A 72,089-nucleotide genomic window follows, 5' to 3' on the forward strand; every position below is an offset into this window, starting at 1 on the left:
GAGAGACAGAAAGACAGAGACAGAGAGAGAGAGACAGAGAGGCAGAGACAGAGACAGAGAGAGACAGAGATAGACAGAGAGACAGAAACAGAGAGAGACAGACACAGACAGAGACAGATAGAGACAGAGACAGAGAGAGAGACATAAAGAGAGAAAGAGACAGAAACAGAAACAGAGACAGAAAGAGACAGAGAGAGAGAGACAGAGAGACAGAGCAAGAAACAGAGAGAAAGACAGAAACAGAGAGAGACAGAGAGACAGGCAGAGAGGCAGAGACAGAGAGACAGAAGGAGACAGAGAGAGAGAAGCAGCCAGATCCTGGGCAGTGAAGTAGCTTCTCAACGATCCTCAGCCCTGAAGGCTGAGAGGTATTGGGGAAGAGATTGGCATGATCTGGGGGAGCTGGCATCTAGTACTTCACAGAGGATGGCATCTTAGGGGACCATGAACCAAGAAACGCAAACATGCTCATATGCAGTCTCCCTCCACTAGAAACCTGTTAGTCTGGGCCCCCTGAAGGTGAATAATCAGGCCAAAATTAGGTCTTGCTCTGTAGTGGGGGCCAAGGGGGCCTCCAGGGTATGAGGGCTAATAACTTTGAGTCCTGGGGCTACCCAGTGGCTGTGAGGGGAAGGTAAGTTCCAATCTCACTAGGCCAACGGGGACTTACTCGGTAATTGGCCAGGGTAGTTAATTGTTGGTATTTCCATGAACGGGGGATTAGATGTTTGCTTGAATGAATTTCGATTGGAGGGGAAGGAGGGAGCTTTTAATCTTCCCACTTGAGTTGTCAACAAGCATGTCCTGAGTGCCTATTATGAGCCCAGCCTTGTGTTCCCCAATGCTTGGAGAGCGGAAGGCAGAGAAGGAGCAGATCTTTACCTTGAGGGTCACTACCTGAGTGGACGGAGCAGTAGCAGAGCTGGACCTTGCCCTCAGGGACCTCACAAGCCTGAGAGGCAGAGGAACCAGAGGAAGAGAACTGGGGCCTAAATGGAGATCACAGTTTGGGGGTAGGAGGTAGGGGATGACAGAGGCAGAGCAGACCCAGGCCCTGCCCTCAGGGAGCAGAGTGGGAGGGGAAGCACTCAACCAAGTGGGGCGATTAGGAAAAGAGCATAAAGAGTAATAATTGAACAGTGTGTGCCCACACAGCTCAGTGGAGGGAGAGATGCCTAGGGACTAGAGGTTTCTGGGAGGAGACAGACTGAAGTTGAGCCTTGAAGAATGGGGAGGATTTGTTGTTATTGCTCCTCAGTTGTTTCAGTCGTGTCTGGCTCTTTGTGACCTCATTCAGGGTTTTCGTGGCAAAGATACTGGAGAGGTTTGCCATTTTTTTCTCCAGGAGAGGATTTGAGTCCTTGGTAAATAGCCAAGGATGCATTCTGAACACATAGGGAGGGTGTAACGGACATCTGGCGTATGTGCAGACCCCAAACCCCATCAGCTAGCTCAGCTGACGCAACTGCTCCATGTGGATGGAGACCCCACTCCCTGCCCTAGGAATGGAAAACTACTCATAAAAAGGCCGAGGAGGATAAGTTTCTCAGGGTCCATATGGCTTTACAGTTACATAGAAGAGACAGGTAAAGCCCCACTCCAATCTTTTTGAAGACTCCAATGGTTCCAGCTCCTTAGCCAGTCAAAAAAGGCTCCTCCCAACCACGTGACTAGCCAACCAGAACCAGACACAGAATGTCCATGCAAGGCACTTTCCTTATACCCATCATGATTTTCCCAGAAGCTATTGCCCCAGAGTCCCATCTGGTGATATCTGAGCAAGCTGATAGTATCTGTTTATGTGCCAGACACCCATTTTAATCCTAAATCACCAAGTCCCTCAGCATCCAACCAGAGCCCCTCGAAGTGGCTCAGGGTCCCATAAATTGGAGTCTTACCTGTTCATATCCACTACAGAGACAACTGGTTTTCTCCATTCTGTTATGTTCCTCCCTCAGCTCCCTCAGCCCCTTTCTAGAGGGTATGCCCTTCCTCAAAATCTGCTTGAACCTGCCTCTAGACACTGTCCAGGACACTCACTATACCTTTCCTCCTTTGGTTGGCACAGTGCTATTTTTCATGTTGCTTTAAAAATTTGCTTCCCTTCTCAGACCCAGAAGTTCCCTGGGCAAGGCACTATGTCTCTGTCCTCAGACCAGGGGCCCCCTTCAGACTGTAGGACAGTGGTATTGGAGGTAGGGTAGTTGTCCAAACTCTGAGGCTCACTACCTATGAGACCTTGGGCAAATCACTTAACCTTCTTGGGCCTCAGTTTCCTTATCTGTAAAATGAGGATATTGGACTAGATGGCCTCTGAAGGTGGGTCCTTCCAGCTCTCAGTCTCTGATCAATATAAATAGACCTGGGACTTAATGAAGGGCAATGTTGCTCCCTCATCCTTGATGATCCCTAAGGGATAAGACCACTCTCTCCACCAACCTGGGACGTTCTGTCCCCCCTCTCAGACTGAAGACGTAGGAGGCATCTCCTCCCTCAGACCTGCGACCATCTCCCTCTCTGATTGGGGACCCCCTGAGACCCCCTGTCTTCTCCTTCAGACAAGGTTTTTTCCCCAGAGTAGGAAAAATGTCTCTTCTGGGAGAGATCTGGGGTGAGGTAGGGATTAGAGAAGAAGGCACAGTCCCTGCTTTTGAGGAACTCACAACCAGTTTAGGAAGACGAGGCTCACCAACCTGAGACAGTAAGAGCTGTACCAGGCAGGCAGCGTGAGCTAAGTGCTCTGGGAATGATACAGGCAGTAAATGCTGTGGGAATTCAGAGGAGAGAGAGCAGCAAGGCTGATGCTGCTGATGACAATGATGATGATGGCAGTGATGATGATAATGATGGTGGTGATGGCGATGTCGGGGATGATGAGGTCCTTGGCTCAGGATCAATTCTTCCTTCCCAGAAGTTGAGGAAGCAGGGAGTTCTTCTGTCTGGGGATTCCAGGAATCCTCCCTCCCCTTTCTCTTAGGAGGGTGACTGGCCTGAAACAAGCACTGTTCAACATGTGCTTTTCAATACAGCAATGGGCGTGGATGAAGAAACAAACATTCATGTCTGAAGTGTGTTATATTGGATGGAGAAGTGGTTTGGGAGTTAAGATGATCTGGGTTCAAATCCTGCCTTTGACACTTGCTTAGTTGTATGATAGTGGACAAGTCACTTTATCTCTCTAAGACTCAGTTTCCTTATCTGTAAAGTGATGCTCATAATCCCTAGAACATCTACCTCACGACTTTATTGTGAGGTTCAAGTGAAATAATTTGTATAAAGCACTTTACAAATCAAGGTGCTAAATATATACCTGTTACTATTATTTGTACTGGGACTTCTCTATTCCCCAGATTGGATCATCCCAGACACTCCTGGCACATGAACTGGATGAGGTCTAGATGTGCTGGGCATGTGTGTCAATAGGTCCAGTAGTTCAGGGGGAATTGGGGACTTTCTCTAAGAGAGAGACACAGAGAGAAAAAGACGAAGAGACAGAGAGGGACAGAGAAAAGCAGAAAGGGAGAGAGAGAGAGAGAGAGAGAGAGAGGGAGAGAGAGACAGAGAGAGATAGAGAGACAGAGCGAGAGACAGAGACAGAGAGAGACAAAGACAGAGACAGAGAGAGAGAGAGAGAGACAGAGACAGAGACAGAGAGAGACAGAGACAGAGAGAGAGAGAGAGAGAGAGAGAGAGAGAGAGAGAGAGAGAGAGAGAGAGCACAATGGTAGTGGAGAGGATAACCTGGTGAGAAGCTATCCTGGACCCCCTTGGACCCCTAAAGGAAGATCAATGAAATGTATTCTTAAGCCAATGCTAAGCCTCTGTTAATTTTTGAGCACCTAAAGGAGAAGGCTGAGCAATTAAACTTCCAGGGAAAATGGAGAGCCAGGTATTCCTCTTTTGTGGGGAAATGGGGCAGGAGGCAAGGAATGGAATGGGGCCATAGAATGATAGATTCAGAATTGGAAAGGATTTTGGGGTCATCTAGTCCTCATTTTACAGATGTGGAAACTGAGTCCTAGAGAAGTTACATGAATTGCTTGAGATCATACAGATAAGTTAGGTGTTGTTGTAATGAAAGTGATTTCATGAAACTTAGAGCTGGAAGGAACTTTTTTGCTGTTCAGTTGTTTTTCAGTCCTGTCTGACTCTTCATGACCCCATTTGGGGTTTTCTTGACAAAGATACTGGAGGGGTTTGCCATTTCCTTCTCCAGCTCATTTTACAGGTGAGAAAACTGAGGCCAATGGGGTTAAGTGACTTTCCCAAGGTCATACAGCCAGTAAAATGTTGGAGGCCAGATTTGAGCTCAGGAAGATGAGTCTTCCTGACTCCAGGCCCAGTGCTCTATCCACTCTGCCACCTAGCTGCCCCTTGGTACCACCAGACTCTGAAGGCAGGTCCTCTAACTTCAAATCTAACATTCTCTTCATTGTACCCTGCTGCTACACACTTACTCTCCACTGCATCCAGGGCCATCTCCAATCTTCCTGATCTATATCTTGCCACTGGACCCAGATGACTCTTGAGGAGAAAGTGAGGCTGGTGATCTTGCACAGCCCTGTCTCACTTAAATCCAATTCACTTGCAAGTCATGACATCTTCATCCTGATGTCATGGTCATCTTTGAGAATGAAGGACAAACAACAACATCAGGGTGTAGCTGTTAGTCACTTACTCTGAAGCCAGTGAGGCCTGGGAGCTTCAATAAAATTTTCTATTTAAAAAAATCTCTTCTTTCCTGGGAGCCTCCTTCTCTGCTTTCTTTATTCCCTTCTTTCTTCCCTCCTGACCTCCCTCCATCTCTTTTTCCATCCTCCCTGGCCTAAAACAGGAAGAAGAGAAAAGGAGGAAATAAGATGGCAGACAGACAGCCATGCAGGGAGGCAGGTACAAACAGGAAGCCACAGATAGATGGACGGACAGATGGATTCAGGCAGCCACACCAGTCGGGTGAGAAAAAACAGGTAGACATAGATAGGCAGACAGAGAGACAGACGGATGGATACAGGCAGCCATAGCCAGGCAGGTGAGAAGAAACAGGTAGACATAGATAGGCAGATGGACATACAGATGGATACAGACAGCCATAGATGAATGTGTAAGACCAAGCAGAGAGATTTACAGACATACAGACAGATGAATACAAGTAGCCATAGACAGGTAGGTAAGAAGAAATAGACAGACATAAATAGGCAGACACTCAGAGGCAGTCAGGAATACTGAGGGGCCCGACAATGGAAAGTTACATTTAGAAGGCTGGGCAGTGCTGGTGATACAGAGGTTAAAATTGGGGGTATCCCCCATAAACACAGCAGCCAGGCCCCAGGATTCAGTGCGCAGGAGCTCAGGTTTCAGTTGCTCCATCCCTCAGGAGAGGACACTCACCATCCACCCCTTTTAAGCCTCACTCGCTGCCTCAGTGAGGGGCCCTCTGCCCAGGGGGAGGGGATGATATTAAGGCCATAGCTATTTCTGTGGCTCTTCCTTTGAGCCTCTGAGACCTAATTATCCTTTTTTTAAAAAAAGAATGAAATTAGTTAAAAAGGGAAAGGAAAAAACCCTATGTACCCATAGCCTGGGTGTCCTTTGTAGCCACTTCAGTCTCCACTTCTATCTTTCTTTTATGTTCTCCTCCATCCACAGCAGGGGCAGATCCCAGTCCCCAAAATGGGGGGCCCACAGTTCCTGTCTGCCCTTGGCATGGAAACATATCCCAGCGCTGAGAGCTCTTGCCTACAAGTGGAGCTCAGAGAAAATGTTCCCTTTTCTGAGGTTTCTTGTGTGCTCGATTCTGTACCCAGTTAGGCTGTGGAAGACGGAGACAGTGAAGATAGGTGTCTCACACATAGTAGGTACTCCATAAATATTTGCTAAATAGTTCTGTTCAGTGAATGAATGAATTGATGAAAGCCATTGTGATATGGTTGCAGGAACTCTGGAATTGGAATCCAAACACCTGAATAAAAGTCCTGGTTACTGCTTACTGACTGTGACCGTGGACCAGTCTCTCCCCTTCTCCTCTATAAATTTCAGGGATTATACTAAAAAAGCTTTAAAATCCCTTCCAGCTCTAATGTTGAATAAGCCTGTGGGCCCATGAAATGGAGAGATAGATGTGTTATCAGGGAAAGTTTCCCAGAGAGAGATCGAATTAAACCTTGAAGAATGAACAGGATTTGGATAGGCAAGAGAGGGAAAAGGGAGATCAATTAATAAGTCAGTCAAGCGACAATCATTTATGCACCTCCTACTATGTGCCAAGCACTGAGCTAGGCACAGGAGGGTGGAAATGCATGGAATGAAGTCACTTTTATCTCAAGGAATTTATATTCTAATGGATGATGAAGACAGGGGGTGGGGAGGGTCAGAAGTCTTGGATGAGGGATGTGGAAGTGTTGGTGGAGTGAAATGGACTTCATAGAATCATGGAATTTGGATGGAGCTGGAGAGATTCTTGGAGGTCATCGTGTAGGACCTTTTCATTTTACAGAAGACAAAATATTAGACACTGAGTCTTGTTCAAGTTGTGGGATGTAGTAAAGTTGGGGAGGTAGGATGGCAGGAGTCTTGGGGTTGGGATAGAATCCAAGGCTAAGGAGAATGCTTTCCTTCCTCTTCCCCAGTGTACCCCAGGAGCTGGAGGCTCAGCTGGCACTGAGTCCTGGCTGGCTCTCAGGGCTCAAACAACCCAGCTGGTATTTGGAGGTAATGCCATAGCTCCCACTCACCCAGCACCTGCTCCCCCCTGCCCATTAACAAACTGAGTCCAGGTGCACGTTCTGTTCTGGGCTTCTTTCCTGGGAATTGCCAGATCATATCTGGGCTACTCTGGGTAATTTTTGGCCTGCTTGGTGCCAGCCCTCCAAGGCATGAAGATGATGCTGATCTGGGTTGGGCTGAGGTCTCCTAGTGGGTCTCCCCACCTCCAGCCTCTCTTCTAATCTATCCTCCATACATTGTGAGGTTCATCTCCCTAAGACTCAGCTCTGATCCCATGTCTTCCCCTGTTAAAATACCATCGATGGATCTCCCCGAGACCCACAGGAGGAGATCCAGACTCCTCAGCTGGACACTCAAGGCCCATCACAACTGATTTCTCTAGCCTCACCTTCCACCGCTCCTCTTCCTGATTTCACCCTTCTCTGAACATCTACAGCACTTATTATCTGTGCCACTCCCTGAGCATGGAGGCCCCCAGGATAACAGTATAGCAGAGCAAGAGGAGACCCTAGAATCAAATTCTATGCCCTTGTTTTACAGCCTGGAAACTGTAACCCAGAGAAAGGAAGGACATGTCCAAAGGCAGAGACAGCTTGAGTCGAGACTAAAACCTGAGTTCTGACTCCCATTTCAGGCTTTCCCTGCCATGATTCAATTCAGCTCAACTCATTTCCATACAACTTACAGGATCAAAGGTTTAGAGCTGGAAGGGACCAGCCTTACTGCCATCTAATTCAACTCTCTCATTTTACAGATAGGGAAACTGAGATCCAAGAAGATTAAGTGACTTGCCCACAGTCCTACTAGAATTAAAATTCAGATCTTCTGTATTCCAAGTGCAATGGTCTATCTACTGCACAACTCAACTCAACTCATTTTACCTCAATCAGTCTCACCTCAACTCACCTTGACTCCCCTCACCTCAACTCAAGCTCATCAATTTAATTCAATTTAATTTAATTGATATATCCACACTGTCTTTCATCGCTACCCATTTCCTCTCTGTGTGTCTCTTCTTTCCCTATCTAGACTGTAGGTTCCTTGTTGACAGGAGTTGTGTTATTGTGTCTTCTCTTCCCCCACCCCCAGTGCCTAGCACTGAGCTGGTCACATAACAAATGATTTCCTGAATTGTTAAAAATAATAAGTTGATACTCAATTACTGAGTGTTTTTTGAGCCATTATCTCATCTGATCTTCCCAATAGCTCTGAGATGCCATTTGACAGATAGGGAAACCAAGGCTTAGAGAAGAAGTGACCTGTAGGAGGTCACACAGGGAATGGTAGAGGCAGGATCCAAGCCCAGGTGTGCAGACCCCAGGTCTGGCACTGGCTCCATACCGCAGGGCTAATTTGTCACTCTATCATCACTATATGCTTATGTTCATGCTGCTGTCCACTAGAGCCCTGGCTCAGAGGGAACTCCCATACAGCCCTCTGTCTCCATGTCCTCTGAGACAATCCCTCTTCATACAGGTTCTTTTCCTAGGCCTATGACTTGGAATCTCAATACTCAATCCTCTAGGAATGGTTCTGTAGACAGCCCTTCTGTGTGTGTGTGTGTGTGTGTGTGTATTTCTGTATCTGTGTCTGTGTCTGTTTCTGTCTCTCTTTTCTTGGAGGTGTGGTGAGAAGAGGAAGAAGAAGAGAGGAAAGAGGAGAGACAAACAGGTCCAGCCCCTGCAAAGAGGAAGCTTTAATTTCAGATCTATTGACACAAGGGAACATTTTCTAATGATCCCAGCTAAATAGGAGTGGAAGGCATTGCTTCTGGATGTCTATCTCTAGAGGTCTTCAGGCAGGGGCTAGATGACCACTTTCCAGGGATGTTGCTTTGGAGTGGGTTGGGTCAGCAGGTTCTAAGTTCCTTGAGAACAAAACTTAACCACAGGGAATAGGGAATGGATCTGAAATTTCATGACTATAGGAAACTCCCATGTGAGAAAACTCCCTCCACTGATGCAGGTTGGCCTCTTTTCTGCTACTTACAGTCTTAGAGAGTTGCCTAGAGCACCGAGAGATTAAACAACTTTCTCAGGATCACATAAACAGTACTTGTCAAAGATAGGTCGGACCCAGGTCTTCCTCTATTCACTAAACTATGTTGTCTCTTCTATTAGGGGCTTACTAGCTACTTGTTGAGTTGACTTGACCAGCTCATTTCTGATGGTCCTTTCAGCTCTGAGATCCTATCATCTCATGGAACCTTGTCACTATAGAGCTTAATCCCCTGGCAGATATGAGGGTACAACCTCCCTGCCCCCACAGGGCCAGAAGCCCATCCTTGCTGGCTGCCATCTCTGTGGAATAGGACTCTTCCTTCCAGTGTCAGAGGAGAAGGCAGAAGAACCGGGGTCCCACAGCTGGGACTACAGAATGAACCCTGACCTGATGACCAGCTGATCTGAGTTCTCTATGCCTCTGTGTGGCCTTAGGTAAATCTTAGGGCTTCAGTGTTCCCATCCATCAAATGGGACTAAGAAGCTCTGGCTTGCCTTTTGGGGAAGCTCAGGGGAGATTTTGAATGGGAAAGCACTTTGTAAACTATAAGCCCGGGCAGACAGGAGGGGTATTATTAGCTGGTTTTTCTCCTGAACCGTGAAGGGGCCCTAAGGATCTCACACTGCTTTGGGCGAGGATTTTTTTAAGGAAGATGATCAAAAGCTGGCAATAAGCTGTCTCACTGTTGAGTCCCAAATAGCGATCTCCTTGAAGTCTTGACCACACAAACCTTAACTGGAAGAGGGTAGAGGGGTAATGTCGACAGGGATAATGTCATTTAGATTACATTGTGTGAACAGTGGCTGGTCAAAGAATCATAGACTCAGAGAGTGTCAGAGCTGGAAGGGAGCTCTGTGTTCTATAAAATATAAAATGTCAGAAGTAGGATGGGCCTTAGAACATAGAACACGGAAGGTCGGAGCTGGAAGGGGGCTCGGAACATAGAATGTTGGAGCTGGGAGGAACAGTCAAACATGGAACATCCAAATGGGAAGAGGCCTTAGAATACAGAACAAAGAATGCTGGACCTTCTCCTTCCTGTGTCCTTTTCTCTCCCTCTGCCTCAGCTTCCAGTCCATGCTACCTTGGATCCTGCATTTACATGTGTCTGCTTCCGTGTCCTGGACAGCCTGTGTCTTAGCCATCATTGGGCCAGCACTGCGGCTCCGCTCTGGCTCCTCAGGGAGGGATGGCCATCCCCACTCTCTTCTTCCCTCTCTTTGTACTCCTCCTTTCTCCTTTTCTCATATTTCTCCCTCCTTTTCTTGTCTTACATCCTTCTCTCTCTATTTCCCTACTCTTCCTTTTTTAAGATCTTAGGTTTTAGAGATCATCTTTTTCAACTTTATTTTACAGGTGAAGAAACTGAGTTCCAGAAAAGCTAAGGAACTTGTCCCCAGGTCACATGGGAAATTGTTGATAGAGTCAGAGGCTTAACCCAGGTCTTTTGGCTCAAAATCCACAGCACACTGCTGCTGCTGGCTTTATTTCTTCCTCTTCCTTCCCCTATCCCACTCTCCTTCTCTTCCATTTCTTTTTCTTTCTTTCTCCCTTTCCCTCCCCTCCCCTGCCCTCTCCTCCTCTCTCCTTCCCTCCTCTCCTCTCCTCTCTCTGTCTCACCGTCTTTCTGACTCTCTGTCTCTCTGTGTCTCTGTTTTTCTCTGTCCCATGCTCAAAGCCTTACATAATTTCCTGTTGCTACTGCCCTCTCTAATATCTTTAATCTGTCATTCAATGCCCCAGCCTATCCCGCTATCCCTCCACGATCCTTTTGTCCAATCATGCTCATCCCCTTGGAGTCCCCTGGCTCACATTCCCACCTCTTACCCTTATCTCATATACACTCCAGCCTAGCGTCTCTCATCGAGCCTTGCCTGCTCTCTCTTCTCCGGCTTTTTAGGACTCTCATAGTCTAAGTCACATAGTCACAATATATTGTCCTCTGTTATTCTCATACCTTGCATTCCTTGTGAGGGAGTCAGAAAAAAGATTGGGGTCATAAATCTCAGCCAGAAGGAACTCAGAAGCCATCCAACTCAACTCCCCTCATCTTACAGCTGAGGAAACCCAGACTCAAGGAGGCTAAGCAATTTGCTCAATGTCGTACAAGCAATAAGCATCACAACTGGGATTTGAACTCAGATTCTCCGACCCTTGTCAGTGCTCTTTTCACTGGACTTTCTGTTGTCGTTGTCGCTGAGCAATTTTTCAGTCATGTCTGACTCTTCATGACCCCATTTTGGGTTTTCTTGGCAGAGTTACTGGAGTGGTTTGTCATCTCCTTCTCCAGCTCATTCTACAGATGAGGAAACTGAGGCAAACAGGGTTAAGGTGACTTACCCAGGGTCACACAGCTAGTAAGCATCTGAGGCCAGATTTGAACTCAGCAGTACGAATCTTCCTGACTCCAAGCTCCACCTCGTCACCTAGCTGCCCCTTCACCATACTAAAGAGTCATTACCTTGGAGTCAGAGGACCTGGACACAAAACCCTTCTGTACTACCTAATAAATGTTGTTGATTTGGCTTGACAACTTGACATCAGAGGACCTGGGCACAAAGTCCATCTTTGTTACTTACAACCAATTTTATCTTGGACAAGTAATTTGAATTCTTTGGAATTCGGTCCTGCCCTACCCCCACCCCCTAGCCCCAGCCTGTAAAATGAACTAGATCCCTGTTCCAAGCTCAGATTCGATGATCCTCAGTCCCCTGGTCTTTCCACTACACAGAGTCACAGACTCTAAGCTTCGTCACCCTGGACAAATTGTTGACCTCTATGCTCCTTTGTAGGAAGTAATGAGAGGGGATTTGAAGATAGCATTTATCAAGCACCCAAGCTCCCAGTTGTGTTTCCTGTTAACTAATGAAATGATTATAAGTCACTTTGTGAAGAACTCTAATTGCTACTAATTGGTCCCAGTTTTGGTAACAATAATACTCGTATTTGCATATCACTGCTTTTCCCTAGAGAATCTTAAAAATGATTCAAATGAGTCAAGGGGCCATTTGGTCCCATTTCAGAGATGGGGTGATGAGCCTGGAGCTGATGTGACCAGGATTAGGGTGAGCATTACTGCTACTGAATTCACACCCCAACTGGGGAACTGGTCTCCTAGATGGCCCTTTGTCTGTGGGCAGCAGTGGTGGGTGGCAGCTGGTACAGAAGTCCGTTAAGTTGGGAGAGAGGTCAGAAAGCCATGCTTTAGGGTAGGGATCCCCAAGACTCTGAAGTTAAGGTGGAATTTCTCTCTCTTCCTTGGTTCCCAGACCTTGGAAAGCAGAGTATTGGTGGGGAGGAGAAGATGACCAGAACTGGACTTCTGCCAGAGGATGGGAAAAAGTCAAGGCCCTTGGCCCGATGAAGCTATTTGTTTTCCTCAGGGGATGGGCTATTTGGCAGTTAATGGAATAGAAATAAATGAAGAGCCCTCAAGATCTCTCCCTCAATTAAACTCTGTGCCCAGTACCTCCCACCCTCTTTAGGAGCTAGGAGTTAGGATGCCAGAGAACTTAGCCCTGGCCTTGGTCCAGAGCTCCCTGTATGATCTGAAGAACCTCTCTGCCTCCATTGGATCTCTCTTTCCCCCATTATGGGAGGAGGGATTGTCAGCTTGGCCTGTCTAGGTCTTAGAAGAATGTAGAAGTGATGCTTTTAAGGGAAGAGATTAAGGAATAGAATAGAGTTGGTTCTGCCCCTTGAGGTTTTAGGAGAGTGAAGATTTGAGGGTTCCCAAATCTGCTCCTCCTTCCATTCCCTAGAAGCTAAGGTTGACCTTCCTCATCCTCAGTCATTAACTAACCAGTGTGTGCTGAGCCCTCTGCGATATCTAGCCTTGGACTCTGTTGGGAAGCAGGGGAAACCGAGGGGAAGCAAAGCCAAGACCTTCTTGCTCTGAAGAGCTCACAGTCTGAGAGACAAAGGACTAACTAGGAAGCTATTGGGCAGCTAGGTGGCACAGTGGGTAGAGGGCCAGGCCTGGAGTCAGGAAGAGCTGAGTTCAAATCTGACCTTAGACACTTACTAGCTGTGTGACCCTGGGCAAGTCACTTACCCTGTTTGCCTTAGTTTCTTCATTTGTGAAATGATGTGGAGAAGAAAATGGCAAACCATTCCAGTATCTTTGCCAAGAAAACCCCAAATGGGGTCACAAAGACTCGGCCATGACTGAAACAACCGAACAACAAAAGGAAGCTATCGATGCTGAACTGTGTGGGACTGACTCTAAAGTCTGTAGAGGAGAGAGAAACCAAGGCAAGTGGAGGTAGTGAGGCAAGACTTCCCTGAGAAGGCAGAATGGAGACAGGTCTTGAAGAACTGCCTCCACTTAAACTAATTGAAGATAGGGCAAAAGAAATACAAAGTGTAGGAAACAGTCAAAATGTTTATTAAATGAATGAGGTTGGGCGAGGTCCATTCTGAAAGAGATCAAGCAGCTAGGTGGTACAGTGCCCAGAGTGCTACAGTTGCACTCACAAAGTCTCAAATTCAAATCCTGTCCAGATGCTTCCTAGCTGGGTGACCCTGCTGACTTAAGTAACCTCTTTTATCATTTTCTTTTAAATGAGGATAATTATAGTACTTACCTTAAAGGGTCAGAACAAGTGAGATGATATTGGCAAAGCACTACGTAAACCTTAAAGTGCCTTGTCAGCATTAGTGGTTAGTATTACTATCATAGACCTGGCTCTTTCCTTTGGAACTCTGGGCCCAGGACATACAGAAAGTCTTTGTTTGAGTCATAGAATCATAGATTTAAGTTGAAAGAGACCTTAAAGATTGTCTACTCCAACGCCTTCATGTAATAGAGGAGGCTGAGAAGTGAAGTGATTTCTCCAGCACTCTCTCTCTCTCCCTCTCGCTGCCTGTGTGTGTGTGTCTGTCTGTCTGTCTGTCTGTCTCTGTCTCTGTCTCTGTCTCTGTCTCTGTCTCTCTCTCTCTCTGTCTCTCTCTCTCTCTCTCTCTCTCTCTCACACACACACACACACACACACACACACACACACACACACACACACACGAACTATTAGAAGAGATGGAGCAGATAGACTTTTAAGCACCGGCCAGTTATTCTGAGCCTGAGGGGACCAGGGTAGAAACATACAGGAGAGTGGATGACGTCTGGGTTTTCAGTGAGGCAGGGCTCAGTAAGGGATTTAGAATCTTGGTGAGGAGTTGGAGGGGTTAGTAAATGGAGTTTGGGATTCAGTGAGAGGATAGAAGGGTCAGCGAGGAAAATGGAGATTCAGGGGGGTAGACAGAGGCCCTTCGAGAGGAGGAAATGTTCAGTGAGGGGGATGAGGGCTCTGAGAAGTAAAAAGGTTCAGTTAGGGGGGATGCAGACTCAGTGGGGGTGGGTTCTGTGAGAGGAGAAAGGCTTCAGTGAGGGGGGATGGGGGTTCTGAGAGAAGATGAAAGGTTCAGTGAGAGGGATGGTGACTTGGGGGGATGGGGGGTCTATGAGAGAATGAAAGGATCAGTGAGACAGATGAGGACTCAGTGTCGGGATGGGGGATCTGGGAGAAAATGAAAGGTTCGGTGAAGGGGATGGGGACACAGTGAGGGGGGATGGGGGGCTCTGAGAGAACATGAAAGTTTCAGGGAGATGGATAGGGACTGGGGGGATGGGGGATCTGTGAGAGAATGAAAGGTTCAGTGAGGGGTTGTGGATTCTGTGAGGGGGAATGGGGAGTCTGAGAGAAGATGAGCAGTTCAGTGAGGGGATGGGGACTTGGAAGGAAGGGGGTCTGTGAGAAAATAAAAGGTTCAGTGGGGGATGGAGACTTGGAAGGAAGGGGGGCATGTGAGAGAATGGAAGGTTCAGTGAGGTGGATAGGGACTTGGGGGGAGGGGAGTCTCTGATAGAATGAAAGATTCAGTGAAAGGGTGGGGATTCTGTGAGGTGGATGGGGGAATCTGAGAGAAGATGAATGGTTCAGTGAGGGGGATGGGAACTTGGGGGGAAGGGGTTCTGAGAGAATGGAAGTTTCCATGAGATGGCTGAGGATCCAGTGAGGTAGATGGGGCCTCGGTAAGAAGATAAAGATCAGTGAGAGGGTTGAGGACCAGTGAGGTGGGTGCAGGATCTGAGAGGCTGGAAGATTCAGTGAGGGGGAAGGGGACTCTGTGAAAGTACAGGGTCTGGGTGGCGGTGGTGAATTCAGTGAAGGGGGGATGGGAGGCCATGGAGCCTTCTTGCTGAGCCCCCCATTCCCACCTTTTCCCTCCACCTTCTCCTGCTTGCCCCCCTCAGAAGAGCTGTTTTAACCTTGAGGTTCTCTTATCGACTGCATCTCTCTCAGCTGCTGGGGCGGCAGGCTCCACTGCTGGAGCGAAATTGTTTTCCATTGTCCAAGAGCTGAGTGGGTTGGAGCTCTGGGGCCCGGCTGGGAAGGGCAGTGAATAGGAGCCTGGGCTCAGATAGAATCCTGCAGGGTTCAGGCACTAATGTGTGCCGCTCTTTTCCCAGAAGGTGGCCCCACCCCCACCCACTCCAGCATCTCCATTTTCTTATCATAGATGAGCCTACGTCCACCTCGAAGGTGTGTCACTTAAACACACACAGTGTAGGCACACTCCATGTACATGTATACACTCAAGCGCATACGTGTACACCCGTAAACACCATTGCACACACACACAACACACACACACACACACACACACACACACACACACACCAGATCATACAGATAAATGTACAGCCTCGTACACACATAGATGCCATAAAGTCCTAGAATGTCAGCGAGAAAGGAAAATTGACACCATTTTCAACTGCCTCATTTTAACAGTTGGGGAAACAGAGACACGAAGAGGACAAGCAGGGGGTTGAAGCTGAAAGCCGAAAGAAGATGGCGGCAGAGGTCACCCCTTCCCCAGAAGAGCTTCAGCTCTAGTCTTGTTCAGGGGTGAAGAGGAAGAGTTTAGATCCCCCCTCCTCCGGGAAGCTTTCCCTGATTGTAGGATCAGAGTTTTTGAGCTGGAAGGAGTCAATAACTTATCTAGTCCAATCTCCTCTCTTAACAAATGAGGAAACCAAGGTCCAGAGAAGAAGAGGGACATAGAGGACCAAGGTCACACAGTCTGGATTTGACTGAAGGATATTTGACTTCAAATTCAGTCTTCTGTCTCCCATACCATCCTTCCTCCTCTCAACCATAACTGATCTCTCCCCTCCTCTGAGCTCTCCTAGCACTTTCCCTGTAGGACTCTTAGGTACCCATCACTTTCTTCTTGTATTATGCATATTTGTACCCCTGTCTTATCCTCTTGGGGATAACTCCCTCATGGGGCAGCTAGGGGGTGCAGTAGATGGAGTGCTGGGCCTAGAGTCAGGAAGACCTTAAGTTCAAATCCAGCCTCAGATGCTTACTAATTGTGTGACCCTGGGCAAGTCACCTAACACTGTTTGCTTTGGTTTCCTCATCTGTAAAATGAGCTGGAGAAGGAAGTGGCGAACCACTCCGGTGTCTTTTCCAAAAAGAACTCAGATGGACTCATGAAGAGTTGGACATGACTGAATGATCAAATAACAGCTTGTTCTCTTACTAGCCTGGATGCTCCATGGGGGCAGGGCCATAAAGTCATTCTCCTATGTTACCCCACAGTGCCAAGCATGGAGGTCTGTGCACAGGAGGCACTAAGGACATAGGCTTAGAGTTGGAAGTGACATTAGATGTCATCAAGGCCAGCCCCGTCATTTCACAGATGAATAAACTTGGGCAATGACTTGCCCAAGGTCATACATATAGACCGTGTCAAAGTTGTGACTTGAACCCAGGTCCTCTGACTCCAAATCCAACGCTTTTGCTTCTCATTGAACCATACTTCATGCTTGCTGAATATGATACCACTTTATACGGCTATTTCTCGGAGATGTAGTATAGGGGAAGAGGAAGACAAGGGTGGGGAGGGATGACCCCATGTTCCCTGAAAATCCGAGTGCAACATGGTTGACTCTGATGCCAGGAAGGCTCAGGGGCAGTGGGAAAAGATGTTTGCAAAGAGGAGAGCATTTGCATCAGCAACTAGGGCCCCTCCCTAAGCTGTGCCCAGCTGTGCCCAGCTTTCAGCAGGGCCTGGGACGGGCATATACCATAAAAGGGAATTTCAAGATGGAGCTCTAAGGGAAGTACTTCACAGATGACTAAACATGCCCCATTCCTATCACCTCTCCCTTCTCATTTCCCCCCTCCCCACAGCTAGTTAATTAGAGTGCATTTATTAATCAATTGCCCAGAAGGGCCAAACCTTGTGGTATGATCTGAGAGCAGCTGAAGGAGTTCAACTCACAAAATATCTCTCTGCCCCAAGTCTGATGGGAGCAGAAAAAATTCACACCCAGGATAAGCCATGAAAATTGTGAAAAACAATGAAAAATCCACAGAAAATACATTAAACACTGTTAGGGCTGAGAGGACACTTAGAATAGAGAATACTTTAGAGTTGGGAGGTCCCTTAGAACATAAATACCACCTAGTCAAATTTTCTTTTATAGTTGGGAAAAGTGTGGCTCACACATCTGGCAGATGTAAGAGGAAGGAATGAAGTTCAGATCTTTCTGGTTGCAAGTCCAAATGTAACAGAAAGCATTGGATTTGGAGTCACAGACCTGGGTCCAAATCCTGGCTACTAGCGATGTGATCTGGAGCAAGTCCCATCCTCCTCCCCTTTCCCAGTCTTCAGTTTCTTTCTTTTCATTTTAAATATTTTCCCCATCTATAAGGCAAGGGGATTTGGCTAGATTATTTCCGAGGTCCCTTCCAGCCCTAAAAAGCCTAAGTTTGTTTTAATTCTTATATCTTCTCCTTTAGAAGTTTTTCCAAGTTCTTTTGTGCAACAGAAATTCTGTCTCAGGTGAACGGAGGGTATGGAATAAGGTGACCAAGCTGGGCTTAGAGTATGTTAGAAGAAGCTGGAAGGGTCAGCAGTTGTGTGGGGTTGAAGATCGCCTCCTCTGGAGGCCAGGTACAAGCTGGCGGTAACAGGAGAAAAAGACTGTCCTCCTCCCTCTCTATCCCTTTCCACCTCCTTTTTTTCTCCTCAAGCTCTGGAGTGCAGGCCAGGAGAAATGCCCAGGCTGAGCAAAGACTCCAAGGATGATGGCTCCCCTTCCAGCCAGCATCTTTCCCTCCAGTGGCTGCTTCCAGCAGCCCCCATCCTAACTAACCCCTCTGCCAGCCTACCGGCTCTTGCTCCCTACCCCCACACCAGGGACAGCCTCCTGAGTGTGGCGACATCTTTCCTTCTGCTCCACTGCAATGAGGCCCGGGTGGGTGAAAATGAATCAGACTCCATTCCCTTCGCAGTCAGCCAAGATTGCACTATAATTTTGTTTTTAGTCATTCGTGACTGAGACTTTTCTGGTACATTTATTCACTGAGCGTGTTGGCTTGTTTAGCTCTGCTTGGTTTAAGCTGCCAGGGTGGGTGGGTGGGTGGGTGTGGGGATTGGGGGGCTTCAGAGCAGGGGAGCCTGGGGTGGGGGACTTCAGGGGCTGAGGAACAGCACCGGGGGATGGGCTGGGTAGTGGGCTGGACTGGAGAGTCAGGCTGGACAGTGAGCAGAGGGCCATGGAACAGGGCTGGGGGCCAGTGATGCGGAGCAGGGAAGCAAGCGTGGGGGAAGGCAGTGGAAGGCTGGGGCCAGGTGTTCCATCTGACTCTTTTCTTCCCTGCACTCCTCATATCTGATCAATTACCGGGTGCTGTCAGTTTCACTTCTACACTAGGTCTCAGCCTGGCCTGCTCTTAACGGCTCTCATTACCATCTGCCTGAATTCTTTTAATATCTGGCCTCTGATCTTTCCCTCTACATCATTCACACTTGGGCAGGATCACCTTTTTCAAAAATGTGCAAATCTGGACATGGTACTATTCCTCTTCTCAAAAATCTGCAGTGGCTCCCTACTGCTGCCCAGTAAAGCTCGAATGTCTTTTGCCAGGGATTTCAAGGACCTCCACACTGGCCCTATCTTGACTTTTCACACTCCGCACTCCAACCAAACCAAATTACTACCTGCCCCTTATCAAACATCTTACACTTTTATATTTATGTGGTTTGTGCTGTTCCCTAAGTCTGCTATCTCCCCTTTTCACTCCTTACATGGCCGGTTGAATTCCTACCTATCCTTTAAAATCTGCCTCAAATGCCATTTCCTCTAAGAAGTCTTCCCTGCTGGGAACAACCTTTCCTTCCTGAACCTCAGATTGCAATTTGTTTTGTACCTCTCTAATGTACCTCACATTACTTTATGCATTATAATTCCCCCCAAGTCACATAATCCTATGTTTTAGAGCAGGAAGGAACCCTAGACATCATCTGGACATCAGCTCACTTGATAGATTCGACTCATAGAAGTGTTGGAGGTTGATCCACACTCATCTTCTAAACTCACATAAGCCATCACCTTAGTTGGGGTCCTCATCATTTCACATCTAGCCTATGTCAATGGCCTTCTAATTGATCTACCTAACTCCCATCTCTTCCTTGCTCTAATGTATCCGTTCAGCTGCCAAAGTGATTTCCAAAAGCATGGATGTGACCGTGTTACCCTTCTATTCGATAAAATCCAGTGACTCCCTATTACCTCTGGGATCAAATATCAGGTCCTCCTTTTGGCATTTTAAGCTCTTCTGGACCTGGCTCCATCCGATCTTTCCAGTCTTTTTACTAATTAATCAGTCAACCAATCAATCCGCATTTATTATGTGCTTTCCATATGCCAGGCACTGATATAAGTGCAGAGGATAAAGGAAAAAAATAGCAAAGTTAGCTCCTGTCCTCAAAGATCTTTCATGTACATATACACACATGTATTCATATATTCATGTACACAACATATTCCTACACACATATGTACATATATATTTGAACATACGTTATATATGATATAATATATTCGAACACATATTTGAACATATATGTACATATTTGAACAGACATATACATATGAACATGAACATGAAATGAGCATATATTTCAGAGTAGAAGGAAGTTAACCTTAGAGAGGAGAACACTAGCATCTGGGGCAGGGGACCAGGAAAGTCAGTCAACAGTCAACCAACAAGCATTAAGGGCTTCCTAAGTGTCAGGCACATGGATATAGAAGGAAAGGTCTGAAGAAAGTGGGACTTGAGTTGAATCTTAAAAAAAAGCCAAGGATTCTAGGAGTCAGAGCTTAGGAGGGAGAGGATTCCAGACATGGGGAAGAGCCAGTGCAAAGTGTCATTTGTGAGGAACAGCAAGGAGTCCAGTATGGCTATACCATCATGTATGGAGGGTAGACGAATATAAGAAAGACTGGAAAGGTAGGTCAGGACCAGCTTGTTAAGAGCTTTGAATGTCAAACAAATGACTTCATATTTGAACTCAGAGGTAATCAGGAGCTACTGAAATTTATTGTGCAATAGAGTGAGTGATGTGGTCAGATCTATGCTTTTAGACAATCACTTTGGCATCTGAGTGGAGGATGGATTGGAGTGGGAAGATGCAGGGAGAACAGTTGGAAGGCTATTGGATTACCCTCCAAAACCTTTAACTCCTCAAATCAACTTTTAGAGCAGCAGAACCAACAAAACATTCAAGAGAGACATTCTTCCAACCTAAGACAAATTGGAAGATTGGCAGGAGAGGTCTGTGACAACAGGGTGAGAATTGGCCCAGAGCGTGGCAGCAGCACTAGCCATGGGCGTTGGAGGCAGCTGTGACAGCAGGTTCTGGGACTCTCAGCCCAGAGTCATGCTGGGTCACAGTTCCAGGGCAGTGAGGAGTCCTGGTGGCCAGTCACAAGGGAGCAGGGGCTCCAAGGTGGAGAGGAGCACCAGCACTTGTGACTACAGGGGACTGGGGGGCATTTGCTGGGTAAAGACCAGAATTCAGACTAGAAGAGCTGTGACTACATCTCTCCCCAGATCACACCATCTTGGAAGCACCAAAAATTTGCAGGTATCCAGAACTAGTTCTGAAAATAGCAGCACAAATAAGCTTGGGATAGTACCTTCCCACTCCAAAGTCAGCAGAGCCCAACTTCATCTTAGCATTCAAAGTCAAAAAATAGACTGAAAAAATGAGCAAAAAACAACAAAACAGAACATGACCATAAAAAGTTACTATGGTGGCAGAGAGGACCAAGACATAAACTCAGAAGACAATAATGTGAAAATAGCTACAAGTAAAGCCTCAATCCTGGAAGAGTTAAAGAGATAAGAGTAGTAGGGGGAAAACTGGCAAAAGAAATGAGAGCAATGCAAGAAAATTATGAAAAGAGAATTCACAGTTTGATAAAAGAAACACAAAAAATACTGAAGAAAAGAACACTATAAAAAAAGAATTTGTCTAATGGTAAAAGGGGCAAATATTTACTGAAAAAAAAGGACGCCTTAAAAAACAGAATAGGCTAAATGGAAAAGAAGGTGCAAAATTCACTGAAGAAAAGACTTCCATGAAAATTAGAATTGAGTAAGTAGAAGCTAATGACTCCATGAGACATCAAGAAACAATAAAAAAATTAAAAGAATGAAAAAACAGAAGACAATGTGAAAAATAACTGATCTGGGAAAACAGATTAAGGAGAAAGAATTTTATGGGCTTATTTTATTTTTACATAATTATTAAAAAATACTTTTCATTTCTCCCCCTTTCCAATTACATGTTAAAACAATTTTAACTTTTTTTTAAAGTTTTGAGTTCCAAATTCTATCCCTCCCTCTCTCTCCTCCTCTCCCCCTTTCCTGAGATGGTAAGCAATCAGATATAGATTATACATGTGCAATCATGTAAAACACTTCCATATTTGTTATTTTGTACAAGAAGAATTGAATAAAAGAAAAAGAATAAAAGAAAGTGAAAATAGCATTCATCAGTCTATGTTCAAACAATATCAGTTCCTTCGTGGAGGCAGATAGTAGACTTCATCATTAGTCCTTTGGGATTTTCTTGCATCATTGCATTACTGAGAATCACTATGTCATTCACAATTCTTCATTGAACAATATTGCTGTTACTGTGTACAACGTTTGAGGAGAGATAATTTAAGAATTATTAGACTACCTGAAAGCCATGATTAAAAAAGGGCCTAGACATCATATTTCAAGAAATTATCAAGAAAAACTACTCTGATATATTAGAATCAGTGGTTAAAATAGAAACTGAAAGGATCCATGTATCACCTCCTGAAAGAGATCCCCAAATGAAAACTCCCAGGAATATTATAGCAAAATTCCAGAGCTCCCAGGTCAAGGGGAAAACATTGCAAGAAGCCAAAAAGAAACAATTGAAATACTGAACCCACAGTCAAAGATAAGTAGGGAAACTATATTTTGCTAAAAGGTACTATAGATAAGTAATATAAAAATTCAAAGGGCAAATTTCTTCTTCAATTAGGCTAGTTTTTCCTTAAAAAGATATTGAAACTGTTCTTGAGATTTTATTGGCTCAGGGTATTAAGACCCAGGCCACTGATATAGCTTCCTGGTCACATAGGTACAAAATAGACAGGACAAAAAGAGCTGAAGTAGATAAATCAGCAGCACAAACAAGCCAGAGACACTGTGATTCACTGAATCAAGACCTTTGTCTCAGACAAACATTCCTTCCCTGCTTTGAATATCCTTCCCTGGCTAGGTAAAGCTTATTTTGTTAACTGGAGCCATTATTGGCTGTCTTGGAATAGAGAACATGGGATATGTATGTGTGTGTGTGTATGAATAAGCATCCACTTTTATATTCTGAGTTCCAAATGACGATATTATTGTTATTATATGCCACATTCTCCTGATTCCACTCACTTCGCTTTGCATCAGTTCATATAAGTCTTCCCAAGTTTCTCCAAAAGCATTCCCTTTATAATTTTTTTACAGCATAATAGTATTCCATCACAATAACATGTCATAATTTGTTCAGACATTTTTCCAGTTAAGGGGCATTCCTTCAATTTCCAATTCTTTGCCACCACAAAAAGAGCTATTATAAATATTTTTAAATATATAGATCTTTTTCTTTTCCTTTGATCTCTTTAGGATACAGATCTAGTAGTGCTACTGCCGGGTTAAAGGGCAGGCAATTTCATAGGCCTTTGGTCATAGTTCCACGTTGTTATCCGGAATGACTGGAAAAGTTCACAACTCCACCAAAAGTGCATTAGTGTGCCCATTTTCCCACATCCCCTCCAGCATCTGTCATTTTTATTTACTGTCATGTTGGCCAATCTGATAGGTATGAAGTGGTGCCTTAGAGTTGTTTTAATTTACATTTCTTTAATCAATAGTGATTTAGAGCATTTTAAAGTGACTATTGATGGCTTTGAACTCTTCTTCTGCAAACTGCCTATTCATATCCTTTGACCATTTATCAGTTGGGGAGCCACATACTTTTAATCATATGACAGCCATAGACATGACCCCAAGATGGTAGCTTCTCAGCTCAAGAGGAAGTAGCAGCTGAGGCAGCTAGAGAATAATGACAAAGCACAAGAGAACCAGAAAGCCCTGAAGAGAAAAGTGATTCTCAGTCATATGGTAGCCATGGACAAAGAAACTGCATGGTCTGAGTGGTGAGCTATTTAGAGTTATTCAAATGATATAGGTCCAACTTGGGAAGGGTGCTTAATTAGCAGGTGCGAATGTATCTTTCTTTTCTAGGGGATTCAAAGACCCCAGAGTATCATAAGACTGGATTCCTACATAATTCTCTGTGAGGTGGAAGTTTGTCCTTCATTCTCAAAGAGGACCATGACATCAGAAAGGTGATGCCGTGACTTGCAAGTGAATTGGAGTTAAGTGAGGCAGTGCTGTGTCAGATCACCAGTCTCACTTTCTCCTCCAGAGTCATCTGGGTCCAGTGGCAAGTTATAGATCAGGATGACTGGAGATGGCCCTTGGGGTGGACATGGGACTCAATAAAATGTTGTCTATCCAGAAAAACCAAATTCATTTCCATTCTGAGAATAGTATAAATCATGGGGTGGCACTATGAGTGGAGGGGCTTCATGAATCACCACGGGAAGCAGGACTTGTTGGAATATCAAGAGGATGCCCTTCCAGCACCCAACCCCAAGGTTTTTTTTTTCTCTTCCAAGGAGACTATAACCACGGGGTGGCACTATGAGTCTGGAGGATTTTAGGACCTAGTGGAAAATGGGCCTCACTGGTGAGGAAGGAGAATAATGTTTATTGTTTATGGGCTACTATGCATCACTGTATATGTATTTTTGTATTTCCTGTGGGATGGAATAAAGGCTGTCCTGTTCTCAATATGTGCATTGTTACCTTAAGTACTTATATAGGATCCAAGAGACCTTTAGTTCACATGTTTGTCAATATCTGTGATATGCAGAGATCTCCCCAAAGTAAACTCTGGATGGGGGCATAACAAACGAAAGTGAGAGTGATTTGTTTAGGTCAGCCCTCAGAATCAATCCTGATCCATGTAAAGACAGAGTTTGGCATGCTTGGGTCATCAGTTATGGTAGCAAAAGGTGGAAGTAGAAGAGAAGTAGATTTATGCTGGATTCTTAACTAGTAGGGATATTGTAGGGACTCTCTTAAGAGACAGTGGATTCCCCCTCCCCAAAGATCTTCAGGTGAACCAGACATCTTCAAGTAGATAATTTTCTGAGTGTGATGCAGAAGGGATTCTTGTTTTAGAGGGTAGGCTAGATGGCTTCTCTGATCCCTTTGAACTCTGAGATCCAGAGCAAGAAGCAGGCAGGAGAAGGGAGGTGCCTGAGGTCACAGAAATAAGAACAGAGTTGGGATTTGTCACCAGTCTGTTTAATTCCAAATCCAGTGTTCTTTCCACTAAAATACATGCCATATATGTATACCAAATACTATGCATGCTCTTTTAGGGCTCTCTCTCTCTCTCTCTCTCTCTCTCTCTCTCTCTCTCTCTCTGGCTCTGTCTCTGTCTCTCTTTCTGTGTCACTTTGTCTCTGTCTCTGTGTCTCTGTCTCTCTCTGTGTGTCTCTGTCTCTCTCTGGCTCTGTCTCTGTCTCTCTGTGTCACTGTGTGTGTGTGTGTGTCTCTCTCTATCTCTCTGTCTTTCTCTCTGGCTCTGTCTCTCTATGGCTCTGTCTCTGTCTCTCTGTGTCACTGTGTCTCTGTCTCTCTCTGGCTCTGGCTCTGTCTCTCTGGGTTACTGTCTCTCTGTCTCTCTCTCTCTCTCTGTCTCTCTGTCTCTCTGTCTCTCCCTCTCTCTCTGTCTCTCTGTCTCTCTGTCTCTGTCTCTGTCTCTGTCTCTCTCTCTCTCTCTCTCTCTCTCTGTCTCTCTCTCTCTCTCTCTCTCTCTCTCTCTCTCTCTCTCCTTCTCTCCCCATGCCAAGTTGGGAGCTCTATAAGGGGCAGGGACTGACTGTATTTCATGTGAACTCACTGTCCCCCACTGAGCACAAAGCTCTGCATACAGTAAACACTGATTAAACGTTGAGCCAATCTATGAGTGTTGATGCAATCACCTCTTTAATCCCTCCACAAGTAGGATCTATGCAGGCACAACTTACCACTCAATTTTACATTATTTGTCTTCTTTGCATGACATTTCCTTTGTATGAGTCCTATCTTCCTAACCAATCCAATCCAATATGACAAGCATTTATTAAACACCTACTATGTACAAGTCACTGTGGGTCTAAAGACAAAACAAAAAACAAACCCTGCCCTTCTAGTTGTAAATCCCATGATCCTAAGAGTCTGCCCTTTTATTCGGATATGTGTATTTTGGCCACTCCAGCAAACACTTACTAAGCACATACTATTTGTCATGTGTTTAGTGTGTTTGGAACTAGAGATACAAAGACGAAAAATTCAGTATTGTCCCTGCTCCCAAGAAGCTTACAACCTAATGGAAGAACATGACATGTATACAAATGACTATGATGAAGGGTATGACACAGACAGAGGAGGGACATAGGCAAAGTGTTCAAGGAAGACTTAGAGACATCTCTTTCAGCCAAGGGATCAGAGAAACCTGAACTGAGGAGGTAGAACTGTCTTTCTTTTGTAGGCAATCGGGGTTAAGTGACTTGCCCAGGGTCACACAGCTAGTAAGTGTCTGTGACTGGATTTGAACTCAGATCCTCCTGACTCCAGGGACAGTGCTCTATCCACTGCACCACCTAGCTGCCCTGGTGGTAGAACTTAATGGAGAGGAGGCAGACAGGAGGCAGATGAGGCTGGGGAGGCCAGGGAGGTAGAATCTAATTCCTTAAAATTTGGAAACTGAGTCAAGCAACCTCTGAACTCCCTATGCCATTTGTAGCACCCTCCTCCTTGGCAGCACTGCCTCCACCCTGTCAGTACCAGGGCCCCTGGAATGGAGCAGGAATGGATAAATACCATGGGGGTGAGCAATGAGTGCTCTCAACTATTTGCTTCTTATCCCTGCTCCTCTGGAGGGGTGCCCCCTCCTGTTGCTTAAGGTGGAGCAGCCCTTAGAAAAGATGCTTGTCTTCCCTCCCCCCTTTCAGAGATGGGATTTTTTGAAAAAGGCCTTAGATAGACCCATTTACTTGGAGGAAGCTAAATCTTACTATGCAACGTCTCCCAGGGATATTTGCATATCAAAAGTAAATCCTGGAGAGGGTAATAGCTAATCCAAGGAAGAAAGTGCTGATGGTGGAATTTCAGGCATAGTAGAGGAGATATTTAGGGGTTAGGAAGCCTTCTGGGCTCCCAAATAGCTCATATTCCCCCATTGCCTCTGAAACTCGCTATACCACTTATAGAACCAGATGTTGGCATACTGATGGCATTGGGACAGTTGTTCTCCTGGGCAACCCCTGAGGCAGCGATATTCAGGTGAGACATACATATACATACATGAACACACATGTCCACAGATAGACACATAAACACTGCACACACAGATTCGCATGTGCACACATACACATTCACTTGAGCAGACACATGAAAATATAGGAGTGGCCTGGGACTCCCCACCCCCAACCACAGAGGCAGCCAGGGCCACCTCCCGCCACCATGCCTGGTGCCCCAGAAGAGGAAGGAAACTGAACAAAGACATATTGGTTTCTGCTCTATTAGAAACACAGGAGGGGGGAAATCAATGTTTAGTAAATGGGGAAAGAGAAAATCGTTCAGGAAAGACATTCTATTTTCAGGCTATAGAGAGAGCTTCATAAACAACAGAGAATAACATTGGGTAACATTGTGGGCAGGGGCGGGGGGAAGGGAAGCTGGAATGTACCCAGGCTATAAAACTCTGGAAGTAGCGGAATTTGTTGAAGCCAGGGCTCCCGTCAGACTACCTGGGGCAGAGAGAAAACCAGAGGTGTCTTCTGTAGCTCAGCCCCAAGGTAGCTTCCTGACCCTGCTGGGGAAGGAGGAGGACCAGCTAATTTCAGAAATGGTCAGTAGTGGAGCTGACACATTTGAGCACCACAGGACTCCAGGGCCTGAGCCAGCCTAGGTCTTGGGAAAAACGAGAAAATTGGTCCTACTTGAAGAAGCCCACCTGAGCAATCCTTTCTTTGTGGGTAAGGAGAAGGACCAAGGGCATTCGTCCCCTGTGGGTCCAGTCCTGGGCTGGGGTGCCCCCCTGCCTCTGCTCTACAGCTCTAGCCTGGACTGGACGAGTCCCAGATAGTATATTCACAGATCTAGAAGGGAACTTAGATTGCTAAATTGCTAAACTAAATTTCTCAGCGGACAAATGAGAAAATAGAGGTCCAGAGAGTTGAAGTGACATGTCCAAGGTCATACAGCCTCTGTAAGAAAGAGCCAAGATTCAAACCCAGGTCTTCAGTTGCTAAATTTGACACTTTTCCTTTCAATTCTTTAGTTATCTCACAGAGCTGTATGATCTGCTGTGACGGCAATCCCAATGCCTCCTCCCGCTCTGGCCATGGTGCCAACCTCTTGCTTTGTCAGTGGAAGCAGGAACTCACTAAGATCTCTTTCCATGCCAAGGGAACACTTCCCTTAGGTCATTGGAACTTGAACTCAGGTCTTGCTCTATGACTTCCTTCTAAGGACAGAATGTCAGGCTTGTCCTGAGGCCATGAACCCTTGTACTGGATTGGGGTAAAAGGATTGGATGGAGGGGAAGGTCACCTGGCAGTCAGGACCATGCTCCTTTAAGGACACAAACTGTCTTTATTCTTCCCATACTCTCCTTGGATTATGGGAAGAGGGAGGCCAGGCTAGGCAGTGGCCATCTGTGAGAGGGTTGCAAGGAAACCCATGGGCCAGGGCCCCCAAACAGTTGATGGGCTAGAGAAATTCCCATGAGAGGGGGTTGATATAGAGGGCTATTGACCATACAAGCAGATAACTCAAGAGGTTAAAAAATGCATATAACGGCACCATATACTGGAAAGAAGCCCAAATTGAGAAGTCAAGGGACCTGAGTTCAAGTCCTAGCTATTTATTATTTATAAAAGTAATTTCATCTCAGTTTCCTCCTCTGTAAAATGGGAGGTGGATGGGTTGATTTGATGATTTCTAAGGTTCCTATGAATTCTAAATTCTATGGTTCTATAAGTCTGGATGGCCCTGGGAGACACAGTGGGGGTCTAACGGGCAGAGACTGAGAAGGGAATTAGTGATTGGTAGTTATACACCTTCAGACTATTTGGTAGTCACAGCCATAACCCCAGGCCCAGTCTCATATCCCAGCTAACCACACAAGTGATTCTGAGCATGCCCCTCCCTGAACACAGCCTAGTTTTGATTTCATCTCTAGGTCTGAGAATGCCGAAAAATGGAGAAAATCATAGATTATCAGAGCTAGATGGGCCATTTAAGTCCATGTAGTCCAACCTACCTATTTTAAAGATAAAAAAAGCTGAAGTCCAGAGAAGGGGAGGAATGTGCCCAAGGTCACATTAAGGGAGTGGCAGAGTTTGGACTAGAGGCCCAATCTCCTAATTCCCAGGCCAGCATGTTTGCATATCACCTGGAATTTTTGTAGCCAACTAATTTTTGACAGCTACTTGTAAGGCCAGTAAAGAATTTCTTTAGGCATTTGAACAGCTACAAATCTTCAGAAACCTGGGAAGCTTTTTGTATGTTCATTCATCAAGAGACAATGGTCCCATCCAGGAAGTACTGAATTTTAACTGAAGATAGATGGCACAATTGAATTCCCTTTATAAATAAACTGTAATTTGTTTACTGCTTGTGACTATGTTTGTGTGTGAGTGTGTGTATGTATGTGTGTGTGCATGTGTGCATGCACAAGCGTGGGAACGTTCTGGAACTGTTGCTCATGGGCTGTAGTAAGGGTACAAGTCCATCCAACTGACTCACCTATGATCTTCCCTATGCAACTCTCATAACTGATTCCTGTGGGTAGACTGAATCCTGACCTTGGTCATTGATTGAGCCTGGCCATTTGCCACAGATTAAGCTCATGAACCCAGAGATACAAACTCTCTTATGTTTGGTTTAGAGAGCCTGAAGACAGAGGTCATGGGAGTTGAGGAGAATGAGGAATGGGGATGCCAGGGTGTTTGGAGGGCAGGGACTAGGTTCAAGAAGCAGATTATGAGTCAAGTATCAGGATGGAGAGGTCAGTGGTCCATAGATGACAGCAGCAAGGACTCGGCCAAGGCAGAGAACAATTTGAAGATGAGGGTGGCCAAGGGAAGGTCTGAAAAGGGTAATGGGGAACAAGGAATGTGCCTCCTCTTGGCCTAATCTATGAGGATGGGTTAGAGGAGCACATCTTGGAGAGGGGGCCAAGAAATGTAGTGTCTTTAGAAGGAGAAAGCTAGGCATCAGTGAGCATGGGAATATAGAACTGGAAGGTATCTTGGAGATAAACTACTCTTCATTTTACAGGTGAGGAAGCTGAAGCCCAGGAAGGTCATATAACACATAAGGTTGGGTAACCACTAAGTGAAAAAGCCAGAATTTAACCTCAGGCCTTCTAAATCCAGTAAGGTTTTTTGATTGTTTGTTTGTTTTTTTCCACTGTATCAGAGGAGAAAGGTCTAGGCTGCACAATGGGAAGAGGCAGCCAAGAGGAAGAACAATGGAGATCTGGGGCTGTTTCCCATGGGGAGTGGGATAATATGGCAGCATCATAGTCCCCCTTTTTGCTACTGATCCTGAGAATCTCAGGCAGAGCTTGTCCCTATACCAGGCTGCATGGCAAGTGGAGGAAATTGACTTTCTGCCTTGCCTCACGTGTAAAACACAACCCGAGAAAGGGACTTGGTACAGCTTGGGAACCAAATGAAGGATCCAGGAGGGACCAGGGCCAATCATGTAGCTGGCCCTGAGATGGAGCAGGAACCATGGTTTGTCTTCCTCCTCCCCTATGTTGGCATCAGGGACAGAGTGCCCTTGGTCATTCTCCTATTAGTTCTAGCTTTGCTGTCAGCAACAATCTCCCAGCCATTAGTTAATAGGGAATACAATTTCCTCTGATGATCATCTGTGTTTTCCAAATGAGATTTCTGCATGTTTGTGACTGCCCCCCCAATCCCCAAAAGGAGCTTCTCAGGTCTCAATATCTCCCCTAACCCCAACCCTTGAGATCTTTAGGAGGTCCTCAGGTATGAAGGATTAAAGGAAGGCAGTGAAGACTCAAACATTTAATTATCTGGCAGGATATAATAATAATAACTAACACTTAATTTGGTACTTAATTTAGTAGCTTGGCTCAGTGGAAAAGCCCATTTTACAGACAAGGAAATAAGGCTGACAGAAGTTAAATTACTTGCCTGGAGTCACAGTGCTAGTGAGTATCAGAGGCAAGATTTGAACCTGATTTGAAGATTTGATCCAATGCTATGGGCCACCTAGCTGCCCTTTGAGGGTAGAGACAGATTTTCTTCCTTGTATTAGTATTCATAATGCCTAGTGTGAAAAGTGCTTAATAAATGCCTGTTGAATTGAACGGAATTGCGTTGGAAAAAGCCAGAAATCATCCTCAAATAGCATTTCCATTTGTGAATACTTAAGGATTTCATGATCATCTTCTTCCTTTCTTTTTCCCTTCAGCTTTTTCTTCAGGGGAGACAGGAAGAAGATACAGCCATAGGATTTTAGAGCTGGGATGGACTTTAATGATTGACCCCCATATCTTACAATTGAGAAAGCAGAGTCCTAGAGAGATGAAGTGATTTTTCCACATTTACACAGAGAGTATGCTGTGGAACCAGGATTTGAACCTACATCTTCTGGCTCCAAATCATTGCTCCTTCTAAAACAACACGTTGATCTTACTGCATGGTTGTGGAGATTGGAGGCACGTATGTAGAACAAAGAGAAGTATAGTAGAGTGATGGTACATAAGGGTGAAAATGTCCAGAGATAGGAACAATCAGAGTAGGCTAGAGTAGGTATGGAGGGATCCCTGAAGGAGATAGGGTCTGAGCAAGACCTTGAAGGAGAGACATTATTTGGCTCTGTAGTGGAGAGGGGGAAGGATATTCTATGGGTGGTACAGAAGTGATGAGTCACATTTTGGGACACAGTCATTTTAGCTGTGTTGCCTGGGAATCTTACTAAATATGTGGTGGAGAGAGGGCTGATTGCCTGTGGATGTCTAAGGATCAGGCACTTGGTCCTCTTCAACCCCCTTAACCCTGGTGCTGGTTTTTGGTGAGATAGTAGACTGCCACAAACACTCCCTTGCTGTGAACACTCTCTACTAGTCCCTCGGTCTGGCCTCAGCCGTCAGGAGCCAGAGGGAAGGGAGAGCTGAGATGAATCTGTGGGGCTCTGGGGTCTCAGGCACTTGAGCATTCAGACAAGCAGAGAATTCAGTAGCTGAGCCAGTCACAAACCACCAAGGGCTTCATCTGGGAAATCAGATCTAGTAACTCCCATGCAGCTGGGAGGGACAGAAAAAATGATAAACGTGATAATAAACATTTAGATCATATTTTAAAGTTTGCAAAGCACTACACAGCATATTTGAGTCTCATAATAACCTTGTGAGGTAGGTACTCAATGTATCATTGTCCTCATATTACATATAAGGACACTGAGACATAGAGAAGTTAGGTGGCTTAGAAATAGTCCTACTACTGAGTGTCTGGGCAGTATTTGAACCTGAACTCTCACACTCTAGCCACCATGCACACCATCTCTCTGTGTCTCTCTCTCATAATGGGAGAGAAAGAGAAAGAAAGACAGAGACCCAGAAAGAAGAGACACTGACCAAGGTGCTGAAAATACCTCTATGGAAAGATGCTTTACTGTTTATAAAGTGTTTTATTATTGACAAAGTACTTTCTCAATATGTCACTTCTCTGCTCAAAAAATTTAGTGGCTCCTTATTGCCTGCCCAGCTAAGTTCAAATTCCTTTTCTGTACATTAAAGGTCCTCCATATTGTAGGGTCATCATCATCTTTTTCCATAATGGTCACATATTACTCCCCTCGATATATCCCACACTCTAGTCAACCTGACTTAGAACAGTGCCTGGGATATAGTAGGTGTTTAATAAATGGTTGGCATACTGAATGTCTCTCTGTCCACCAAATATATCCTATGTTCTCCCCCTCTGAGTCTTAGCTAATTTTGTTCTCTGTGCCTGGAATGATTTCCCAATCTCTTTTCTTTTTAAGAAGATTTTTATGGCTATATTTCAGTTTTTGTTTTTAATTTCACCTTCATTTCTAAATATATCACTGTCCCATCTCTTCTCCAGAGAATTATCCCCTGTATCAACAAATAAAAAAGAAAAACAGTTCAGCAAGACTAGCTGACCCATCAACCAAGTCTGACAGTATATGCAGTGTTTGCCACCCATGGTCTCCCACCTCTGCAAAGAAATGAAGGAGGAATGCTTTTCTCCTCTTTTCTTCAAGCTTAATCTCATTGTTAGAATGATACAGAATTCTGTTTCTCTTCTCATCTTCTTGTTCTTCCATTTATCTTGTTGCCTTAGTTATTGTTTAGACTGTTCACCTAAACAGTTAGACTGTTTGTGTTAACTTCACTTTGCATCCATTCACAGTCTTCTTATGCCTTCTCAGTATCCTTCACATTTATCACTATGATATCCCACTAAATATCCCACAACATGTTTAGCTATTTCCCCTCTCCCTCTTTTCCTGTTGAATTCCTTTAAAGCTCAATGTAAATGTCATCTCCTCCAGGAAGCTTTCCCTGATCTCCTGACTCTGGAACAACCTTTCCCTTCAAACTTGACATTGTATTTTGAACTCTTCTAGTGAACGTATCACGTAATGTTGCATATTATAATAATCTGAGTTTAGGTCTTCTGCCCTCACTAAGATCATGAAGGCTTACCTGTGTCTTACTGAAACTTTGTGATTCCCCTAGCAATTAGCAGAATGCTCTACAGACAGCATATGTTTAATCAATGTTTGCTGAATGAATGTTTGAGTCAACCCAGTGTTTCATCTGATTCCCACACAACTCTGTGAGATGGGCAGAATAGAGGTTTCTGTTCCCATTTTATAGATAAGAAAGCTGAGGCAGCATGGTGCATGTGGTAGAAAGAACAATGATTTGGAATCCAAAAACGTGGGTCTAGTTCTGTCAATGACTTGCTGCGTGATCCTGGCAAAGTCCTGTCCTCTTTCTGGATCCCATTTCCAACAGCTACAAACTGAAGGAACTGAACAATATGATTAGTCAGATTCCTTCCAGCTCTGGCACTTGCAGAGCCTCTTGGGCTCAGAGTTAGGGCCTGACTTGCTCAAGGTCACATAGAAAGTGATTGGCAGACATGGTGGCCAAACCTTCTAGTTCCGAGTCCTGGATTCTTTCTCCTAGAGAAAATGAAAAGCAAAATGGGCAACTAGAGGGGGCCTAAATAAAGGGTTTGAGGCAGGAGGAAGAAGAGATGAAAGAGGTAGAGAGTATAATAAAGACCTTTCTCTGGCCTGACACTTCCCCAGGGCTGGTCTGGCTGGCCATAGCCTCTGGCTTGGAATTCAGGGTTGCTGTGAGGGGGAGACAATGAGGGCCTCAGTGCTGCACAATCTACCCAAGCTGGCTCAGGCATGTCTGCCAGGTGCCAACAGCTCTGCCAGGACCCTGATGACTATGTTTCTATGACTGGCAACAGGGGAGGGGGAGGAGAAAGGCAAGGGTGGAGGGTGCCAGGCACCATGGAGGAAACAAGTCAGCTCCAGACCCTGAGCAATAAACATATCTGGGGTTGGTCATGGCAGAGATTTACTACCTGCCTGATAATGGGTTGTATTCACTTAAGCAGCTATTATTTCAAACCTTTCCTGGGCACTTTTTGTCTGCTCAACCTTATGCTAGGTAATGGGAGGGGTGGCTGGAGGAGAATCACAAAACACCTAAAATCAGAGTTGAGAGGAACCTTGGAACACAGAACCTAAAATGTGAGAACTGAGGGGAACCTTAGAACATAGAATTTAAAATGTGAGAGCTGGGAGGAACAATAAAACATGGAACAGAAAATAATACAGCTGGGAGGGACCTTTCAGCATAACACACACAATGTCAAAGCTAGAAAGGACCTTAGAACACCGAAGAAAGATATTTCAGAGTTAGGAGGAGCCTTAAACAGAGAATGTTTGAGTGGGAAAGACCTTGGAGAGCACATAGGCCAGTTGCGACTGCATTTTCTAGTTATGAGGGCCCCTTTTAAACATAAAAACATTTCAGAGATCTCTATATGATTGTAAGATCCACTGATTGAGGAAATGCATGATAAAAAGCTACTATGATCTCAGTTATACTTTTAAATGAACTAGTACTTTTAAACATCACAGCAGCTTCCACATACATTTGAAAAATGGCAATATACAAAAGTGTGAGACATACTCCTTATCCGGTCTACCAAAGGTACATTTGCTGTGCTTGTTTGTATTGAGTCACCTTGCATATTTGGTTGGAGCTAAATAAAGGTCAAATGACAACCATTGGTGCATAATTTGAGGATCCCTTGTAATGCCTTACAGGTTAGGAATCATTGACCTAGTAAGAGAGAGAGAAAGAGAGAGAGAGATGTGTGAGAGAGACAGAGAGACAGAGACAGAGAAAGAGAGACAGAGACAGAGAGACAGAGACAGACAGAGATGGACAGAGAGACAGAGAGAGGAGAGAGAGAGACAGAGACAGAGAAACAGACAGACAGACATATACAGAGACAGAGACAGAGAAACAGAGAGAGACAGACAGAGACAGAGAGACAGAGAGAGGAGACAGAGAGACAGAGAAACAGAGAGAGAGACAGACAGAGAGACAGACAGAGAGAGGAGAGAGAGACAGAGACAGAGAAACAGAGAAAGAAATAGACAGACAGAGACAGAGAGATAGAGAGAGGAGACAGAGAAACAGAGAAAGACAGAGACAGAAAAACAGACAGACAGACAGACATATACAGAGACAGAGAGAGACAGAGACAGAGAAACAGAGAGAGACAGAGACAGAGATAGAGAGAGGAGGCAGAGAGACAGAGAAACAGAGAGAGAGACAGACAGACAGACAGAGACAGACAGAGACAGAGACAGACAGAGAAAGGGGAGAGAGACAGAAACAGAGAAACAGACAGACAGACATATACAGAGAGACAGAGACAGAGAAACAGACAGACTTAGAGAGAGAGAGAGAGAGAGAGAGAGAGAAGAGAAGAGAAGAGATGGAGATTACCATGGCCTAGAATAGTGGGGGGAAGGGACCTAAGAGATAATCCAGTCCAGTACCACTTTACAAATTAAAAGCCTGAGGTCCAGAGAGTGGAGGAGGCTTAACTTATGACATATGATTTAAGTGTGTGGCAGAGCCTGGGTTTGAACTCATTTTCTCTGACTCCAAATCCAGTGCTCTTGGCAGAATACCACAACAGGTGGTGTAGTAGGGAAAGGTTAGTTGGGGTGTGGAGAACTTTCCAGGTTGGAGGAAGAGCCAGAATGAAAGTATCAAGTCCAGAGTAAGCCTGGAGCATATAGGGTGGCCTGGCTGCTAGAGGCAAGTTGTGATAGGCAGGATGGAACTAACTTGTCCTGGGTCTTCAGAACCAGACTGAAGAATCTGGATTTGATGCAATAATTGGTCATGGGGGCCTCCTTGAGCAGAAGAATGATGTCATGAGAAATGGGTAGGAGGGAAGATGAGACTGGATTTATGCAGGTGGACTGGAGGAGGAACTGGAGGAAGGCAGACTGCCTTCTATGCAGCCCGATTTGTATCCATACAGCCATCAACCCAGCAAAGGTCTTTTCTTCATGACCAGATTCGGAAATCTCCACAATAAGAACTTCCCCTTTCCTGGCAATCCTAAAGGACTTTTGTGAGGACTTCCTATGCAACCTAGTAGGCAGAAGTCAAATGAGGGGAAGGAGATTCCTGGCTTGAGACTGTGTTGGGCAAGGAAAAAATATATATGGCCTTGCAATGAGAAATTCCCTTGTTTATTACAATAAGCAAATGAATGATTTCCAAGAGTAAGGAAAGGAAAAGAGGGGAGAAAAGAAGGAAAAACAAAAATAGAACAAGGAGGTAAGGTGAAGGAGAAGAGGAAGAAAAGAAAAGGAAAAGGAAGTAGACAAAAGGAGGGAAGGAACCTAGGGAAGTAGAGAAAGGATGAATAAAAGAAGATAAAAGAGATGGAAAGGAGGAAAGAGAAGAAGACAGTGGAAGGAGTAAAGGAGGCAGAAAGAAGAGCTGATAAAGAAAGGCAGGGTTGCATTTGAGAGCTCTGTGAATCTGGGAGGAAGATGGTACAGTTGGAGCTGGCAGGGGTGCTGAGGTTGGAGGCCAGGTGGGGAAGGAACCTGTTTCCAGAATAAAACGTAGCTGGAAATAGGTCTACAAAAACCTAGAACAATTTAGCAGGGGAAACCTGCAATAATTAAAAATTAAAACCCAAGTAGGCAACAGCTTAAAAATGAAGGACAGGAATAAGAACAATTAGCCAAGATGAAAAATCAAGAAGGAGAATGATACAAATGGGCCTATCAGAAAGCGCTAATGACACCGGGAAACCTAATTTTTACCACGTCAGCCCATTTTGATGAAGTGTTAAAAGCTGCTCTTCTGAACTGAGCACACTTCACGTGGGAGAAGTCCTTGCTGCCTTTGTGAACAGGCCAGGGAGGGACAGCTAGCGAATGTCTCAGAGGACAGAGGGATGGACTGATAGGGACAGCTGATGGACAGGGAAAGGAGATACAGGCAGAGCTGGGAGCCTGAGACAGGGAAGGAGAAAGGGAGTAGAGAGGGAGGAAAAGGAATAGAGGCCAATGGCGTGAGAAATATAAAGAGAGGAAACAGGGAGTAAAAGGGGTCAGCATGGAAACAAGGAAAGAGAGACAGGGAGAAAGTCTGGGATGAGGACTGGGCTACATGGGGAAAAGAAATGGAGATATAGAAAGACAGAGAAGAAAGAGAAAGAAAAGGGTGGAAAAGGTCAGTAGAATTGGAGAAAGAGACAGAAAGGGGAAAGAAGATAAGCATTGAGGTTGATGCTGAGTACAGTGCCTGGAAATGAAGAGAGGAGAGAAGGGAAGAAGAGGCGGGGGGATGGGAAAGGGAAAGGGAAAGGGAGAGAAAGAAAGAGGGAGAGAGGTAAGAGAAACAGAGAGGGTGGAGGGGGAGGCAGAGGGAGAGGCATAGAGAGAAAGAGGTGGGGAACAGGGAGAGAGAGAGAGAGAGAGAGAGAGAGAGAGAGAGAGAGAGAGAGAGAGAGAAAGAGAGAAGGAGAGAGAGAAGGAGAGGGGGGAGGGAGACAGACAGACAGACAGACAGACACAGACTAGGTGCTTGTGGGCAAAAAAAGACAAAGAGAGATAGATAAGGGGAGAGGAGGAAGAAAACCTGGAAGGTAGTGAGATGTGGAAAGAAAGGTTGGGGCCTGTGGAGTGTAGAGACTGGTAAAGTGAGACAGAGAGAGCAAGCTGAGAAGAATGAGAGAAGGAGAAAGGATGAGTAAAGAGAGGGAAAAGATTTAGATACAGGAATTTTGAAGACAGAAAAAAGAAGAGGGAGAGAGGGGAGCGGAGAAAAACTGGAGGATTGTGGAAGATGGAGCCGAGGGAGACAGAGGCAAGAAAAAAAAGAGAAAGAAAAGGAGAGAAACAGAGAGGGAGGCTTGGGAGGTGTAAGGTGTGGAGAAGAGAAAGGAGGGAGAAAACAATCTGAGAGATGGAAGAAAAATTGTGAAGAGAATCAGAGATAGAGATGAAGAAGAGAAGGAGATGGGGAGAAAGATTGGGGGCTGGGGGACTCTGGGACTGGGAAGAGGAGAAAGAGATTTGTACAGAGAGAGAAAAGGAGAGAAAGAGATTGTGGGGCTGGTGTGAAATGGAGGGAGACAGGAGGAAGGGTCTCCCTCTTTCTCTCCCTCTTCGGCAAGGGATGGAGGAAGGAGAAAGGCAAAGAGGGAGAGAGGAGAGGGGGAAGGAAGGGAGGGAGCAGGCAAAGAAAATGCCCTCATTATCTTGCTCATCAGCGCCTTGGCGGGTGAAGTCAGAGGCTTGTGACGTCACTGCGTTGCCTGGGTAACGGCAGGCCTGCAGGAGGCCAGGGCTGGGGAGGGAGCCTGCTTGAGTGATGATGGAGAAAGTTGCGGCTGATGGGAACAAATACATCTTCATAACAGGGGGAACCTTTTGGAAAATGCAATAAGTGAAATAATTGAGAGAAGGAAAATTGAGTTTTTATTGCTTTTTAAGTGTTTAAATGGAGGTTTCGTTTAGGAAAATTATCACTCCTTTTATTTTTTGTTGGGCAATAGGTAGCTGGTCCTCCTGGGGATGGAGTGAAGGGGCTCTTCCTGGGCTGGGGTCCGTACCCGGCCTTCTCACTCTCCCTGCAGGCCATCAAGGCGCTGACTTAGAGAAAGGACTAGAGCTCTCTTACTGCACAGCTGGCAAAACTGAGGCAGATGTCAAGAAAGGTCACAGTGGGGAGCCAATGTCCTTCTGGGCTCCTTATCAGGGTAAGAGGCTTTAGAGTTAGCTGGGATCTCAGGAATCCTCCAGCTCCTGCCTTCATGTTATAGAGGAGAAAACAGGACTAGGAAAAGGAAGTGACTTCTCCAAGGTCACTCAAATAATAGGCAGCAGATCCAAAATCAAAATCACGAGATCGTACTATTGAGTCTCCAGGGGACTATTAGTGTAGTTGGCACAGAAAAAGGTCCTGAAGGCTTTATAGAAATGATGCCCCTGGACCTCACGAGTGGCCTGCAACATTGTCCTACTAGGTCAAAATTATGTTGCCCAGCCCCTCCCCCACTTCTGTCCCTCTTTCCGATTGACGTGTTCCCTCCCCACCCCATATATACCTCAGCTACACAGATCCTTGGATCCCAGCTAATCATCTGTATGACATCTGCGAGAGTAAAAAGAGCCCTGGGTGGGAGTCAGGGGACCTCATTATGATCCTCAACTCTGATATTTCTTAGATATGTGACCTCGGGTAAGTCACTTTATTTATATTTATATCAGTTCCTTTATTTATAGAAAATTATAATAATAATTAAATTATTATATAATTAAACTGACACTACCTTCTTCCCAGAGTCAATACGTCAAAATCGCTTTGAGAACCAAAAAGTTCTATAAAAATATGAATCACTCTTAGCACTGGAATAGTAGAATGTCAGGGCTGGAAGGCTCCTTAGAAAAAGTGGAAGGGCCCACCGGGAGAGACCATTTCATTTATAATGGGGAGGTAACTTGCCCTATGTCACACAGCCAGTCAGTTACAGAGCTAAGACTGGAAAACAGGTTTCCTGACTTCCAGGTCAATACTAACTGCTCAGAAAAGTGTGTGATAGCCAGGTCATAGGTACCAAGCAGGGAGGATGCTCCCCCTTTTCCCTAGAACCAGCTAGGCTGAGCTTCAAGAGTCTCAGAAGCAGGGCTGGGTGCTTAGGGTATCCAAGGCACTTGTCTTCCAACAGGAAAAGTACTTGGGGCTGGATCTTCCCAGGGCAGATGTTCTGTTGTCCTTGGGGGCAGGAAAAGTCTACATATATTCCTGAGAATTAGCTGAAACTCACATGCCTTATATTAGCTCAGTGAGTGTTTGTTTCATTCTTTCTGTCTTTTTTCCTTCCTTCCTTCCTCCCTCCCTCCCTTTCCTTCCTTCCTTCCTTTCTTTCTTTCCTTCTTTCTTTCTTTTTTCTTTCTTTCACCAAGTAGTCTACAGTACACAAGACCCTGTCTAAGGCTCTTTAGGAAATACAGAAACAGATAAGACAGTCCTTGCTCCCAAGGAGCTCACGTTCTGGTAGGAGATGACCTATACACAAAATCATTCATTCATTCATTCAACCAATCAACCAATATTAACTGAAACCCTAAGGCACATAGGATACAGAGGAAGAGACAGCTAAATAAACCTGGCCAAGCATCACAGCCCAATAGGGGAGGAAACATGGTTTTCAACATAATATCCAATCCATTTTCTTTTCAGATAAGTGCAAATAATCCAGAGAGGTAAATAGAGTAGATATAATTTTCCACATGAAACAGATGGGGAAACTGAGACCCAGCAATGAAACGTAACTTTCCCTGGGTTCACACAGATCATGTGTGGCAGAGATGGGCCTAGAATAGAGGTATCCTGATTCCCAGTCTAGAAGTCTTTCAGTTGCAGTACTCTGACTTCTAAGAGAGCCCATTGAGGCAGGAGCACCAAATGCCTGGAACATCTTCTAATGGGCCATCCTTGGATCAACACCATGCTGCCCTGAATGAACCTAGCTTGCTGGTAGAGTTCACCAAAGCTTAATTTTCCCAACTTAACACCCATCACCTGAGGCCAGCTATACCTACAAGTGACAGTTGCCCATGGTGGGCTATGTGAGACATATGGAAAAAGCCCCCAGCCTAGGAAATGTCTTCATGGATGCCTAAAATCCTCTCCTCCCCATCCATACCCTACCAAAACTTTATTCCTTTTCCCTCTCCTGCCTACCTCTTAAAATACAGATGTCCTTTGCAGGAAGAAGGGTCACTACCTTATAGTGAGAAATAGATTTAAAGCTTTCTTAAGTAGAGTTTGTTTTTCCTTTTAAGTATATAAAAATTTTAGCATGTAACTTTCGAAGCCATACTGCTTGTCTGTGTTTTCTTCTGGCTTTCCTTCTATTGTCTTCTGTGTGTTTTAAAAGTGCTTCAGTGACCTTCTTTCTTTTCTTTTTCTTTAGCAAATTATCACTACCTCTGTCTCCTTTCTACCCTTTTCAGACTGAAAAACATAACATGACATAACACAACATAACATAACATAACATAACATAACATAACCCACAAATATATCTAGTCAAGCAAAATAAATTCTGCTATTGACCATGTCCAAAAATGTATGTTTCATTCTGCACCTTGAGTCCATCATTCTCTGTCAGAGTAGCTTGTGGTATTATTGATCCTCTAGGATCATGGTTGGTCACTGCCTTGATTAGAGTTCTTAAGTCTTTTAAAGTGGTCCTTCTTTACAATGTCGTTGTTATTATATAAATAGGTATGTGGTTTCTGCTCACTTCTCCGCATCACTTCATACTAATCTTCCAAGGTTTCTTTGAACTTGTCCTTAGTGTCATTTCTTATGGCACAGTAATATTTCATTACATTCCTCTGAAGTTCCTTCTAGTTCTAAATCTATGGCCCTATATACCACATGTTCAGCTATCCCCCAATTGATTATGGGTGCCTTCTTAGTTTCTGGTTCTTTGCTGTAACATAGAGGGTTGCTAGAAATATTTTTGTACATATGGGTCTTCCTCTTTGTTTGATCTCTTTGGGGTATATGCCTAGTAGGGGTATTTTGGGGTTAAGAAGTACACACAATTTAGTAACTTTAGGGGCATAATTCCAAACTGCTTTCCAGAATTGTTCAGGCCAATTAATTCACAGTTCTATCAATAGTGTATTAGTATGCCTGTTTTCTCACAGCCCCTCCAACAACTGTCATTTAAGAAGTTGAAATTCTAAAAGGGGAGCCAACACATATAGAAAAGTAGTAGCTAGAAAGGCAGGGGTGGGTATTGGTTTGTGAAGTTACAGGAATGGTGGACAAAGCCATAGGGATGTGGACTGATATGCCCTTTTCAGAAACAATGGTAACATTGATTTGATTATATGTTGCAGAGGAAGAGGTAGAAAGTTTGAGGGGGCTGGGAATGCACTGTGGTAGGGTAGGAAGGGGAGCAAGAAGAGATGGCTGGGGCAGACAAATGGAATTATGATCTGCTGGTTGAGCTGACTAGACACTGGCTCATTGGCTCAGCAATCTGGATAGCTCGGTCCCAGGGCAGGAGTTCCAAAACTGAGTAGATTGAGTCCCCCAAGGCATGGACTCTGGAGGGCTGAAGGGTTGGAGGGCTCTGTGTGTGTGTGTGTGTGTGTGTGTGTGTGTGTGTGTGTGTGTAGCTTTCGGATCTTCAGTGAAGACACCAGAGGTGACAGAAAAATCCTGAAAAAACTATTTATTGTGCTAGGAAAGCGTTTCCTAAGCTCCAGCCAGGGACCAAACTTACTCACAGGAAGCACCCCCTCCTTCCCCAGGCCTCTACTAAACACTGACCCAGACATTTTCTCATCTGCTTAGCTGGGACTCCATTCCTGACACCTGTAGAATTGACCAGTAATGACTATGGACTGCTCATGGGCTGAGAGGGGCCTGAGGGGAGCCTTGGGAGCATTTGAGACCAAAACAAGCCCAACAGTAACTACAGTGGCCTTCCTCAGAGTCAGTTCCTTTCCTTACAGCAACCTGCCTCAGGGTAGGTAGTATAGGAAACAGATCATTACCCCCATTTTACAGATGAAAGGGTGTTCAAGTGACTTGACCAAGGTCACTCAGCTAATAAAAACAGAACTAGGATTTGAACTCAGGTCTCTTGACTCCCAGTTCTAGTTCTTTATTATTAATTATTATCATCATCAATTATAATTATAATTAGGTTTTAACAGTAATAACAAGGACCACAAAGCTAGCATAATATGGTTATCCAACTCCCAACTCTCAGGCAACCTTTGCTGCAGTGTTTCTCTTTCTCTCTCCCTCCCTCCCTTCTTCCTGCTCTGCCACGGTTGTCTCCCTCCCCTGGGCACTGCTTTCTCTTTTTTCCATTTCTGGCAGCTCATATCCACCTCTGCTTGTCCTTCTAGTGTTGGTACTTCACTGTTTCTTTCCCATTCTAAAATGTTCATGAGCATTAATGGGTTAAAATGGCACGCCTCTCAGGTAACAAATTTATATTTTAACAAGGGCCTTCTAGAGACGATGCATTCACCCAAGAGAAGTACTCTAAAGGTGGACTGTCTGGTCACTATTGATTGTCAGGTCAATGAGAGAGAGATGATTGATCCATATGCCTCAGATCACCTTCTGCAGGTGTATTTGACCTCACTCATTCCCAGGCTCTGATTCTTAGTTTGGCAGATCATGGCTATTTAGATCCCTGTTGGTATTTATATGACCAGCCTGCTGGGCAATCTAGAAGATGTAAAGGATTACAGTAGAATGAAGCATGCATTAAATGCACTCAGGAAAGTCTAGCTCTTTGGAACCTGTACACCTGGCCATTTACCTGGTAGCAGTTTACTTGAATTTTAAACCTGAATTTTCAGCATTCTCTCTTGAACTGTACTTAGCACAGTGCCTGACACATAGTAGGTGCTTAATAAAATGTTTATTGGCTAATGGACTGGTCTGGCAAAGTTAGACCTACAGAATGGCAGTCCATATCATCTGACATGATGATAAATATTAAATGAATGATGCTAAATATTCATCTCACCAAATACTAAACATTGTGATCTGAATTACAAGTGTCACAAAGGCTCCTTGCTTGTGGTAGCGAGAACGGCCAGGGGTCCTCATCCTTCTCTAGCTCTTTAACTCATCTATACTCTGCTTAAAATTGTGACTCTCAGCCTCAGTCATAGAAGAACGATTAGTAAATGTCTGAATTGGAATCACCTTCAAACATGATGATCAGAAGATGAACTCAGCTTAAGTCATCAGTATAATAGGGCAGTCAAAAATGAATATAACTTTTGGGTTAAATTAAGGGAGAAATAGGTTCAGAAAAAAAGGGAGTTGATGATTCCACTGAACTCCACCCTAGTCAGACCATATCTGGAGTATTTGGTTCTGTGAAAGACAATGATAAGGTGGAAGGCATGGGGAGGGGGGTCAGGATGAGGATAGGGCATTGATATCATGTTAAATGAGGACCATTGGAAGGAACATGGGGGTGTTTAGCCTAGAGAAGAGATCTGTGTGTATGGGGGGAGGGAGGAGGTGTGTGATAACTGTCTTCAAGCATCCAAAGGATTTCCATGTGGAAAAAGATGAGACTTGTTTTACTTGGCCCTAGAGGGCCAAAATAAGAGCAATATAATTGGGGAGAAGGGTTTGGGGGTGGAGTGGAGGGAGAAGTTGGAAAAAAGAATTAAGTAAGCTCCTTATATTCAGAGCCATCCATACATAGCTACCTTAAAAGGTACTGGAGGTCTTTAAGTGAAGGCTGGATAACCCCTCGTTGAGGATACCAGATAATGTCATCCTCAGTCAACTATAGGTTGGACTAGTTGGCTACTGGAGTCAATTCTAATTTATAGATTCTATGACTCTATTATTCATTCGTCTAAGTCCAATCACATCATTCTCTGTCACTGAGCTCCTTATTGCCCATAGGAACCAAAATTCCAAAAGCCAATGGCATTTAAGAAGTTAAACAATCAAGCTCAAACCTGCCTATTCATCTTGACACACTCTACATGCCAGCCATATTGGACTCCTAGCTACCCTTCATCTCCTTCTGCCTTAGCATATTTGTACAGCTGTCCCTGTCCCACGCCCACTGATGCTCCCCTTCCATGTGTCTACCAGTTGAATTCCTTCTCCATATTAAAACCTTTCAAAGCCCAGCTCAGAAGTTCCTTCTACCATGAGTTTTCTTTGATCCCTGTAGGCCCCCTGCTCCCGCTAAACATGGTTTCCACAGGTACCTACAGAACTTTCTCTGAATCTTTCCTTTTTCCCAAAACATTCTTCTTTGTACTATGACTTCCTGGTGACTTGGTCCAATCCCAACCCCTGTTAGAATAGAAACTCCTTGAGAGCAGAGGCGACATTGTCTGTCATTTTTGTACCCCCATGCCTACCCCTGAACATAGTAGGAATTGAACAAAGGTGGCTTTTTAAAATGAAATTCAATTAAGATATCCTGCTTTTATTAAGTGCCCAAAAGTAAATGGCTATGCATGTTTCAATCTAACCTTTTTTCCCTTTCGTGGCTGAGACTCAGGGTTCCTCAACAGTGTTCTGTGCTCAGACCTTTCATCAGGCTCAGAGATCTTATGTGAACTACAGAATAGCTGTCCTTGACAACGGACATATAAACACGATTCGGATTCATTCATTTGCTAATTGTTCACGGAGGTTTCCATTCTAGCTCTCTCTTCTTCCCTCAATCCTCCCTTCTTCTCTCCTCCCTGTCCTTGCCAACTTTCTCTCTTTTTCCTGCTTTCCCTCTCCCTCCCTTGCTCCCTCCCTCTCCACCTCTGTCTGTCCTCCCTGTGCCTGCCTATCCGCCTTCATCATCTAGTCACTCTCTCGTTCTCCTGCAACCTTTGCTGCCGTCTTTCTTTCTCCTTCCTCCCTTGCTCTCCTTACCCTGCTACCATGTCTCCCCTGGGCCCAGGTTTTTTCTCCTCCCCTTTTGGCAGCTCCTCTCCCTGTGTGCCCCTCCCTCTAACTCCCTTCCCCCCCATTCTCCTTCCTCTGCCTCTCTCTTGTCTCCAGCAGGTTCCCTGAGCCTTCTCTCATTCCCTCCCTCTCTCTTTCCTTCCCTGGGCTCTGCTCCCCACCCCCCATGGCTGCTTTCCTCTGAGAAGTTAAGTCGAATTGATCTGCCATTTAATTACCTGATGTGTTTATCCCCCCAGCTAGCTCTTTAGAAAGAGGCTGCCTCTTTGAGTGGTTTGGGACTGGCGAACAAAGGGAGGGCCGGTGCTAGGACCTGGGTCCTTCAGAGACAGCTGTCTGCCCTCAGCCCCTTTACTTCTTGATACCTGCCCTGTTTCAGTGGGCACCAGTGTCAGGAGCAACGCTTGTCCCCATAGAGATGTCTACCTGTGGTGTCAGTAATCTCGCCCTAGCCAGGGAGAAGAAATGTGGGCTTGCATATTGTACATTCTTATCTACACATATGCTCACTTACTGCATGACCTTGGCTGAGTCCTTTCCTCCCTCTGGGCCTCAGTTTCTTCTCTGTAAAATGATGGGATCAGAAGACCTCTCAGGTCCATTCTGGCTGTGATAAAATACCATTTTTGCAAGATACCAATGCTTATCCATATACAACCCCCTGCCTAGATATCAGCAGAGTAGATTAGAAAGAGAGCCAGATTTGGACTCAGAGAACCTAGGTTCAAATACTGGGTCTTCCACTTACTGCCTGCGTGACCTTGAGCAAGTCACAGCCTCTCTGAGACTCAGTTTCCCCAATGGTAAAATGAAGGGTTAGTCTAGATGATCTTGAAGGTCCCTTCTATCTATAATTCTATGATTCATAATCCTCCTGTCCTGACATAGACATTCCCCTCACACACACATATAGACACATGCACATATACATCCCCCACACATATGGTAAGTGCCTTTACTTCTATACATATATACACCCCATACTAGGAGGACAAAGTGTTGATTTCATGGCAATTAGGACTGTTAATCATGAACATGACCCTCGGCTCTGCCGAGTAAGGATCCTACAGGTCTGGGGTGTGGGGCTGAAGCTTGGGAATACACTTATGTGTGAATTCACACGTCAGCCGTGATTTAAGGCTTCTTTCCTTGACTCAGTTCTTAACTGTGTCTACTTACATGGCCCCCATCTTGGTTCAGACCTCTGAAGCCCTCTCACCTGAACCATTACAACAGTCTCCTAGATGGTCTCCCTGATCTATGCCTTTTTCCTTCTCTAATCCATCCTCCATCTAGTCAGTCACCTAGTAATTATTAAGTACCTACTATGTGCTAGGCACCATGAAGCATGGGGGATACAGAGAAAGGCAGAGCAAAAACAAATAAAGAACAGTCCCTCCTCTCAAGGAACGCACAGACTAACATGCAAACAATTATATATAAACAAGAAATTATATATGAACAAGATCAATAAATATCCAGAAAAATAAAAATTGGGATGGCCTCAGAGGGAATGCGCTAAGATTAAAGAGGACTGGGAGAGGTTTCTTACAGAAGGTTGAATGTTTACTGAGACTTGAAGGGAGCCAGGGAAGCCAGGAGGCTGAGACGATCAGGGACAGTGGTTCTGGCTTGAAGGATAGCCAATGAAAATCCTTGGAGCCAAGAGGTAGAGTGTTGTGTTCGAGGGAACAGCAAGGAAGCCACTGTCCCTGGATCCCAGGGTAGTTGGAGGGAAGTAAGATGTGAGAAAACTGGAAAGGTAGGAAGGGGCCAGGTTATGAAGCTCTGCAGAGTTGGTAATGTGACATTTCCAAAGCATGTGTCTGACCACGTCCCTCCCTTTCTCAGGAATCTCCCATCACTCCCTACATATTGCCTCTAGGATCAAACAGCAACTCCTCTGTTTAGCATTTAAAGTCATAAATAACCTGGTTCCTCCCTACTTTTACAGGTGTCTTATGCATCATTCCATTTCCTTCAGTCTTTGATGGAGTCAGATTGGCCACTCTGATGTTCCTCACACACGACATTTTATCTCGTGCCTCTGCCTTTTCCCATAGCCTATCTTCCATGCCTGGAATGAACTTCCTTCACCTCTGCCTCTTAGAATAGCGAGGCTCCTTCAAAGCTCAGCCCAAACGCCGCCTCTTACATGTAGCCTTTCTTGATTGATACAGCCAGCTGCTGGTGGTTCTTCCCCAAATTTTACCTTGTATGTACTTCCATGTCATAAAAATGTGGCCCCTTTTAGTTCAGAGACTATTTCATTTTTGCCTTTCTATCCTCAGAGCCTGGCATAGGGTCTGATGCATAGCAGATGCTTGTTGATTAATCTTGTCCAACCTCTTCATTTTACAGATAAGGAAACTGAGGCCCAAGTAGTTTAAGTGACTTGCCTTAGGTCACACAGATAGTGAGTATTGGAAAGGGGATCTGAACTCGGGTCCTCTGATGTTGAAACCAGTGTGGGGGGCAGTTTCCACTGTACCACACTGACTCCCTTGAGTCTGAATTCTGACATTTACTGGCTGGGTAAACAAATTACTTTATTTCTCTGAGCAAGTTTTCATCTGTAAACTGGGCATAATACCTGTACTACCTGCTTCATAAGGTTTGTTGTGAGTGGGGCATTCCATCCAGTTGAAAGTACAATAGAAAGGAAAGAGGAAGGTTGGCTAGGATCCTGTAGACTAAAATTCTACACAGGATGTTGACCCAGGAGAGAGTAAAAGCTTTCAAGGATAAAACTCTGAAGACATGGAGTGAAATCATTCTGATGAAGAGGAAAAGGGGAAAATTGTCTAAAGATATAAGGAAACATCCCCTGACCTAGATTGACATATGTGTGTATGTGTATTTATACATTCATTCGTTTCCTTGTCTTTCTATCACTAGTGATAAAAACAATATCGGTAAGAGCTAGCATCTATATGGTATCTCCTATGTGCCAGGAACTGTGCTAGACACGATACAGTTATTATCTCCTTGGATTTTCCCAACAACCCTGGGAAGTAGGGGCTTTGATTATTCCCATTTTATAGTTGAGGAAAATGAGGCAAATGGAGATTAATTGACTCACCCAAGGTCACACAGATAGTAAGTGTTTGATGCCAGAATAGAACTTGTCTTCCTAACTCTGGGCTCAGTGCTTTATGCCATTTAGGGCTCTCTCTCTCTCTCTCTCTCTCTCTCTCTCTCTCTCTCTCTCTCAACTGGGTCTTCCTATCTCACCCAGGCGGCAGGAAGTACAGTGGCCAGTCTCTGGCCCAAGCCCACTACTGCTCTTCATGAAAGCTGTGACTTGGGTGACAACCTGAAGGGTCACCATATTGGTGACAGACAGTGCAGACACTGAATCGGTTCTAGCCTTACAGCAGCTCCATACACCCGAATTCATGTGACCTACCAGCCTCAGCTTCCAGTGTAGCGGGGATTATAGCTGTTTGCTGCCATGCTCAACTGGCTTAGATTTTTAAAAGACATGGAAGCAAGGGCAGGTAATAGAGGATGAATACAAAGCATGGGATGGTCCTGTAAAATAGTATCACAAGTGCTAAACCTCAGAAGTCACTGAGGCTGGTGAGGGAAGCTGAGCTAAGCACAAGAAACATTTTGTTTTGTTTTGAAGCTGCCTTGGGGTAAAGAGGAAGATTAAAGTTCTACCTTGCCCAGGGTGAATGGGACAGCAAGAACAGACTGCGGAGAGAAGACAAAACTACTTAATTCTCATTTGCCTTCTGTTTTCTTTGCTAGGGAGAATGATATCTGAACTAAACAACAATGGCTAATAGCAAGCTGATTGCCAAGATAAATGGAGAGATAGTGAAGGGACCACTCCCTTGCTGAGTTCAAGTCTTTGGACCCACATGAGCTATATCTTAGGGTACAAGCAACAACAAGAACAAACCAGCACATGTAATAATTGCTGAATGACCTTCTTCCAACTCCCAGAGTCAGTGATTGTGAAATCACTGTGAAATTGTGAAATCGTGACAGTGAAATAAAGCAGAGAACCATGGAAGCTCTAAGTTGGAAGAGATGTCAAAGGTCATCTAATCCAATCCATGCCCTAGAGGGAATCACCTTTATCTTGTTTATTTCTGTTTAGAATTTTGGGAATGGTGGTAAGATTGACTTCTAGTTTAATGTAGAGGTAAAACTTTGCAATTAGCACATTTCTAGCATACAAATAAATCTGTCCCAGTGTTCCATGAGCTAACAAATCACATACGTTTACTGCGTGCTGATTGTGTGCTCAGCTTTATGTTCTAGCCTGTGAGGAAAATACACACATGCTCACATGCATGTATTATATATAATACATATATATATGCACACATATGCATATATGTAATGTTAGCCAAAAAGAGCACCAGATAATAATAATAATGATAATAATGGCGAGTATTTATGTGGCACTTCAAGTTTGCAAAGTACTTTACACATTATTTCATTAGACCCTCATCATAACCTTTTGAGGTAAGTGCTGCTATTGTCTTCATTTTACAGATGAGCAAACTGAGGCTAAGAAAGGTTGAGTAACTTGCCCAGAATCATATAGCTATGGTGTTAGAGGAAGGATTTGAATTCAGGTCTTTCTGACCTCAACACTATTCACTGTCACCTGGCTGCCAGATCAATTTGATAAATCCCCCCATCAAATGGATCAGACTATAAGGTGTGAACCTTTGACAGAAAGGGCACCCCCTAGGGAGGTAGACATATTCCCTAGTCCTTTGCTAAGAGGATAATCAGAAGACTTCTCTGATCGGTCCTCAGCAACAGCATCCAAGATGGCTAATTTTTAGTTACCCCTCCTTTGATGCATGTCACCCATGTTCTCTATGTGTATGTTCTTCATGTATGATCTCTAGGTGTGGCCACTCTTCCCATGGATGCTGTATATACATTTCTGTGTAACCTGACCCTCAAAGTCCATTTGCACGGGACTCTCCTTATTGTTGGAGATTGATGACTCGATGCTCCTCACATTCATAAAGGGCAGAGACATCCTGGTCTCCCGGCTTTCAGCTCTGAGAAAAAAGAAACATGATTCCAGATTTTCTTCAGGGAAAGAGTGTAAGAAGAAGATGACAAGTAGAAGAGTTGGCACCTCAATCGTGCACATATCCCCAGCTTGCTGCACTAGAGACTTTTGGGAATTTCCTCTTGGGTGAGATGTGGGAATAGCTCTTTCTCTCGTTGAGCTGATATATTTCCCTTCCAATGGGAGAGCTCATTCACTGAGTGTAGTTTGGTGTATTCTCATCTGTATAACTTTTCTGATTTCTGTTTTGCTACTTACTTGGATAAATGGGTTTATTTGTTATTCACTATGTGTGTTCTTCATGGAAATGGCATTCTGTGGGAAGAGAGTCAAGCATTGAATATATAGCTTGGGGCACTCCTTTGTTAAAGGATAACACTCAGGAACTCAGCTTAAACTTCAAAATGATTTCCTCTAAACTAAGGGGACAGATAGATGGGACTCTTGCTAGGTATGCCACCTCTCTGAGGAGAGCAGAATGGCCAGCCTCTGGCACCAATTTCCTATTTCCCCTCTTGGCAGGAATCAAAGTCTCCCTTGAAGAAGGGTGGGTGGAAGAGACTTTGGAGATATCTATTCATGCCTCCCTTCAAGCTATATTTAGAAAGACTTGTGTAGACATATATAACCTATACGGAAACAGCACAGCACTTGCCATCTTCTTACGTGTGAGAGAATGCGCCCCAAGTTTTTCCCAGGAAAGTTCTATTGCTCCTAAGCCATTTACATACTTTTGTGTGGCACTAATTATATCCTCTATATTCTTAAACATATTGGTGGGGACTCATGAGCTTTGAGACTTGATGTAGACCCACAAGGAATGTTGAACCTGGGGTAGTTATTTAGAAGGCTCCATGTTCAAAGAGAGTGGTGCTATCCCACACACTACAAATCCATTCAAAGGCATGGAGAGAAAAAGAGGAGAAGTAGGGAGATAAGGCAGAGGAGAAAAAGCAAGAGAAAGAAGAGGAGGAAAAGAGAAGGAAGGGGAAGGGAAAACATTGAGGACCAAGAGGAAAAATGGGAGAACAATTGTGCTTATCTTCCAGAACTGGCACTGGTAGCTAATCAGAGCAGTGGTGTGAAGCATTCACTTTCCCTGGTACAATTTAGATCACTTAGGCTGTTCCTCCATCTAGCCCCTCCCCATCTGCCTGAATAGAATACTGCTCCTGCATGAGTGTGTGTCTAGGACATGTTTGGTTATTGCTGCCTACACTGCCTCTTAGCTTGTCATTTTCCTCCCTTGAAATTAACTTGGATGTCAATGCTTAGGAGGAAAGGGGGATGGCTCTGCCTCCTCAGAATCTGGGGATCCCCAGCTCAAATGCCCAGGGAGGGCAGACCTAGAGGGGAAAGGCAACAAGGGAACCATAATTCCCCCATTCCTCAAAGGGCAATGCTGGGGATAGGAGGGCAAATGAACAGATCAGACCACAAAGAAACCTTGAGCCACCCTTTTCAATCCAGCCTTGTTTTCAGAGGAATAACCCTGGATTGTGCCCAATTCAAAGTCAAGAGGAGACAGAGCAGTCTATCCAGTTGTGACCTCGAAGAATTCGCTGTCTGCTAGGGTGAAACACAGGAGGTCTCCCCTACCTCTGTAAACAAAACAAAACAAAACAAAAGAAACTCATCCCCTTAAACTATAACCTAACCGTATGCATTGTTTCGTTTTCATGGCCAATCTCCTAGAAAGCATTCTCTATACTTGCTGCTTCCATTTCCACATCCTCATGGTACTCGTGGTACCATGATGTGTAACTTCTAACCCCACCACTTGACTGAAGCATCTTCCTATAAGGGAGGATCTCCTAACTGTCAAATCCCCTGGTCTTTTCTTTGTCCTGAGTCACTTGGTCTCTGCTGCTTTTGAATTGTTCACCTTCCCCTCCTCCTGGATACTCTCTTCAAGAGGAAGGAAAAAGCATCTCCCTTCCTTTATCTCCTTCTCCTTTTCCACCCTCCATGTCTTTGCATGGACTGGTAATACAGGGGACAGCCACCTCTCTCACACATGGTTCTGTGGGTTCTCATCTACCCACAGAGCTCTTAAATCCTGACAATATGTTTACTTTACTTACTAATATGCTTGCCAAGGACAAAATTAGTTCAAAACTGAGGTATTTAAATAACTTAGTAAGAAAAATACCAATAGAACTTTCCTCACATAAACCTGGAGCACGCTCTGCCACAAATGCGTGTACCACCAGTGGGAAGAATTGGTACATCTCAAGATCAAATGAGGGGCAAACAGAGAAAATAAATATTTCCTATTATTTACCTGTTTCTCAATTGTATTACATCAGTAGTAGTGTAAGCTCCTTGAGTTAGGAGCTAGTTCAATATTGTCTTTATTTCTTCAATGCTACCAGTGTGCATTGAATACTGTAGGGGGATAATAAGTGCTTGCTTAATTTGATTGAATTTAGAAGTGGTGGACCCAGGTCATACTCTCAGGGAACTCACTATCAGTGCTGTAACTAGCAAGTTTTGTGCCTGGGACAAGTGGGCCTGGAGGTAGAAGGGTAAAACAGGTGTATGCTTGCAGGAGAAGGAAGCCAGCCTAGAGATCACAGGAGTTTTCTATGCTGATGAAGAACTGGTCAGTGCTGGGGGTGGGCAGAGGTGTTTTCAGACAAAGAGAGGGGGGACAGGGATGTAATCTCTGAAGAAAATAGTAATTTTCAATGTTTCTGCAAAACATGCCCAAGGTTACAACTGCCGCAGTCACCACCATACTCACCATCGTATCTGCCTCCACTGGGTTCAGAGAGGGACAGGAGAGTAAGTCTTGCATTGCTAGCAGTCTGCAAATTTCTCACTTTGGGGCAACACTCCAGCAGCCCCACCCTAGTTATGCCTCTGTTACACAGAAGAAAAGCAGACTTAGAATCCATTTTCCAGAAGCTCATAGCCTGGGAAGAGATAAGACTTACAGGGACAATAACAGCATCGAATGACAAGTTGGTTGGTTGTTGTCCTCAGTTCTTGAAGAGGGCCAAAATGACACCATTATGCTAGAGTCAAGTTTCAGTGTGTCTGACTATGGCTGATCAGACCAATACAAGCTTGGAATGCTCCACCACAGGTCAGGCTAAGGAGGAGGAGGTCACTGTGGGCTGGGGTAGCCAAGGAAGGCTTCCCAGAGGAGGTAGTACTTGAGCTTAGCTCTAAAGGATCAGTATTCTTTTATATTTAAGTATATAAATTAATATACCACATGTACATAAATTATATGATGTAAATTTAATTGCATTTTAACTCTTTTGTGAATATTTTCCTAATGCTCTGTAAAGTAAAATCAGTGTAGTCAAATTTGCCCTGGGTAGAAATCTGGATTTTTCCCTATCTGATTTACTTTATACAAAACCTGCTCCCATGATCACTCAGAGAAACAACCACGTTCGGCACCCAATCTCCAACTGACTCTGGGGGAAAATTAAAATAAGATGTAAGGGTCCATATCTGTGTTTGGGATTTAAGTAAGACCTAAGGAAAAGTATATTGTGAAACATAACTGAGATGCATAGAAACTCCTCCTGTATGGTGGGAGATGACTTAACTATAGAGTCAATTCCACTGAGAACGAGGGATTCCTCTGAGAATTCTGGGACAGCTCATTGTACAGGTAGAGAAACTAAGGTCTGGAGAGTGGTAGGGGTTTGTATCATACCACACAGATAATCAGCAGCAGAAGGAGGACCAGATCCCAGGTTCCCTTGCCTCCCGGTCTAGAAGCTCCCAAGGAACCCGCTTTAATGTAGAGATGAGAACATGTAATTAGCACATTGTCTGCCAGTGGAATCTGGTCCAATCGTCTCTTTTGACTGCTGCAGGAGCCAAGGCCGAGGAAGGAGAAGTGACAACAAACATTTATTGAATGCCTACTCTCTTAAGACCCTGCTTAGCAGAGAGAGCCTGCTCTGCCTGAAGCCTTTTTGCTGTTAAACACTGTGAGAACAATTTACTTCCTTAAGTAGTCTAAACATGCCTTCCACTTGCTTGCTTCTTAGATGGAGCTGCGATCTCCAGGGAGGGGTGCAGATCATAACCTTTTAGTGCCTTTTCATTCTGTTCACTTGTCTAAACATGTCTGGCTGTGGGATCTTGGGAAAGTTCCTTCTTTTCACCATCCCTCAGTTTACCTATCTGAAAAATGATGTAGGGAGGCTAGATAGATGATTTCTAAAATCTCTTCTGACATTCTCTGTTCTCTATTCTAAGATGCTTGTCTGCTCTGATATTCTCTGATCTAAGGGAGGCTCCATGTTCTACAGTCCTTTCCAGCTCTGACATTTTATGTTCTATGTTCTAAGATATCCCACAGCTCTGACATTCTGTAATATAAATCCATTATTAGCTAAAGGTTTGTGTTATTCTGGGAAATTAAAAAAGATACAAATTTTTTTTAACAAAATAAGATGACATAGGCCTTCCCCCCAACCCTTTTCATCTGGATTTTGGTTAAGTCCAGGGTCTATACTCCCCTCAGGCTGGTACAGACTGGGAAAGTAATAACAGTCTCCTCCTAGGGGATGCATTGGAGGGAAGGGAGGTGAGCTCTTTCCTTCTCCCAAAGAGGGAAAGGCTAGGCTGAGGGGATTTGGGGGAGAGTGGAGGGTAAATTGACCTGCTCTGAGAATGGAAGGAGGCGAAGCAGGGAGGAGGGAAGGAGGGAGGAGAAGAGAGGAGGAGACCGCTGGGAGAGTGAGTCAGGGCTGCAGGGAACAGATAAGGGCAAAGGAAAAAAGCCCAAGGAGTTAATTCGAGCCAAGGGGATTGAGGGGAATCAGAAGCCTTTTACACATATATTAGGGTAAAGGAAATCCCAGAGAGAAAGCAGGGCTATTAATGAGCTAGGAGTGGGTATGAAGCCAACAATGGGTGGGAAATGGCTGAGTTACTGAACAGTATTTTTCTATTTGTCCTTAGTGAGGAAGAGAAGGGAGAGGGGGTGGGGAAGAAGAAGAGAGGAAAAATAAGAGAGAGAAGAGAATTGAAATAGGGGAGAAAGAAAAAGGAGAGATAGAGAAAAGAAAGAGAGAAGGGAGAAAGAGAAAGGAGATAGAAGAGAGGAGAAATAAGAGGGAGAAATGAGAAAGAAAACAGAGGAGAAAGGAGAGGGAGAAAGGAGAAGAAAGGGGAGAGTGGGGAGAAAGGGAGAGGGAGTGGGGAAATGGAGACAAAGCAGAAGAAGAAAGAGGGAAAGAGGAAAAGAGAGAAGAGGGAGGGAGGAATGATGGGAAAGATAGAAAGAAAAAGGGAGAGGGGATACAGAGAAAGGAAGAAAGAATAGAGAGGAGCAGAGAAAGGGAGAGGGGAGAAGGAGAAAGGAAAAGAGTGGAAGGGAGAAGGGTGAATAGAGAGAAAGGAGTCAGAGACTGAAGTTAGGTACCATTGAACACATTGGGAGGTAGGGGACTAGACAGGGATGAGGGGGCCATTGAGAGACAGAGAAATCCAAAGCTCCATCCCTGCCCTGCCCCCATCCACACACTCTGGCACAGACACTAGTGCTGAGTGACAGGGATTTAGAGAAAATTGTTTGAAAGGAAGACAGGGAGGGGATCCAGCTGCTGAGAGAAGGTATAGGGGCCGTCATGAACATCCTTTGAGGAGGCAGGTAGAAAGGGAGAGGAAGGTATAGCAAACAGCCAGGGAGCCTACCGAAGGAGATGGTCCCTGGGGGTTAGAAGATGACCTCTCCCAGAAGCTGAGAGTCACCACCCCCTTCCCCAGTACCTCACAATGTAAAACTATTCTGTTCCACACTCTCAAGTATCTATCTCATAAGGTTATTGAAGGAGAAACACTCTGTAAATCTTAAAATATGACAGATGTTCATGCTACCTACAGTTTAACAATAGCCCCTCCCACAACACATCAGAAAGAGAATTTCTTAACCAAGGGCAGCCCTAACCCTCAGCGCTAGCAATCGTCACTCAAGGTCCCATCGGAGCAGAGAAGTCAGAACTGGTCATACGGGAGGCAAAGGCAATGCCCAATTGGCAAGGGATCAGCCCTGAGGCTCATGATGTTTCTGATACAGAAGTTACTCTGTCCTGACCACTCCATCATTCATTTCGAGTCACAGATCAGAGTTGTTATTAATGAGTCTATAATGATCCAATATAGCATAAGCTTCTTGAGAGCAGGGACTTCTTAATCTTGTCTTTCTATCCCAGTTACCTACACAGTGCCTCACACATAATAGATATATGATAAGCCCTTGTTAAATGGGAGTTTGTGAGGTTATTACCTATGACCCTATGTATTATGTATTCCTTTGATCATCACACAGTTCTATGATCTATGTGTTAGGTGGTGGTATGGGACAGTGGAAAAGAGCCCTCACTAATTGTGGAGTCAGAGATCTTGGGTTCAAATGCCACCTCTGATACTTGCTACCTATGTGAATGTGGGCAAGGCACTTGACCTCCTGGGGCTTCAGTTTTCTCAATTATAGAGTGTGTGTGTGTGTGTGTGTGTGTGTGTGTGTGTGTGTGTGTGCGCGTGTGTATGAACTAGATGGTCTTTGAGTTTCCTTCAAATGCTAAATAAAGTAAGAATTGAAAAAATTGAGTGTTCTGGTCCTACCCACAGCTCAGGAAGCCCTTACCAAGGCCCTCCCTCCTGGTCAAGTTTCTCCCCTCACATCCAAATGCTCCCAAATGCATGGAAATGGAAGGGATGGGGGAAGTAGGAGGGAGCCTAAGAATAAGGTTCCCTCCTGAAACCCCCAAAGAGAAGGTAACAGGAGTAATCTCAGGTAAGCAGGGCAGCTTGCAAAGTCACATGTTGAATTTGCTATGTTCTTAAAAAGAACAGCAAGCTCTACGGGATAGAAATTCCCTTTTTCATGCACAGCCCTTCCTTTTCTGAATGTAGTACAAAATGCTTATTTCATTTGGTGTTCCTTAAGTTCAAAAGAAATGAAATGAAATTCTAAATATTTTTAAAATTTTGGTAAATTTTGGTTAAAGTTTTGAGTGAGGATCAGTAAGTTTTTTCTCTTTAAAATGTTTTTAAAATTAAAAAATTTTTAAATGTATGAGAATAACTATTAATGTGTTGTGGCGGTTCTGGATAGCTTGCCTTACCTTGTCCCGCATGTTAGGGCTTCTCAGTCTCATGCCCATTTGGTATGATGGAAAGAGCATTGGGTGGGAATCAGTAGTTCCGGGTTTGAGTCATTCCACTGCCTCTTGCTGCCCATGTAATTCTGGGAAAGTCACTGCCCCTCTCTGAGAAAGCTTTCTCCTCTTGGCTTCAGTTTGCTCAGCTGCAAAATAAGGAGGTTGGCCTGGATGACTTTTAAGATCCCTTCATCTTTAACCCCTCGGCTTTGGTGGAGGGAGGTGGGAGAAGGCGTCCCTGTCTTCTCTGTTCCTCTTACAGAAGCTCCAGGCTCAGCAGCAAAGCCAAGCTGTTTTCCTGGGTCACTGACCTCCACTAGAGAGTAATAGAAAAGGGCAGACCTAGACCTTCTCCCCAGCAGGCCTGGAAATTGCACAACGTTAATGAAGGCAAACCAATCAGCAGGTATTTAAAAGATCATTTGGCAGGAGAGAGAGGGAGGATCCAGGCAGTTCCGTGGAGGGTTACTGATGGATGGCTGTGACAAGAAGGCCCTGGTGGAGACCAAAACCCTGTACATGCCCTGTACATCATCTGCTAGAACCCTGAGCATGTCGGCTGAGGGGGACTGGCAGCAGCCCTGAGCTGTCAGCTTCCGGATGACCAAGAGACCTCGGTGTAGTGGAAAGGACTTTGGATGGGGCTTAGCAGGGACAACTGGAAATTACAGGGAACCAGATCCCTGCTTGATATGAGGCAGGACTTTCTAGCATTCATCTTATCCCCAAAATGGAAATGCGATGGAATGTAATGAGTTACATATCCTATTAAAGGAAGGGTGGATGGTCCTTACTCAGGGGTCTTGGGAATTTTGAGTTCAAGGGGACTTTAGGGATCATGCATCTCATTAACTCCCTCAATGTACAAATGAGCAGCCCAAAGAGAGGCAATTATTTGTCCAAAACCACACAGAGGCTAAGTAGCAGAGTGGGGATGGTGTAGAAGGATTCTTGTTGAGTTATGGGCAAGACTAGGAGACCTCGGAAGCCCCCTTGAACTCTGAGTTTCTGTCATTCCTTGAAGACCAGACCCCAACATTTATTCGTTGTGTGACCTTGAATAAATTGTTTTACACCTCTAAACTCAGCTTGTTCTGACTGATAAAATGGTGGAAGTGGGCCAGATGGACTTTAAATTCACCTCCAGGTCTGACATTGTGTGATTCAGTAATTCTGGGATAGTAGCACAGTTAATGCACTGGGTGAGGCTGAAAGGGGTGCCTTCATGAGAGGCACCTCAGCCTTAACCAACTGGCCATAATAGGCCTCAGAGAGTAGACCAGGAGGAATTCCCAGGGGTTCAGAGGCTTGCCCCTTCATCTCAACACCCAGCACAGTGCCTGGCACAGGTGTTTAATAAAGATTTGCTAATTGATCCAAAGGAACCCAGGACTGATCGATAGGACCCCAGCATTTCAAGGGGCCGTATGCTTAGTGGCCCTTAAGAAGATTCCCTTCATTCCAGCCTTCACCTCAAATGTCTTGGAAGCTCTGATGAGACCAGGACCTGAGCCTGGCATCTCACCTAAGCAGCCAGTGAAGCATCCTCAGTAAGCAGGCATCTTGGAAAGGAGCCTGGAGCAGGCAGTGATAAATGATCCAGGGGATGGGGCAGAGATGGGGGGGAAGGTTCAGGGAGGGGTCAGGCTGCACTCTGGGCCTTATTAATAATCTGTGAGGAGGGGCAGGAAGCTGAAGAAGCTAATAGCTTCTACCATCTTTGAGAGAGACTACCCCGTGCACAGAGCACTGGAAGCTGCTAGGACTATATTGCTCAAGCAGAGTAGCTGGCCTGTTTCTATTTCCAAAAGGCCCTAGCAAGCCTCTGCTCATATTCTAGATTTAGACATTTTATAGATGAAGAAACCAAGGTACAGGCATGCTAAGTGATTTGCCCATAGGTACAAAGTTAGTAAGTATCTGAGGTCAGATGTGAACCCAGATCTTTCTGACTCCAAGTCCAGCACTCTATCCCTATATTTATTGTTGAGGAAACAGAGTAACAATCCTAAACGTGGGAATTTGAAAACATAGCCTCTCAGTATCCATTGTGGACTGTTCCCCCATGCAAAAATGAAATTCATTACTTCATCCAAAAACATTTATTAAGCACCTTTTGTTGTTCATCCTTCATTCTTTAAGAGGCCCGATGACATCATGAGGGTGATGTCCCAACTTGTTTATGAAGCAGATATGAGTGAGGCAGAGCTAGCCTCACTTTCTCTTCCAGAATCGTTGAAGTCCAATGGCAAGACAAAGGTCAATATGACTCGTTAAGCACCTATGTTATAAAGAACACAGCTGAGACCTGGAGAAATATACAACATATCTAAGACAATGTTCATACCCAAAGAGAGTAATTTAGTAGCTTGTTTTTATTTTTAAAATTTTATTAATATTAATTTTTTTATTAATTTATTAATAATAAATTTAATTTTACATCATTTACATTTTCCAAAATCCTTTCCCCTCCCCACTATTTCTCATAACAACAAATAAAAAGAGGAAAAATGTTCACTGAACCTAATCAACAGCACATGAGCCAAGTTTGATATTTGCAATGTTCCATACTTATAGTACTCTACCTCTGAAAAGAAGTGAAGAACCATCCTCATATCTCTTCTTTGGGATCAAACTTGGTCATTATAATTTCATAGAAATCAGCTTTGATTCAGTTTTGATTTGTTTGATTTGTTGCTTTTCTTTTGATTTACCTTGTTGTAGTCCCTGTCTGTGTTATATTTCCTGATTCTGCTTACTCTACTTTGCATCAGGTCACATAAATCTTCCCATGCTTCTCGGTAATCTTCATATTCATCGTTTCTTACAGTACGATAATATTTCTACATTCCTATATCTCAATTTGTTTAGCCATCCCCCAGGTTGATGAACATCAATTTTGTTCTAATTCTTTGCTAGTAGTTTACCTTTGCCTCAGAAGGGAAGATGGGCTAGAGGCATAGAACATGGTCCTACTCCATTCATATGAGATGAATGAATAAATCAGACTCATCAAACCCATAAATACTTTTGGGGACTGAAACTCAACTCTCTTGATTAGGGATGGATAACTTCCTCAGAACCTATCTCCAAGGATCTAGGCCTGGGCTAGATGTCTAAGGACTCAGGCCCTTTGCTTCCCCCTCTCCTTGGTCACATGTTTATTGCCTCCTGTGACTATGGCCAGGATCAATGGCTGGAAGCGAGAGAGAAGCAGATTTTACCTTAATGGATATAAAGCAGAACTTTATGACTGTTACCAATGTCCCAGATGCTCCCAGTACTCTGGGATCACATAAACTATGTCTGGTCCTGGGGTCTGATAACCAAAAGGTCATTATCTCTTTCTTTGGATCATTGATCCCAACTGGAATTATTCCAGGAAAATCTCTTAATATACTTGTTGTATAGCTTAGGTCTAAGTTTCCTCAAAAAGAGGTCCCCAGATCTCATACAAGCATGCAAAGTAGCACATGCAAATTAGGCCTGGGACTGCCTTTATTTCATTCTATGAAATATGCAGGTCTTAAGGATTTTAGGTGCCCAAAAGCAAATAACAAAAGACATAGAACATTCAAATCGCCTTTCAGCTTGCCTCCAATAGGAACTAAACTTGGGATTACTCTCAGGTTAACCTTCTGACATTTTCATGACCCCCACTTCCCCCCATAAATTCCTAAATAGTCTATCTAAGACTCATAGTACCACCCTATAGTTTAGACTCTTCCCAGATGTTAAATATAGTCTAGGGATTGCTCAACAAATAATCCCCTTCCCGTTGGACTCATAACATCCAAGTATTCACTGGTCTTGCTTTCTAAATAGAATGCTACCCAGGAAATGTGGGAAATTTTCTTCTTTCTCCAAAGGGCCCACTATATCAAGAAACCCCTTTCTCTCTCTAGAAGGTCCAGTCCTTAAATTCTCAAACTCAGGGACTTTCGAACTTGGTTAGGTCTACTGGGCATGCACATATCTGCTTTTGCCATGTACTTGTGCAGGAAATTTCAGCTGCCATCACCTCCTGACCTAAGAGAGTCTACTACCAGGTCTCTGGTGTGCTCAGAAAAGGAAAAAAACAGAAGACCAGGAAGTTGATGTCTGGGAACTCCTCTCTCAGACCACCTTGTCCAACCAACATATGTTTCTGTCACAAATATCCGTTAACTCCTCTTGGGTTTCTGGATGATGGAAGAAATCTCTTCCCTATCCCCTTGGGGAAAAGAAAAGAAAGAAGGAGATCAAGAGAGACAGATAGAGACAGAGAGATAGAGAGAGACACAGTCAGAGTTACAGAGAGACACAGACAGAGATAGAGACAGAAAGAGACAGAGAGGCAGAGAAAGATACAGAGACAGAGAGATAGAGAGAGACAGAGTCAGAGTAACAGAGAGACACAGAGATAAAGAGAGACAAAGACAAAAAGAGAGAGGGAGAGAGATAGAGAGGCAGACAGAGTCAGAGAGACAGAGACAGAGAGACAGAGAGAGAGACAGAATCAGTAACAGAGAGAAAGAGACAAAGACAAAAAGAGACAGAAAGGGGAGGAGAGAGAGATAGAGACAGAGACAGAGAGAAAGAGAGTGTTACCTCCTGATGGAGCTGGCTACCTCATGAAGTAGTGAGGTCTCCAACACTGGAAGTACTCAAGTAGAAGTTGGTTAAATATCTCTTAGAGATGTTGCAGAGAGGACTCCAAAGTTCAGACAAGATTCTCACTGGGGTCCCTTCCTGCTCTGAGATCCTGTCCTGTTTTCATAAGTGTAACTCATTTCTGTAGAACTTTAAAGTATACAGAGCACTTTCCTTAAAACAGCCCAGTGAGGAAGGTAATGTAAATGTCATTATTCTGGTTTCCCAAATTAAGACATAGGCTTAGAGGGAGGAATTGACTTATTCACAATCAATGCAGCTGGGAAAATGACAGAGCCAGGACCCAAACCTGGGACATCTGACTCTTTCCCCTCCACTGGACAACCTTTCCAAGATCCTATAAATCTATGGTCTAAAACACTACAGTTCTGTGGTGCCCACTGTGTATAAGGCTGTGGAGTTCTGAGGCTTTAGGGCATCAAAACTGGTCAGGCAGGCCCAAATCCCCAAAGTCCACTAAGCATACATGGAGCATTTCCATGTTTGGGAAGAAACTAACTCTGGACTGAAAAGGAGGCTTCCCCCCACCCAGCAGAGCTGAGGGTGAGAGCTCGATGAGGAACGTCTGGAAGCTGGCATGGTGTCTGGGTGCCTCAGCCCCCAAAGTGATGGAGATAAATGAGAGGCATCCGATGGCACATCAGCGGTGATGAAGGGGGCCGGTGGGGCCTGATGGATGAGGGGCTGAAGGGAGGTGGGAGGGAGAGAGGCAGGCAGATGGTTTTGGCTAGACAGTACAAGCATGTAAGGGATGGTAAGAGGAGCAGGGATGCAAGAATAATCTATAAAGACTCTTGTTCATTCCAACCCTCAGGGTTTTTTGTGGTAGGAAGAGGAGGGGCATCATCTATGGATTTCTCTTATGTAGGTACTCCATATTCCCCAAGAGAAGTAAGCTGAAGTTGAAGCAAGATGATCTTCACTAGGTTTGGCATTTTTTAAAAATCTGGGTTTTAATTTTGATTCTATCACTTACTATCTGTTTGATCTTGGACTGGTCTCTTCCCTCCACTGGGCTGCATTTTGCTAATGAAAAATGATAGTGATGGAGTAGGGGTGGAATGGTGGGTGTTGGGCAAAATGACTTCTAAGGTTCCTTCCATCTCTTAAAACCTATGATCCCCTATACCTTTCTAATCACCATTTGCCTAATGATGTATATAGACTCTTCCCCATGGGGACCCTACTGTCACACTGATCTTAGGGTCTCTAAGCCATGGATCTGCCTCTTATAACATCATCTTAATGTTCTTCTCTATAGTTCCCCACCCCTACCCCCCATCTTCCCTATGATATGGAACATGGCTCTCTGCTGTAATCAGAAACAAAAGTTGTTGAATAAAATAATGATAGCTCGCATCTGTAAGACTTTATATGTCACCAAATACTTTCCTCACAGCTGACTTGATAAGTAGGTATTGCAAAAAAAACATTATTTCTAAAATTACAAATGAAGAAACTGAGTCTCAGAGAGATTACGTGACCTGTCCATGGCCCCGCAGCTAAAAAGTATCCAAGAAAATCAGTGGAGGTATGGAACCAGGCTAGGAGAATATTGATAAATCCTTTGTTGTTGTGGTTGAGTTGCTTTTCAGTCATGTCCGACTCCTCATGACCCTATTTGGAGTTTTCTTGGCAAAGATACTGGAGCGGTTTGCCATTTCCTTCTCTAGCTCAGTTTGCAGATGAGGAAACTGAGACAAAGAGGGTTTAGTGACTTGGCCAGGGTCACACAGCTAGTAAGTATCTGAGGCGGGATTCAAACTCATGAACTTCCTGACTCTAGCCCCAGAGCTCTATCCACGATGCCACCTACCTGATCAATAAATCCCTAGTGTTGGGTTGAAAGGCCAGTGTCATTAGGTAATTACCACACTTCATCTCCTGTCTCCTGTGCATGGAATTCTCATCTCATCTCTGCCTCCTAGCTTCCCTGACCTCCTTTAAGCCTCAGCTAAAACCCTGCCTTCTAGGAGAAGCCTTTCCTGATCTTCCATAATCCTAGGCTTTCCCTCTGTGATTATCTCCAATTTACCCTGTATAATATATATATATATATATATATATATATATATATATATATATATTGGGGTGTGTGTGTATGTATGTGTGTGTGTATATATATGTGTATGTATATATATATATATATGTATATCTTGTGTGTGTGTGTGTCTGCATAGTTGTTTGTTTGTTGTCTCTCCTGTTAGACAGTGAGCTCCTTGAGGTCAGGGACTGTCTTTTGCCTCTCTTTGTACTCTCACTGCTTAGCACAACACCTGGTACATAGTGGGCAATTAATAAATGCTTGTCGACTTGTCCTGACTAGATTTAAATGGACTAATAGAACCTGCTGAGATATTGGAGGGTAGATTCTAGTTACTGGAAGCCATGTATGAAAAAGGATTCCTTTACTATCACTTCAAATCGATGACCATCGAGTAAACATCCCCTATGTGTTCAGCCCTGACCTCAGTATTTCAGTGCTCCTTGGGGTGGGAGGATGGGCAGAAGACAGAGATATTTAAGACTTGTCCCTACCCCTCCTCCCTCCAGCTCACAGTCCAGTCTCCACCACAGAATCAATGGGTATCTACTTCAATGGAGATTCCACACCAACCTCCCCCCACCAACCAAGCAATTGATCAAGAAACCAGAATTAATTATCAGGCACCATACTAGGTGCTGGGGATACAAATGCAGAAGAGAGACAATGCTACTCTCAAAGAGCTTATATTCTACCAAGGTCTAGTGGAAAGAGCTCTGATCTCAAATCCAGAAAACACGAGTTCTACCTGTGATTCAAGAACCCTTCTTTCTCGGTTTCTCTCCTCTATCAAATCAGAGAGCTCACTTAGATGACTTTTGAGGTCCTTCTTCACTTCTGATGATTCCTTCATAGGGGAAGGGAAGAGACATACAGGGGCTTGAGCTATGTATCCACCCCTTAAGTCTGGCCAGTTGTGGCGAGCAGGAGATTTGGCTAGCTCCTGTCTACATAGTAAGATCTTTTAGGTGCTCCAGGATGGATTTTTAGTGTCTGGGTCTTTAGGCCAGAGGGTGAGGTAACTGTGGCTTTGTCCTGCCATGCTGACCTCTGAGAGGGGGTACATTTCTTGTCTGAGATGGTACTCAGGCCCAGCATCTCCATTCCCTAGCCAACTGCTACTTTGAGTGGTGCCATCAATCTCCTTGGGCCAGCCTCCCTTGCCACTTCCCCCATACTTCCTCTCACCAGTGGAGCCTGTTCCTATTCTGGACAATTTCTCCTCTGTCTCCACAGCTGGGCAGAACACAGGAGGCTCACACTGGAGTGAATGAATGAATGACAAAACTGGGATAGACCTTAGAGACTGTTCTAGCCTTCTAATTTTATAAATGAAAAACCAAGTTTCTTAAAAAGGGAAGAGACTTGCTCAAGATCACACCACTGTGATCTCCCAGTGGGAGAGCCACAACTAGGAGCCAGGTCTCCTTGGCTTCAGGTATCTTCCAGACAAAAAGTCCCTGCTTGTGTCTCCCAAATAAAAAAGGTTAAATTAAAAACATAAACTCTTTAAACCAAAATACCCTGTATGATAAGGACCGATTAGTATGGTGGATAACCTAAAGAAAGTCACTTAACTTTCCTCAGACTCAGTTTCCTCATACATAAAAAGATAATAATGTCGCCTACCTCTCAAAGTGGTTGTGAAGATAAAAGTAGATTATATTTGTCATGCACCTTACAAACTTTAATAAACTATAGAAATGCTTAATAAAGACAAAAAATCCCCACAATGTCCTGCCTGTCTATTATAGGATCCTGAGCTGGAAAGAACATTAGATCATTGGCCTAACCCATCAACTTTATAGATAAGGAAGCTGAGGCCCAGAGTGGAGGAAGGATTGATTAAGGTCACAAAGACAGTATATGGCAGAAACCTGATGTCTAGCCCTCTGATTACAAAGGCAGGGCTTCTCCCACTGTACCACACCGTCTCCTTACTAAGATCTCACCCACTTCATGTCATGTTAATTTATCAGTCATTTCCTGAAAGTCATTTTTCCAAATCTAGGTTTGTTTTTGACATTACACATGTTTCCTCACTTCTTCTGTCCCTGTCCCTCCGTCTGTCACACAGCCTCAGTTAGCCTCTCTCCCCTGCCCTCCAGGGCTCTCTTTCCGTGGTTATTAGTCCAGAAGGCTTGGTTAATGGCACTTATTTGTAGCAAATGGATTAACATGGGGAAGAAGGCAAACTTGGGGCCACTCAGTCAATTAATGAGCCAAGCCTGCAGAAAAACAGCAGAAAAATACTGGGAGGGACAGCTCCCTCGTCACAGGATATGACATCTCTCCTCCCCCAACTTCTTAGTCTCCCCTTCATCATATAGCCTTCTACATCATCACATCAGCCCTTGAAAGCAAGGATGCTGTTTCATCTAAGCTTTGTAACCCCAGTGCCCATGAAGGAACCCCCATGCAGGACTCTGCACACAGCAGATGCTTAATAAATGTTTGTTATTAGTGCTCTGGGGGTGAAGGTGTGTGATAATGCATTTCTGTGGGTTTGATGTGTAATGAAGCATTACTAGTGGAATGTGATGAGTGTATTTATGACCCTGAGGATGAAGATAATTGTTTTTTTCTGGGACTATAGGTTGGAAGTATATGAGGAGATAAGACATTACTGGAACCATGAGCTGCTCTGGGGGAGCGGGCGGAGCAGAAACATTTGCTTGGGCATCTGCAAGTAAATGCTATCACTGACTAGATTCCTGGGTAAGAAGGAAACACCTTGGATCCTTTCCAGTCCCCTTTGCAGGACCATCGTACATATCCTAGAGCCCTGTTCAAGCCTGCACATACCATAGTGGTCTGTCTCGGACCTTCTCCTCTCTCCCTTCCAGTGATCTCGTTAACTCCCCTGGATTCTCTTACAATCTCTATGCAGATGACTTCCTGTCTATATAACCAGTCTCAGTCTCTCTCTTGAGCTCTAGTCCCATCTGGGATTCTTCATCTGGATGACACATGGGCTTCTCAAACTGATTATCTCCCCCTTAAATCCCACATTCCTGTGCAGGGTACCAGCATTCTCTCAGTCACCCATGCTCACAACCTTGGAGTCATCTTTCACTTTTCCCCATCCCTCAGCACCCCCTCACACATATACACTCAACTGCTAAATCGTGTTGATGCTGTCTCCACATCTGTCCTCTTCCCTCCACTCACAAATCCTCATCCCACTTCAGACCCTTGTCACTCCTTGCCTGGACTATTGCAATAGCCAACTAATTGGTTGGAGGAGCTGGTCTTGGAGCTGGTCTCTTTCCTCTCCAAAGCATCCTCTCTGCAACTGCCAAATTGAAATTTCTGAAGCACATGGTTGACCGTGTCATTCCACTGCTCAAGAAGCCTCTGTGGCTCCCGTTGCCTCTGAGACAAATTACAGCCTCCTCCATTTGGTATTTAAAACCTTTGACCATCATAACTTGCCTCTCCAGAATTAGTTCACAGAACTCCTAATCCTGTATCCTATATTTCGGTCACACTGGAACTTGCTGTTCTCTGTACACCACATTCCATCTCCAGCTCCCACAGCTTTGCCTAGACTGTTCCCCCATGCCTAGGATGCTCTCCCTCATCACCTCTGACTCCTGGACTCCCCACTTTCCTTCAAGGCTCAGGTATCATCTCCTATATAAAGTTTTTTCTAGTCCCTCCAATTATTAGCAATCACCCCCAAATCACTTTGTACATATTGTATAGTCACTTATCAATGGCAATGTTGTATCACCACAGCAGAATGTAAGCTCCTTGGGGACAGAAAGTCTTCTGCTTTGGTTTTTGTTTCTTCAACACCTAACACAGAGACAGGTGTTGTTGAATAAAAGAAGGAATGAATGAAAGCTGGTTGTTGTCCTTCGTTCTCAAAGATGACCGAAATGGCATCACTATGTTGGGGTCAAGATGCAGCGTGTCCGATTGTGGTTGATAACTTGGTTCTCCCACTGGACTGGGAGTCAGAAGACCCGGGCTCAAGTCCTGGTTCTGCTATTTTCTATCTGTGTGACTTTCCAGCTCTGAAATCTATGAGGGCAAGTTACAAAGGGAAGACTCTGCCTCTGCCTTTCTAAGAGACTGCTCTCATTCAGGCTCCCACTTGGGTAGGAAGGTCAGGGTCAGGGTGAGGATGGCCTCTTGAAAATGATAAGGATCTCTTTAGATGCAAGATGAGATATTCTTGGTTCCCGAAGGATGGGTGGATGAAACAATTCAGAGGATTTTTGCAACCAGTGACATCTTGTGGCTGGAGCTCTCAAAGTACATTTAACTCACAATCCCCCTGTGAACTCTAGAAGGCAGAAAAGGAATGAACTTTGTCCCTTCTATCTCAGCTTCTGTCTCACAAAAGATACAAGTTCTCCCCACTCCGAGCCCAGAAATGCCTTTGCTGAATCTAGACAGCTAAATGGTATGACAGATACAATGCTGAACTTGGTATCAGGATGTTAGAATCCTGCTTCAGACATACAGTACAGATAGAGCAAGTCTCTTAGTCTCAGTTTCTTTATCTATAAAATGAGGATAAAGATAACGATACCTACTTCACAGGGTTGTTGTGACGATCAAATGAAATAATACACGTAAAGAACTTTGCAACCTTTAGAAGCCCTATCTAAATGCTATGGTTATTACCTTTTTTCCTCTGTGATTCTCCTGCTGGAAACCTTTCTGGTAAGACTCCAAGAGCAGGGATCAGATCAATTCTGTTTGTACCCAAGCATATATTTCATAGAATCATGGAAGGGGATGTCAGAGACCACTTGGTTCAGATTCCCAGCCTGCCCCTCCACTCCAATTCACAGATCAGGAAACAGAAGCTCAGAGGGGGAGCTGCCCAAAGTTATGCAGCTACCAAGTGGCTGAGCCAAGGCTAGAACCCAAGCCTTCTGGATCCTAACCTACCATCCTTCGTACGGTGCAGTACACAGCAAAAGAGAGAGTGGGACCCTTTGCCAGAGGACTTAGGCTTAGATTGTGACCATGTCACTAAATAACTTTGAGTTTGGGCAAATCACTTAATCTCTCTGGACCTCAGTTTCCTCATCTGTAAACCGAGGGGATTGGATGAGATGATCTCCACATTCATTTCTAGCTCTAAATTTGCAATCCTATGATTTTAGGGTCATTTTGCAAGAAAATCCTTTTGAACCTTCCAGTGGCAGAAGTTGTCCACGCTTCCCTGTTACAAGATTCATATTTATAATAATAGTCTTAAAAATAGAGACTAAAGTAGAGATTGAAAGTAGGACTAAAGAAATAATAGTCCCATTGCCCTCTTCTGTGGTCCAACCACATCTGGAAGGTTGTATTTAATTCTTCATGCCACATTTTGGGAAAGATATTGATAAGTTGGAGTCTGTCCAAAGTAAGCCAACCAGGATGGTGAAAGGATGATGAGAAGACTTCATGTCACATGAGGATTCACCAGAAGATGGATGACGTTTAGCCTGAAGAAGAGAAGGAGGCTTGAGTAGGGGAGCAGGGATGGCTGGCTTCATGGATCTGAGGCAGTGTCTCACGGAAGATGAATTAGATTTCTTTTGCTTGGTCCCAGGGTAGGTGAGGGGCAGAAATTAGAGATATAGGTTGAAGCAGCAAAGAAAAAGGACCCTGTTGGTGGATGGGAGTTTCCACAGCTGGAGTGTTTTTGGTATTCCTGTATGTACTAAGTGCTAAAAATAGAAAGGCAAAAATGAAACCATCCTTGACTTTTAAGAACTGTGCATTCCATAAGAATACATGATATGGACCAAAAAAGGGGCACAAAGGGCTAAGGGGGCTTGGAAGGCAGAGAAAAGATCATTCCTGGCTGGGAGTGGGGGTGGGGGTGAGGAGAACCAAGGAAAACAGTGTAGCACAGATAGATAGCATTTGGTCTGGGCCTTGAAGAAGACGGAATAAGATTTTGATGGATGGAACTGGATATTGACAAATACATGGAGGGCATGGGGAAGAGAATGAGCAAAGGAGCACAGTAAGATATTGGCTGGAGGTGGGAATGGGGATTGAAGCAAGGTTTGGTGGAGTCTTTGAGTGAGTGAAAAAAAGTTGTACATCAACAGACTATTCAGAAATTTCATTCTATGTTAAATGCACTTGGGGAACTCTCTCTCTCTCTCTCTCTCTCTCTCTCTCTCTCTCTCTCTCTCTCTCTCTCTCTCTCTCCCTCCTCTCGCAAAGAAACCCTATAGCAAGTCCTTCTTTAAGAGGAAGTATTCTTTGTAAAGTGAAGCATATTTTTATGGAGTGAAGCATCTTCCTGTGGAGAGGATCGATGTGCCCTCAATTTAGGGATTGTGGAGAAGGGAAGTGGGTTAGCTGGCGGGTGGTGGGGAGGGAATGCTAAACTTGGAATAATGGGACTTGAGTTCAGACCTCACTTCTGTCCATTACTATCTGTATGTCCTTAGGTGAATCTCAACTTTTCTGGGCCTCAGTTTTCTCATCTGTAAAATGAGAACATTGGACTATTGAGTTGGCCATTGAGGTCGCTTCTGGCTCTAAATCCTTTAGTTAGGTGACCTTTAAGTTTCCTTCTAGATCAATGGTTGTGATCAATCTATGATTTCCTACACAGGGTTAGATAAAAGCCAGGCTCACCATAAGTGATCAGAGCATGATAGCCCCCCAGTTCTACTCCCCCACACCTTCAACTTTACACTCACCTGTGCAGAGGCTGCAGGATGTAAGGAAAAGAATTTGGGATGAAGAACCAGAAGACCCAGGTTCGAATCTGGGATCAGATGTTTCCCAGCTATGTGACTGTGGGCATCACGTCAGTTTTCTGAGTAAGGCCAATAATATTCCAACATCTATTTTATGGTATTGTGTCCGAAGTACCTAATAATCCTTAAAGTGCCACAGAAATGGAGGCTATTATCATTGCAGTTCATGGGTACATAAGTACATGTCTACACATGTGTTTGCCTTGAAGTTCAATAAAAATATGATGTTAAACACACATACACACGCAGATTCTCAGGAACACAGGGAGCTTCTTCTGTCTCTGGTCATTAATAACTGCATGGGTCTGCAGTCTCTGGAACTCCCAGCATGCACTGGGGTGATGGTTCATTGCCAGGGCTCCCCCTCAGCTCCCTGGCAGGACTCAGGATTTCTGAGGCCTAATCACCAGGGCGATGAGAGTTTGGACCCAGTCATTTTGACACTAGCCAAGGTCCTACAGGTAATAAGTGGCACAGGCAGAATTTAAACCTGGGTCCTTTAATTCCAGAGCCCACAGCCTCTCCCCTATCCCACAGGTTTGCCATTTACTTCTCCAGCTCATTTAACAGATGAGGAAACTGAGGCAAACAGGGTTCAGTAACTTGTCCAAGGTCACACAGCTAGTAAGTGTCTGAGGATGAATTTGAACTCAGGTCTTCCTGACTATCCCTATCCCACAGATTCAAGGCAACCTGGAAACAGCAATAAGACAGGAGGTGACTTTAACATTTTCACCAAGAAGCTATGTTGGTTTTTTTTTAAAGAAAAAATAGCTGCTGTCAGCAGCAGTAAAACAATATAATAAATACAAGAAATAAATCGAGTTAACATGTAATGAGCTGCCTTATTAATGCATTAAACCTGTAAGAAATGCTTAAGTGTTTAATTGGCACCTAATGAGGGTGCCAATTAGGGATCATTATACATTTCTTTAAAAATCCTAATTGACAGAGGGGTATTTCAATCAATGCTCACAGACCAACAGTACTTATGGTGGTTTACCTGAAGAAGTGGAGGGCCACAGGGCCAGCTCCCAACCAGGCAGTACAGCCTAGTGGATAGAGCCCGGGGGGCCCCAAATATACTCCGGCCAGCCCTGCTCAGCTAGGGTACAGCATGATAATGAGATGCCCAGCTCTTGTCCTGATTCTGCTGC

This window comes from Trichosurus vulpecula, chromosome 9, assembly GCF_011100635.1.
Source record: "Trichosurus vulpecula isolate mTriVul1 chromosome 9, mTriVul1.pri, whole genome shotgun sequence".
NCBI lineage: Eukaryota > Metazoa > Chordata > Mammalia > Diprotodontia > Phalangeridae > Trichosurus > Trichosurus vulpecula.